The sequence below is a fragment of the Tachyglossus aculeatus genome, chromosome 19 (genome assembly GCF_015852505.1).
Source record: "Tachyglossus aculeatus isolate mTacAcu1 chromosome 19, mTacAcu1.pri, whole genome shotgun sequence".
Taxonomy (NCBI): Eukaryota; Metazoa; Chordata; class Mammalia; order Monotremata; family Tachyglossidae; genus Tachyglossus; species Tachyglossus aculeatus.
The window spans coordinates 6,231,551-6,290,000 of NC_052084.1; the positions used below are offsets into that span (position 1 = coordinate 6,231,551).

General features: G+C 48.9%; 3 protein-coding genes across 3 annotated transcripts in view; 2 read left to right on the forward strand and 1 right to left on the reverse strand.

Moving 5' to 3' along the window:
* The first annotated feature begins 995 nt into the window (after positions 1–995).
* Positions 996–22,613, forward strand: ACBD3 (acyl-CoA binding domain containing 3). Its single transcript, XM_038761188.1, has 8 exons — positions 996–1,290; positions 12,869–13,010; positions 13,788–13,928; positions 15,162–15,320; positions 16,327–16,501; positions 18,608–18,800; positions 19,628–19,912; positions 20,554–22,613. The coding sequence occupies exons 1-8, from the start codon at positions 1,008–1,010 to the stop codon at positions 20,763–20,765; spliced, it is 1,590 nt and encodes a 529-aa protein (XP_038617116.1). The 5' UTR covers positions 996–1,007; the 3' UTR covers positions 20,766–22,613.
* Positions 22,614–35,522: 12,909 nt separating this feature from the next.
* On the forward strand, positions 35,523–45,231 carry LOC119940627 (basic proline-rich protein-like). Its single transcript, XM_038760843.1, has 5 exons — positions 35,523–37,697; positions 37,750–37,939; positions 38,874–39,021; positions 40,132–40,256; positions 45,131–45,231. Exons 1-5 carry the CDS (start codon positions 35,523–35,525, stop codon positions 45,229–45,231), a joined length of 2,739 nt encoding a protein of 912 aa, XP_038616771.1.
* A 5,519-nt stretch (positions 45,232–50,750) lies between these two features.
* Positions 50,751–58,450, reverse strand: part of LOC119940690 (histone H3.3A) — an 8,661-nt gene continuing 961 nt past the window's right edge. Inside the window, exons 2-4 of the mRNA XM_038760927.1 lie at positions 57,615–57,771; positions 56,087–56,240; positions 50,751–51,400 (exon numbers count right to left, since the gene is read on the reverse strand). Of these exons, the coding sequence (XP_038616855.1) occupies positions 51,272–51,400; positions 56,087–56,240; positions 57,615–57,742 (411 nt within the window). The 5' untranslated portion in view covers positions 57,743–57,771 and the 3' untranslated portion in view covers positions 50,751–51,271. The remainder of the gene's footprint in view (positions 51,401–56,086; positions 56,241–57,614; positions 57,772–58,450) is intronic.

A 58,450-nucleotide genomic window follows, 5' to 3' on the forward strand; every position in this document is an offset into this window, starting at 1 on the left:
TAAATCTGTACAAATACATGCAAGTGCTGTGGAGAGGGGAAATATATGCAAGTGCTGTGGGGAGGGGAAGGAGGTAGGGCGGGGGGGAGACTGTGACACCCCCCCACCCCCCACGTAGGGCAGGGACCGTGTCCAAACCAATTTGCTCATACCCACCCCGGCGCTCAGTAGAGTGCCTGGCACATAGTAAGCGCTTAACAAAGACCGCAGTTATTTTTGGGATGAAAACGCAGCGTGGCTCAGTGGTAAGAGCCCGGGCTTTGGAGTCAGAGGTCATGGGTTCAAATCCCGGCTCCGCCAGTTGTCAGCTGTGTGACTTGGGTCAAGTCACTTCACTTCTCTGCGCCTCAGTGACCTCATCTGGAAAATGGGGACTAAGACTGTGAGCCCCACGTGGGACAACCTGATCACCTTGTAGCCTCCCCGGCGCTTAGAACAGTGCTTGGCACATAGTAAGCGCTTAATAAATGCCATCATTATGATTATTATTATTAAAACGGAACGGGAATGAGAAGCGGCGTGGCTCAGTGGAGAAGAGCCCGGGGCTTTGGAGTCAGAGGTCGTGGGTTCAAACCCCGGCTCCGCCAATTGTCAGCTGGGTGACTTTGGGCAAGTCACTTCACTTCTCTGGGCCTCAGCTACCTCATCCGTAAAATGGGGATGACGACTGTGAGCCCCCCGCGGGACAACCCGATCACCTTGTAACCTCCCCGGCGACTAGAACGGTGCTTTGCACATAGTAAGCGCTTAATAAATGCCAATTATTATTTTTTTTATTATTATTATTAAAAGGGAACGGGGCACGTGCGTGAGGCAGAGACGTGAAGCGCGAGGGCTGGGAGGGGGCGGGGCGCGCATGCGCGCGCGCCCCTGAAGCCCCGCCCCCCCGCGCGCGCCCGAAGCCCCGCCCCCACCCCGTCCGTGCCGGAAGTTGGTCCGAGGGCGGCCGGAAGTAGGTACGTGGCCGCCGCCGCCCGCCGTGCCCAGCCGAGGAGCCGCAGGCGGAGATGGCGGCCGTGCTGAGGGCCGAGCGGCTCGAGGTGTCCATCGACGGCCTCACGCTGAGCCCCGACTCGGAGGAGCGGGCCGGGGCCGGGGCCGGGGCCGGGGCCGGGGACCGACCCGAACCCCAGCGGCAGCCGTCCCCGTCGCCGCCCCCGCCGCCCCCGCGGGAGGAGGAGGCTGAGGAGACGGCTGAGGAGACTGAGGCGGCTGAGGCGCAGCGGCTGGAGCGGCGCTTCGGCTTCGGGCTGGAGGAGCTGTACGGGCTGGCGCTACGCTTCTTTAAGGGTAAGCGAGGCCCCGGCCTCCGCCCGCCTCACCCCGAGCCGCCCTTTGCCGCTTCGGGCACACCCTACTCCTCCTGTCCATCGCCAAGGAGGCCGGACCCCTCCTCCCCCTCTCCACCCCCCCCCCCGCCTTACCTCCTTCCCTTCCCCACAGCACCTGTATATATGTTTGTACATATTTATTGCTCTGTTTATTTTACTTGCACCTATCTATTCCAGTGGCTACCAATCAACCTGCGCATCAGGCAGAAACTCCTCACCCTGGGCTTCCAGGGTGTCCATCCCCTGGCCCCCTCCTACCTCCCCTCCCTTCTGTCCTTCTCCAGCCCAGCCCCGCCCCCCTCCGCTCCTCTGCCACCGCTAATCTCCTCACCGTTAGGCCTCGTTCTCGCCTGTCCCGCCATCGACCCCCGGCCCATGTCATCCCCCGGGCCTGGAATGCCCCCAATCCCTCTGCCCATCCGCCAAGCTCGCTCTCTTCCTCCCTTCAAGGCCCTACTGAGAGCTCACCTCCTCCAGGAGGCCTTCCCTGACCGAGCCCCTTCCTTCCTCTCCCCCCCGTCCCCCTCTCCATCCCCCCCGCCTTACCTCCTTCCCCTCCCCACAGCACCTGTATATACGTTTGTACATATTTATTACTCTATTTTACTTGTACCTATCTATTCTATTTATTTTACTTTGTTAGTATGTTTGGTTTCGTTCTCTGTCTCCCCCTTTTAGACTGTGAGCCCACTGTTGGGTAGGGACTGTCTCTAGATGTTGCCAACTTGTACTTCCTAAGCGCTTAGTACAGTGCTCTGCACACAGTAAGCGCTCAATAAATACGACTGATTGATTGATCTATTCTATTTATTTTATTTTGTTAGTATGTTTGGTTTTGTTCTCTGTCTCCCCCTTTTAGACTGTGAGCCCACTGTTGGGTAGGGACTGTCTCTAGATGTTGCCAACTTGGATTTCCCAAGCGCTTAGTACAGTGCTCTGCACACAGTAAGCGCTCAGTAAATACGATTGATTGATTGACTCGGGGAAGCCCCCGGCTCCGGAATAATAATATTAATAATGGCATTTGTTAAGCGCTTACTATGTGCCAAGCACTGTTCAAGCACTTACTACAGTGTTCTGCACACAGCGCTCAATAAATACGATTGAATGCTCCAAGCGCTTTGCGGGGGCGGGGGGGGGGGGGGGATACAAGGTAATCAGGTTGTCCCACATGGGACTCACAGTCTTAATCCCCATTTTACGGCAGAGGAAACTGAGGCGCTTTGGAGGGGGATACAAGATAATCAGGTTGTCCCACATGGGACTTACAGTCTTAATCCCCGTTTTACAGCTGAGGGAACTGAGGCCTAGAGAAGTGAAGTGACCTGCCCAAATTCCCAAAGCTGACAAGTGGCAGAGACGGGATTAGAACCCATGACCCCAAGCCCGGGCTCTTTCCACTGAACCACGCTGCTTCTCTCCGGAAGACCCGCAGCTCTCCCGGCGCTTCCAGCCCCGGACCGCAGTGCTCTACCTCATCTCGTTCATTTAGTCGTATTTATTGAGTGCTTACTGTGTGCACAACACTGCACCAGGCGCTTGGACAGTACAATTAGGCAGTAAAGAGAGGTAATCCCAGCCCAGACCGGGTTTACAGTTTAAAAGGGACACACACACACCACCTCTTGCAAGCACAGCGTTTAGCTTACCCGCCCCCTGGGGAAGGTCGAACTGTTGAATTGGTCAAACTTTCCCCATCAAATGATTATCTGACAGGGGAGAGAAGCTGGGGAGTGGCGGGAGGCGGCCATAGAGGCAGCGTGGTGGAAATTTATTAATAATAGTATTTGTTAAGTGCTTACTATGTGCCAAGCACAGTTCTAAGCGCTGGGGTGGATACAAGGTAATCAGGTTGCCCCACATGGGGCTCACAGTCTTAATCCCCATTTTAAAGATGAGGTAGCCGAGGCACAGAGAATTTAAGCGACTTGCCCAAAGTCACACAGCTGAAAAGTGGCAGAGGTGATATTAGAACCCATGACCTCTGATTCCCTAGCCTGTACTCTTTTCATGATCCTTCTCCAATTTTTAAAAATCTTTAAAACAAATTTAAAATAAACCGGCCTGTAGCTGCCGGGTTTACATCCTTTTACGGGCGCTTAAAGCCGAGGTCCAAGAGGGTGTGCCCAGTGAGTACACCTTATGGAACTGTAACACAAGTTAAATGGCCCGATTTAACAATCCCAGTTTGGCTAATTTATTTAGCAGTTTTATGACTCTAGAAACTGATAGTACCTGGTATAGAGAGATTTTAGTTTCGAAGTGTTTGTTCTAATGCAGCACATTCCAGTTCAGCCCTCTGGGCACTGGAAAGCTGCAGCTGGTGGGGGTGGGGGGGGGATTGGTAGTGGCTAATGGGCTTTGAATCACTTGACCTTTAGGTCACTAGTTTTGAATCTGGAATAGGCCGGTAATGATGACATGCCATTACTATTTGTGTAAAGGCCTGGGAGTCTTGGAATACCATTCATGTCTCATCCAAACTCTGGAACTCACAACTGTGAATTCCCAGCCTTCTCAGACATGTCAAGGTTAGGGTAAATAGATTGGCAAGTCTAAATTATTCCCTTCAGGAATCAGTGTCATTTAATAAGATAAGCGTTTAAGGATAAAGTCTTATATGGTCACTGTCTAGGTTTGTCTCTTGAATAAAAGAAAACTCCTGTTTTTTTGGCATATCTTTGTGTAAGGGAAAGAAATCATCTTGTCGATACTTGGTATTCAGGGGTCATTTAAGCTTCTTGGACAAGCCAGCTAGGGCTCAAGCCACAGTATTTCTGAGAAACAGCAGAGGAGCAGTTACAAAGCTACTCCGGTGCCTGGATCATCACATCAGTTAGCGGTGAAGAGGCCATTTGGGTGGGAGATGCCTAATTAAGAACTAAAAGGAAGGGACCAAATTGGTGAGAAGAAACATCAATTTTAATAGAGAGGAAAATAGGATAAACCAACTGCCTTGTTCTCACCTGCCCCGCCGTCAACCCCTGACCCACATCCTCCCTCTGGCCTGGAATGCCCTCCCTCCGCACATCTGCCAAACTTGCTCTCTTCCTCCCTTCAAAGCCCTACTGAGAGCTCACCTCCTCCAGGAGGCCTTCCCAGACTGAGCCCCCCTTTTCCCTCTCCTCCTCCTCCCCTCCCTATTCCCCCTCCCTCTGCCCTACCCCCTTCACTCCAGCACTTATATATTTGTACATATTTATTACTCAATTTGTATGTATTTATTACTCTTTTATTCATGATGGGTATATAGTTATAATTGTATTTATTCTGATGGTTTTGATGCCTGTCTACTTGTTTTGTTCTGATGTCTGTCTTCCCCTTCTAGACTGTGAGCCAGTTGTTGCGTAGGGACCGTCTCTATATGTTGACAGTTTGTACTTCCCAAGTGCTTAGTACAGTGCTCTGCACACAGTAAGCGCTCAATAGATACGATTGATTGAATGAATGGATGAACTCTTGCTTCTTCCTCTTCAGCTTTGTTCATTCATTCATTCAGTTGTATTTATTAGTGCTTAATGTGTCCAGATGTGCATTGATTCATCTTTCCAAAACAAAAATGCAAGGTAAACTTCCCCTAGCATTTTGCCAAGATTGATCGCCATTGTACAGATCTACACAGAAAAGGTACCTGGTGCCTTAAAACAGTGAGAGAGGAAAATAAGGCCTAAAGCATTCTACGGTCTCTGCCGGCACCTGAGGGACTGACTACTCCTCACCTTACTTACCTGCTGTCTTCATCCACTGTCTTCACTCCTCCCAAACCAACCTTCTAGTGGTAGCTCACTCTCAACCCTGCCACATCCACTGCCTCCCCCATGCTCTTCCCCAGTCTTGGAACTTCAATCATCAGTCAGTGGTATTTGAGCACTTACTGTGTGCCAAACACCATACTGGACACTTGGGAGAGAACATTAAAGTAGTCAAGTTGGTAGACGTGTTCCCTGCCCATAAGGAGATCACAGTCCTCACCATATAGGACCACAGCCCACTCACTATAAGCTCACTGTGGGCAGAGTATGTGTTTACCGACTCTATTATACTGAACTTTCCCAAATGCCTAGTTCAGTGCTCTGCACACAGTGAATATTCAATAAATGCAACTGATTGATTACTGGGGAAAGTTAAGGATGTTAGAAAAAACATGATCATAGGTTTGAATCACGGCTCCGCCACCTGTCAGCTGTATGACTTTGGGCAAACCACTTAACTTCTCTGTGCCCCAGTTACCTCATCTGTAAAATGGGGATAAAGACTGTGAGCCCCAAGTGGGACAACCTGATCAGCTTGTATCCCCCCCAGAGCTTAGAACAGTGCTTTGCACATAGTAAGCGCTTAACAAATACTACCATTATTATTAAGAAAGTATATAATGTTCTTCTCCACTGTTACTTCTAGAATCCTAGGTGGAGTTGGAAAATTTTTCCTGGCTTTCCTCAATGTTAGTTGACAATGGACATTCTGTTTTATATATGATGCCAAAATAGCATTGCACTTACAAAAATGTATCATTCTGAGCGGGTCTGGAACCTCAGATTATATTACTGTAGCCTACTGCTCAGTTCCCCTGTTGTTCAGTCTTCTTTCTTTTTGTTCTGAATGGTGCCATAGTTCAAAGAAATGTTTAAGAAAACCATTACCAGGTGATTGGTCTGACAGCTTTTTAGAAAATAATTTCAGCAAGTTTGCTTCAACAGAATGTTCATGCTGAGACTTAGAGTATTGACTGAGGGCCCCGGAAGAACTCTCACTGCCCTCTGCCTCTCTCCTGCCATCCCTCTAAACCAGTGGTCTCAGTCAATCAGTTGTATTTATTGAGTGCTTACTGTGTACAGACCACTGTACTAAGCGTTTGGGAATCCCTTCTGCAGGACTTTTCCAAGGGCTGGTCCAAGGAGTTCAACCAGCTGTCAGGGTTACAAATATACTCGAGGGTGATTCGCACGTAAAAGGAGTCTGTCTGTTGGATTCTCATTCCCAGGCAGTATTCAAGCAGAATGTCCATGCCTCCTTAAAGAATATCACCTTAAAACTTTTCTCCCTCCGGAACTATTGTTGATGCCAATCTTCACGCAGATGAATGCAGAGCCAGGGTCGAGTGAGAGGGGAGCTCCCAAGGCCACAGGAAGCTTTTCTGGACCACTCACTGGTCAAGAATCCCTGTTCTGAGCTATCCATCACCCAACTGTTAATCAGTATTTATTGAGTGCTTACTGTGTGGAGAACACTGTACTAAGTGTGTGAGAGAGTACAATATAACCATCTTCAGCAACCTCCCTCAGGAGCTGCAGGGCCAGGGAGCTAGTGGTGGTCTTTGGCAGAGCTCCCCACAGGCACATTTTTCTTTCAAGAAATCTTAAGGAAATGTGATTGAGCTTTCTGGAGTAGGACTTTATTTTTAGGGTTTGCGATCAAGTTTTAGTTTGCAAGGTTTTTTTCAGTCATAATCATAAAATTGGAAGTGCTTTGAAAATGCAGGCAGGACCCTGTAAACGGTTGTATTTCTATTGATTGATTACACTCTCCAGAAAAGACCTAACAACCTGCTGTATTTTTGTGTGTGTGTGTGTGTGTGTGTGGCTCAGAGTTGTGCGCCGGGCAAGTGTTTCTTACTCCATCATTCCCAGAGGGGATGGACTGCTTCATTTCAAGTATGCCCAGTTGTGAGTCAGGTGGCTGCAATTAATCTAACTATGATTTCAGAAACCTTATTGGTGGATTTGAAGGTAATACACTACTGAATCAAACAGGAGGGTAACCTAGAAGGAAAGTCATCTGTGAAAGGAGAAATCAATGGGTTTCAGCCTTCCTTGGGTATTTATTGGAATTTCTCCTTCAGCTTTCTACCCCCTTTCCTCCCGCCCCCCAGTTACATGCCCTATGGTGAAATAGATTTCACCGTTTGAACTTCATTGGTGGCTGATTTGGTTAAGGGTTGGTTTACTTTGAAGCATATCTGTAAAAACACTGCCAAGCTGGATCCCCTTTTCCTTTGGTGAAAGACTGGCCATTTCTGAGAAGACTAATTTACTTCCAGGCCCTAGTCTGTGGAAGTGGCAGAAGTCTGTGGAAATGCCACCCCCCAAAAAAGAAATGTAGACAGCGTCATAAAGGTTGAACAATTAGTGCCATAGCTTTTTTTCATGAGAGAAATTGACTCTTTGGTAGGAAGGATGACATTAACTAGGAACTGCAAGAACTTAGGATAGACTGGAGGAACATGAAGAAGACCCCAGAAAGCTAAGTGCTTGAGCCAGCAACACTGGAGATGAGCAGCAATGTGAGCAAGTTCCAGGTTATCCAAACTAACTGCATGATGGAGGGCTCGGGGGAGAGAGAGAGAACGCGCGCAAGCTATCGCCTCCAACAAGCCTTCCCTAATGAGGAATTCTCAGCATCCCACGTTTTATGTCATCACCTGTGCCTAGGACTTAAATGTTTATACCCAACCTCTAACACTTGTGTATATGTTTACTCAATTGTACATTCAATTTTTTTGACCACTCTGTAAATATTTTGTCTGTCTTCCCTGATAGAGGGTAATATCATTGTGGGTAGAGAATCTTGTAGTTCCCAAGTGCTTAGCTGAGGTCATTCCACCCTATGGGTGCTTAAAACTACTATTACTGTTATTATTAGGTCTGATTCAATCAGTGTTATTTATTGAGGTATTACTGTGCGCAGAGCACTGTACTAAGCGCTTAGGAGAGTACAATACAACCAAGATGGCAGATACGTTCCTTGCCCACAATGAGCTTCAGTCTAGCATGCAACAGCTGCAACCAAGATAACTAACCAAAATGACATTTATTCAGTTCTTGCAAGGGGCCCAGCAGTGCGCTAAGCTTTAGGGGCAGATACAAGGTAATCGGCCAGGCTTTGGGAGCAGGTACAAGGTAATCGGCCAGCTTTTGGAGATGTTAGTGTAGGGCTCTAGAGTTGCCAGGAAACAAACCCTGGCTTCTGGATAGGCAAATTTTCCAACTTTGTCCTTGTTAGCACATTTATTTAGGTCAAAGAAGCCTTCTTCCAAAATGGCCTAAATGTTTTTGTCTAAGATTAAATACCCAGATTAAAAGTTAACCTCTCTGCACTTTATTCCCCATCTATTCCCACTGCTTATAACCAGCCTTCTTTCTTGAATCATCCAGCAGCATAAACTTAATGATATGCTTAAGGTGGCTCTTGTGGGTTTTTTGTTTGTTTTTTTTAAAAAAACTTCTAAAAAGTAAACTTTCATCTGTAAATGAAGATCTGAAAAGTTGTGGCGGTTTAGAATGTCATTCTGAATGGGCAGCACATACATTTTTTTTAGTATGAAGCAGACCATCCTGCAGCTGCCTTGCTTTTGTGAAAACGGGCGCTTACGGCAAAAAGATTAGTAGGGGGAAAATGCTAAGCTCTTGAATTATGGTAAACAGCAGTTAAGAGTCAGTGCGGGGCTACACAGTTTGAGGGGGTGACTTGTGAGTAATCTTTGTGCAGCGAATGGGGAATTAAATTAGAGGTCATCCATCCTCCTCTGAACTGATTCTTGTCTTTCAGACCTAGAGGAAAGGGTCCCTTCAGTAGCCACCTACTACCTGCCACACCCTTAAACAAAAAATGTATTGGCATACAAAGTTCCAGCTGACAAATCGGGTGATAAGTAAAATCCAGGCAGTTTACACTGCCTTCTGACTAATAGATCCTGTCTGTCACAGCCCCAGGGAAAAACATGTGCTTCTTAGAGAATCCTGGGGGAAATGCTGAGGAGGGAATCCATATAGACCATTTTACTGAAGCCCACTGTTTCTATCCAAAAAACAACAGTGGTGTTTAGTGCTGTCCCTTCTGAAATTGCAAATAGAAATTTAAAGCCTGTGAGTGAAGATTCTGGATGATTCTGGAGACTGGATCTCCTTAGAGGATACTAGGTAGCATTTTAATTGTGCAGTTAGAGTAACTATGAAGTTTAAGCATTAGGCCATTACAGTCGGGGCTGATTTTAATTCAGCCTTTTCCTTGCCCCGAAGTCCAGGCCCAGTAATGTTAAAGGCCAGGACAAAGATAAATGGGGCACAATATATTGGCATGTCATAGCTCTTCATAGGAGTCTGCTTTAATTGTTTTGTAGGCACATTGGCCAGGAATGTCCTAGAAGTTGTCTAAAATATTTTTATTTTATTTATAAGTAGTTTAGAGTGGAATCAAGTTCACAAATTATTTGGAGTAGCATTTTAAGTAACTGTTTAATCCAGTAGGTACTAATGATTACTTAAAGTCAGATTTTAAAAAGGAGTTTCCAACCCCTGGAGCTGGTTTCCTTCTTCCTGCCTGCAAATCTCCGGAGGATGGTCCAGAACCCTGTGTGTTTCCTTTGCTTGATACTTCTGCGCAGACTCCCTAGGCCTGAAGACTCAGGACTGAGCGCTTCATCTGTCCATCCTGACTGGAGACTCCACTGTTCTGGTCACATCTCTAATCTTATTTGTTCATGACAATGATATCTAGGACAGAAAGGAAATGGGGTAGTCTTCCAACTTTTCAGAAGCTCAGATCTGCAGAAAAGCTCACTTATTAACTTTGAAATTCCTTGAACCAACTTCTGTCTACTTGTGAATGTGAGTCTCTAAAGTGTTGGGGCACCGCAAACTAACTTAAAGAGAAATCAAGGGTTTGAGCCAACTAAACCTTCACTGTAACATAATCTAGATCGTCATCCACACAGGGTAGCCTTGTACCTGAGTTCTGAAACACAAAATCTGTAGGGAGCCATTAAATCTTCACATTGTTTCTGTGAAGTTGGTGGCAGGTATTCCCCTGGCTTTATGATTCAGCCAAGAAAGATGGTCATTTACCTGATAGTAGTGACTCTGTGTGTGTGTGTGTGTGTGTGTGTGTGTGTCTGTCTGTCTGTCTGTCTGTCTGTCTGTCTGTCTGTCTGTCTCTAGGGGACGGGGTGTATACTTTGCCCCTTCCTTTCTGTCCACATTTGGAGATAAGACTGTGGGATCACAGCAGCCTCTTTGCGGCCTTGGTTTTGTAGCTCTTGTTTGTGCAGTGTTGAATGCACATGTGTATTTTTTTATAGGAATGAGGAAAGGAAAGTTCTGTGAATCAAGTTGACACCTCCCCTCCACCCCCAGTGGGGGACCTCATTTCACCCTCAAAAGCCCCACAGAGTTACGGGATTTTTAGAAAGATCCTCTTAAGTTTGGTAATAGTTGTCATCTTTATCATGGTTTACTAAGCACTTACCTTGTGCGGAATGCTGTACTAAGTTCTGGGAAAGAATATGCGTGGAGCTCAAAATCTAAGCGTAAGCGGGGAAAGGAAACATTAGTAACACAAGAACAACATAAGAGATGAGGATAGGGATAAATCCAAAAATTTAATCAAAAGGCAGCAGGGGACTGTGACTGGAAGAGCAGAACTTCTTGCGGTTCAAAGTCCTACAGCCACAGCCCTTCCTGATTGGTGTTTGACAGTGCTCCGATTATCTCCCCCTTCTCAAGGCTGATAATAATAATAATGGTATTTGTTAAGCGCTTACTATGTGCAAAGCACTGTTCTAAGCGCTGAGCACTGTTCTGTTACCCTTCCAGCCCAGCTCCAGGGCACATAGAGAAGCAGCGTGGCTCAGTGGAAAAGAGCATGGGCTTTGGAGTCAGAGGTCGTGGGCTCAAATCCCGGCTCCGCCACTTGTCAGCTGTGTGACTTTGGGCAAGTTACTTCACTTCTCTGGGCCTCAGTTCCCTCATCTGTAAAATGGGGATGAAGACTGTGAGCCCCATGTGGGACAACCTGATTACCTTGTATCTACCCCAGCGCTTAGAACAGTGCTTTGCACATAGTAAGCGCTTAACAAATACCAACATTATTATTGTTATTATTATTATTATTATTATTATTATTTCTAGTTTGGTGGAAGGGAGAGAGGGAGGTGAATGTCACCAGGTCATCTGCTTCTTGACATTTGCATCTCAGTGGGGTTTCTGCCACATCTCCAGGGTATGGGGACCCTTTCAGCCATGTGTTCAGTCATGCCCCGAGAGGTGCTGTCAGCAATTGCTGGCTGTTGTGACTTGAGGTGGGCATATTGGTGATTTCAGGATGGACTTGTTTGGAGGTTGGATTTCCATAAACCTTTCATTACAACCTCAAATTTATGTAATTGGGAAGCTGTTAAGTTTCCGGCCGTTTTTGAAGTGTCATATTTTTGCCCCCTCTGCTATCTCCTGTTGTCTATAGCCAGTGGCCAGGCTTCAGGTGGACTCTAAACTCCTCTAGAGAAGTGGGTTTCACTGATCCAGAATCTGGAGCTTGGAGCAGTCCTTGAGTCTGGGAGGGGACCTAATAATGCCATTTTCAAGGGTCTGAAAGATGCCTCAGTCACCAACGTGCTATAATGGGCTCTCTGCCTTTTACAAGCCAGCAGATAATTCAGACCCTCCCAATCCTAGTTCCTCATTACCCATTTATTTATCTAGTGGCCCAGGAAATTACCCTGGGATCAAGCACAGAAAGGAGATCTGGGTTTCCATTAGGTTTGGCTGTTTTATATCCTATTGTTTCCCTGGATTTATTCCCCCAGACATGAGTATTTTGCTTGTTTTCTGAGGGTGGACCTTGATTTGGGCCTGAATCTTCTAAACAGCAACCTCTGGTTTAAGGAATTCTTTTTTTATTTTTAATGGCCTGATCTTCCAAAGCGCAATTGGTATTCCTCAGAATGCTGTACCACCTACGTTACATTTGAATTTCTCCATATGATTTTGGGCTCCTACTGAGCTGCTTTGAGATGTGTATGTGCACGCACTGACCCTAACCTTCATTGTAGGTTCTGTTCGGGTGGGACATGAAAACGTGACAGATTCAGAAAGCCTCCTTTATAGTGTGAACTAAGAGAACGATGTTTGAAAATGAACCTGATCATTCATCTTTCACTGAACTGCTTCCTAGTTGGCTTCCACCCCAAATATTTGGTTACTCAGTGCTAAAGAGTGTCAGAGCAGGAAGCTTAGCAGCCCAGTCAAACATGCAACAGTTACAGTGTCAGCTCATAACCTGTCTTTTTCCACATATTCACTGTGAGCCAAGCACCATACCAGGCACTGGGGAGATAACAATTCAGTAGAACTGATAGGTGCATTTCCTGCCCACAAGGAGCTCGCAGTTTAGAGGGGGAAGACATATCAAAGTAAATTACCAATAGAATATGTTCATTCATAAGCACTGTGGGGTTCAGATCCAAGTGCATAAGTAACACAGAAGGGAGGGCGAATAAGAAAAGTGAGGGCCTAGTAAAGGAAGGCCTGTTGGAGGAGTTGTGACTTTAACAGGGCTTTGAAGGTGGGAGGGAGTTCCAGGCCATTTCAGAACCACTTGTAGTACTGTACCTTTGAGCTAGAAATCGTATTGACATTTTTTACAGAATCAAGTGTTTCCTGCCAGGACTTGTTCACGTTCAGGCTGTATGCACTGGGGTGCAGAAAGTGGTGCTTATCATCAGGGTGGGCTGTATTCTAAATTGTTCGCTGGGTGTTTTCTTGCAGAAAAAGATGGCAAGGCATTCCATCCAACCTATGAGGAAAAACTCAAACTCGTGGCACTGCACAAGCAAGTTCTTTTGGGCCCCTATAATCCAGACACATGTCCTGAAGTTGGATTCTTTGATGTCCTGGGGAATGACAGGAGGTAATGAAACTTTGCTCTTTGGAAAATGGGAAAATGTAAAGGCAACGAGAGGAGTACAAGATACAATTGCTAGGAGTATAAATTAGATTTGTAGTTCAATAGCATAGAATTAGGACTGCAGAAACATTTCCAAAGTGGTTTAGGGAGCCTTCAGGGTATGTCCATCATGGGCTTTGGAGATGTTTCTGGACAAAAATTTCAAAGAGCACATTTGAGCTGCTGGTTATTAAAATGAGTCAAATTCTGCATCATTTGGCTCCTCCTAAATGAATGTGCCATTATTTTAAATGATTTTCACTTCATCAACTATGGCTGATATTCCTAACCAATATCAACGATTAGGGTGATGATGCATCAAGTCCCAGCCTCTCAATTGAAAGTAATTGATTCTAAGCCAGTAAAAGCACAAAAATAAGATAGGAGGTATTAAAACTGGCCGCCGCTTGTCAGCCTTGAGTTTCATTAGCATTTTTTCTAATGAAAAACAGTGCTGGGTTAGGGAATTAAGTCCCTATGGTTGCTTGCTGGAGGTGGAATATTTTTTGATTTGATAATCATTCACCAATGACCAAAGGAATGTGGTACCCATTTCAGTAAATAGATGTTGGAAGTTTCAAAATCGAAGCCTATTTGTGGCACAAGACTGTTACCTATTATATAATACCACTCCCTCTCTCTTGTCCTGACTGGACTTGAAGTCAAGCTCTAAAGTCCGCTTAACATTAGTAGACATGCCACTAAGGTGGATCTCCATCTGCTTTTGTCTATCCATTCTAGGAAAGAATGGGCAGCACTTGGAAACCTGGCTAAAGAGGATGCCATGACCGAGTTTGTCAAGCTGCTGAACAGATGCTGCCATCTCTTCTCCACTTATGTTACATCTCATAAAATAGAGAAGGAAGAGCAAGAAAAAAAGAGGTAAAATGCCTTTATGGAGGGCACAGTGTTCCTTCACCTCCACAGACTTGTTCCTGCTTTAAGCAGACAGTTCCTGCTTTAAGCTGAGCGTCTTGTTTTCCTAAATCCTGTTAGAGAGTTAGCTCCCTGAGGGCAGGGAACGCATCTCTGTGGTGGTTACCCATGTTCCCATTTTTGGTTGCAACTATTTACGCTCCCGTATTTATGCAAACACTTTGGAGTTTGGAGGGGGCGATAATTGCTGCTTTAACTGTGAGGGGTGACAACTATTGACCATGTCTCTCTCTTTTTGGGTGTGTGTGCAGGGGTAGATACAAGATGAGCTGAGGGTATCAGGTTGGACACAGTTCCTGTCCCATATTGGGCTCACAGTCTTGACCCCATTTTTTATAAGTGAGGGAACCGAAGCACAGAGAAGTTGAGTGACTTAGCCAAGGTCACTCAGACAAGTGGCAGAGCCAGGATTAGAACCCAGGTCTTTCTAACTCCCAAGCCCATGCTCTATCCACTAGGCCACGCTGCTTCAAATATCTTTGGAGGTGGCAACCTTTTTCATTTTTTGACACTTTGAGCAATTTCACTACTAGATTTAGTTGGGAGAAGCATTCCTGCAGGTTTAGCTTGGGTCCTCTAGCCAACCAAAACCTCTAAAAGGCTCGGGTTAATTTCATTATTATTTCTATTATTATTTCAGTTGTATTTAAGTACTTATTCTTCATCAAGCACTGTTAAATTCTGTATCAAGCACTGTTCCAGATACAAGGTAATCAGGTCAGACACAGGCTCTGTCCCATATGGGGCACACAGTCTAAATCCTGTTTGGTCATTCTTGCTGTCTGCCGGTGACTGGGGTTTGGGAGACTTTGGGGTTTTCCTGTGTGGGGCCTAAATTGTTTTTTTACTTCTCAAGTTTGTTGAAATGTCAACTGCACATGCTCTCACATGGTTTTAATGGGTTTGACAGCAGTCGTACTATGGTACTAAGAATTTACTTCAGGAAAAAAAAGTATTCAGTAAAGCTTGGACTTCTCTTCATAAAATCTGTATTGGCTTTTGGTCCATTGCATACCGAGCACTTAATGTGGTGACAAAATTCATTTTCTAGTCGGAAGCTTTTAATTTCAGAGTTGGTCTATTAAACTCCCAGGTGATGTCCAGGTTGGGAGGCTTCGTCTCGGAAATGCTTTTTTTAAGCAGTTTTCCTTTTAACTCTGGCACCCTCTCTATCTGCAGGAAGGAGGAGGAGGAACGAAGGCGTCAGGAAGAGGAAGAGCGAGAACGTCTGCAAAAGGAAGAAGAGAAACGGAGGCGGGAGGAGGAGGAGAGGCAGCGGCGGGAAGAGGAGGAGAGGCGGCGGATAGAAGAGGAAAGGTTCCGGTTAGAGCAGCAGAAGTAAGGTCACCGAGGAGCCTGCGTTTTAAAACCAGGAATGCCGGGGGGACTTTGGTTTCTCATTGTGGAATAATTCTGTTAGCCTTGAGCTCAGAGGTAAAGGAAATGCAGGCCGAGTGCAGCGTCTCTGCTGCCCACCTATGACCCTCAGAGTGGAGGGGCGTGGGGACATGGCACTGTGCGCCCCTCTCCACCCCCCCCACCCACCCCCACCAAGGGGTTTCTGTGCCGTTCTTTCACTCCTGGCCTGCAGCCCTGTTGAGGAGGTTCTGCGCCCTGGGCTGCCCACATCTTTATTCCCAGCAGAGTTCAGCCATGGAGACTCAAAGCCAGCTGCCTCCCTGAGTTACAGCAGCTTAAAGGCCCCGAGAGAAACCAGCCATCCCGCTCTCTGTTGGGAAGCAACCCGGTGCCCGGCCAGCTGGCCTGGCTCCTTTCCTAGGAGGTGGAGGTGCTTTCATATTCCTGCCAAAAGAAATATTTGGAAACCAAGTCCCCCACAGGGAACATTTTCAGGGGACTCCTCTAAGAACGGTCCTAGAGGTCAAAAATCTCTGACGGGGGCAGGGGGCGGCGAGGGAGCAAAACCTTTACTTTTGAATGGCTCCCTGTGTTATTTCCTGGACACGGCCATTCCCTCAACGCTTTCCCTGTGACTCTGCTGGGAGCAAGCATCGGCCAGGCATTAACTTTTATCCCCCAAACAGCCAGATTCCCCTGAAAACGGAGCCAAAAAGAGAAGGAGGGGACTGGGTAATTCTAATCTGGGTGGGTTTTTTTTTTCCCAGGGCTTGATACAGTGCTTGACACACAGCCAGCACTCTGCAAAATCTAGTCCAGTACCTCTACTGCTGCTACTGCCACTACCCCTGTAGTCTGACTTCTTCTAGGCCCTGGGCAGGGACCAATTTGCGTGACTCGCTTTGAACCTTTAAAGGGTTTTAGGAATGAAAAGAGAGAGCACCGTGCTTTGTACTCAGCCTGGTGTATTTCCGGCTTGCTCTAGGCAACAGATCATGGCAGCCCTAAACTCCCAGACTGCAGTGCAGTTCCAGCAGTATGCAGCCCAGCAGTATCCAGGGAATTATGAGCAGCAGCAGATTCTCATCCGTCAGCTGCAGGAGCAGCACTATCAGCAGTACATGCAGCAGCTCTACCAAGTCCAGCTTGCCCAGCAGCAGGTACAGTGGACAGTCCCAGAAGGCGGATATAGGGGGAGGTTTTTGTTTTCCCCAAACCTCCCGGCCATGGTGGTGGGGGTTAGTTTTTTTGGCATCTTTTCACGCAGGCCACTATTGCGCTGGCCTGAGTTGGGGTAGCGGTGCAGACACCCCCTGTGATGCCGAGCTTCGGTGGGAAGGGCGTTGGAAACGATGCTGGAAGCGCAGCTTTCTCTGTGCGTAAACTTCTGGGGCGCTACCCCCCACCCCCACCCCCCATGCCCTGCACAGCTATAGAAGAAACAAAAACTGACAAGTCACATCATCGGGGAGGAGCAGAAAGAGTCAGGACTCGGTTTCAGAACCAAAAGCTGAGGCGGGCCTACCTCGAGGGCCTTCAAATCTCGCAGAGGGCCAACAGGGCGAACCATAAGTTGTTCCTCACACTTGGTAAGGTCCAAAAGTAGCAGGTTGAGGGGTGAGGGTCTGGACTTTTCTGCCCAGAGAAGTCCTGCCCGTAAGTGGGTTGAAGGTGAGTCTAGATGATTCCAGGAGATTTCTTGGTCTTTGGTACTGTTTTGGCAAAGGCAGATTTAGCCAACCCTCTCTCCCTAGGGTGTATTTGAGTCAGGATTTCTACTAAGCAATAGAGTTCAATACAAAGTAAATTGTATTGCATTCCTCAAAGCACTCTGCCCCCAAAACGCTTTTTATTGTCTGAATACACACACACACACACACACACACACACACGCGCGTGCGCGCGCTAACACCTGTATTGTAGTTTCTTTGACATCTAAAAAGCTAAAAGAGTGGCAGATGTATGCTGCCCATGAAAGAGAAAGACCCAAAGAACTCAGAGAAAATACCAAAGTTCATAATTCTGAAAGGGTTCTTTTTGTGTGGTGCCTTTTTTTAAAAAACATGTATAAAAAGCAGTTCTGAGAAGCATGAAAATAATGTCGATCGGTTTTCTTTTGGCACCTGCTGCATCCCTCTCTTCCCGCTTTATAGTTTTTCTTGAATGAGAAGAGCGACTGGACTTCTCTTTCTTCGGCCTTGTCCAGTGACTCAGCTTGCAGGCCCTGGTTTCCGTGAAAGCTACCATCATCTAGTCCTGCCAAAATACAGCTCTTGGAATTGAATTCAAAAGTCCGAACTCCATTGTCTATCTGCTTGCTGCTTGCTCTCCAGGGCCAAAAAAACCCAAAAAAGCCCAAACATCCGCCGACTTCCTTTGTGATTTAGACAGACGTCTTCTGCTGTTTCCAAGCTTTTGCCTCTGAAGAGTAACGACAAATGTTTTCTAAAGTCAGGGAGCACTTTATTTGCTGGCCTTAGTGATTTCCTGTGGAAGGTCACAAAAAAGCTTTGATTTAGCTGCATTATGGGAAAACAAAAGCTCTGCTCTTTCTCCTTTCGTGCTTCCAGCTTTTTCTCCACGATGCAGCCCTCACCGGTAAATTTAACCAGGGGATTATTAAAATTGGCAGGTGTTTGGAAAAATGGCCCCTACGTGATGTGAGTGCTTAAAAAACCATTAGGAATTTTTATTCCCCAATAGTGCTCAGTATACCTGTTCCAACAAGATTGAGAACTTCCTGATTGCTGCTGCTGGCTTAATAGTAACGATGGGCATTTCTTTTAAAAGGTTACTTGATGCCATGCACTGTGCTTAGTTGTGGGGTAGATACTCTAAGACTGGAGGCTTGCTATGGGTAGGGCATGTCTGCTAATTCTGTTGTCCTGTACTCTCCCAAGCGCTTAGTACATTGCTCTGCACATAATAAGCGCTCAATAAGCACCACTGATTGATTGATTCAAGACACAGACCCCATTGCATGGGGGCTCCGAGTCTAAGAGAAAAGACAAGGAGCTGTCTTATCCCTTTTTGAAGATGAAGAAACTTGGTTCAGGTCCCAGATCAGGCCCGTGGCTGAGCTGGGGTTAGGCGCTCGGCCTCCTGCCTCCCAATCCCGTAGTCTTGTAATGTAAAACCCACCAGTAGGTACTTCAAGCGTCAAGTAGCACAACTACTTGGCCCCAGCTGGTGAAGGGGGAATGGGCTAACACCCTTTGTGGTATTCAGTGTGTTTTTACTTCACGTAGGTTTCTCTTGAATTGTAGGCGGCACTCCAGAAGCAGCAGCAGGAGGTAGCAGCAGCCTCTGGAGCCACCCTGGCTCCTGTCCCAAAGGGGGCTGCCCCTGGGCCAGGTGATCTGCCCTCCATCAACGGACAGGCCACCGCACACAATGACAGCTTGGAAAAGGAACCGGAACCAGAAGTTGCCGAAGAAGTGCTCGAGAATGGACCGAAAGGTAGAGTGAGAAAGAGAGAGAGTGTGTATGTGTGTGTGGTGATGGCGGGGAGAAGGCCTGGGGGTGGATTTTAGAGGCCCAAAAGTGAGCACACTGACCTAGCTGGGGATGTGGAACAAGTCTGAATTTGGATGTTTGGCAGCTTGTGTCCTCCTGCGGGGCCTTGGCATAAAGGAAGATGAATGGAAGAGAGAGACCATGGGACAGGGTGTAAAAGCAGAGAAGTTGGTGTGATGCATCTCCGAGGTGTTTAGACTGCAGTCAGTGATGCATTTGTTTTAGGGAATATCTTAATTGCTTTCTGTATCAGAATTCAGAGAAAACAGGACTGGAAAAGATATGGCATCCTCTGATTTACTCCCCTTCTGCAGCCTAACCAAGATTTTCAAATGAAAGGAAGCTTTACTATCCTCCTCCATGACTAAATGCAAAGTCCTCTTGATTATTACCATACCCACAAGTTGCTTAGTAACTAGGGTTTTCCTGCAGGCTCTCAGACCTTCTCAGTTTAGGGTAATATCTTCTCCACCTCCCACCCCCTGCTTACCGGCTACTGGTTTCCCAAATCGCTGTGATTTCCAGCAGTGTGTGTGCTGAAGACAGGCCCTCTGTCCGTAGATACTGCCTTGACCCTAACGTATCCCTCCGGTAACCCCAGACTTTCTAGAAGTGAGTCAGAGCTGGTAGGAAAAAAGCTCCCGCACTAAGGTGAATGCAAATCGAGTGTGGCTGCACGTGGTTACCTAGTGATTGCCAGCAGAGAAGGTCCTCAGGTTGTGTTGCATGACCTCCAGCCCCTCCCCTGACCCAGGCCCCGTCTCTTCTAGAGCCCGTGCCGGTAATCGCTGCTCCGTCCATGTGGACGCGACCCCAGATCAAAGACTTTAAAGAGAAGATCCGGCAGGACGCAGACTCGGTGATAACGGTGGGTCGAGGAGAAGTGGTCACCGTCCGCGTGCCGACGCACGAAGAGGGATCTTACCTCTTCTGGGAGTTTGCTACAGACAATTATGACATTGGTTTTGGGGTATATTTTGAATGGACAGACTCCCCCAACACTGCAGTCAGTGTGCACGTCAGCGAATCCAGCGACGACGAGGACGAAGAGGAAGGTAAAGCTGTTTTTGTTCTCGGATGTGAACTTGTCGCCCTCCCCTCACCCCCCAATAGTGTGGCCGCGGCTTGCCTGGGCGTGACGTGGGGGTGTAGTGAAGTGATCCTAGGGTTAGTTCACGTGGGCGGGGGAAGTGCTGCCCTCCTCCAGAGAGGAATTTTAGATTAGATTGGTAACTAGCTAGGTTGACTCCCTGGAAAGGTGGGGGGGCGGGGCGGGAGGGTTTCTTCCTCCCTGCCCCCTCACTTCCCCTGTGGAACAATATGGGATCCTGGATCGGCGGCAGCAGGGTGAGGTCCCGGCGCTCCTCTCCTCTTCCTGGAGCTGGCCAGCTCTGGGAGTCCTGCTCCCCGAGACTCCTCCCAAGGCCCACTGCTGGTGTGAGCTCCGGATGGCTATGTGTCCACAGCTGGCAGCCTAGACTGATCCCACCTCCTCCCAAATGGAACAGAAACTGAATTTTTGAATAATCAACAGATCTGGAATTACAAGTTGACTTGGGTCACGGCCTTACAAGCACAGATCCATCTCCCCTCTTCCGCCCAGGTGGCCGAAATCTCTCACTGTAGTAAGTGAAACGAGTTACTTGAGCATCTTAATTGCTGCTCACTCACTGGTCTCTTTTGTTCCTCTCCTCAGAAAATACCAGCAGCGAAGAAAAAGCCAAAAAGAACGCCAACAAGCCTCAGCTAGACGAAATTGTGCCTGTGTACCGACGAGACTGTCACGAAGAGGTGTATGCGGGCAGCCACCAATACCCAGGGAGAGGAGTCTATCTCCTTAAATTTGACAACTCGTACTCTTTGTGGAGGTCAAAAACAGTGTACTACAGAGTCTATTACACTAGATAAAGGTGTGTAGTTACAGAGGCGGTGGGGGCTGGGGCTGTGCAGGAGCCATCGCTAGTTTGGGAAATCCCTACTACCCTTACAGAGCATTGGAGTCCGTTTTTTCCCTTATTCTGTGTTTGGTGCATCAGGCTCTCCCCAGGGCCCCGGGGGGTCACCCAGCCTCACCTGGCACTTAGAGAGTTAACAGTCATTGGTGTCCAGGCTTAAGTGGCCTGAGCGCTGAGTAAAGCCCTCCCTCCAAGCCCCCCCTTCCTCCCCCGCCTTCCACGGTGCTCTGAGAGGGTCAGCAGTGAAATTGTCTTTGAAAATCTGCGGATGGGTGGAAGGTCAAATTTTCTCACAATTAAAAATAGCCCCTCACAATGCAGTTTAAGTAGCAAATTGTCTCTGTGCTGTCTTGTAAGAGAGCCGGAATCAGGAAGACAGCTGGTTTTTGCTTGTCTTGGATCGAGGCAGGCATCTAGGGTAGGGGCCAGAGGGTCTTGCTGCCTTTAAGTTTGTGTGTAAGCTGGCTGCAAAGCAGAGGCACCAAGCACTCTGGTTCTGTATGTTACACGGTCCCCTTCTTCTCCCCCCTCCACCCCTTCAAGCAGCTGTTAATTCTGCCCCTCTGTTGTCGGGATCCAGACTGACCATAGGAAAGTGGGGGTGGGAGTAGGGGCTACTGCTCACAACTGAGTTTTCTGCACAACTTTTCAGTCTTGCTCTCTATTTTGTGGACTCCAGTGGGCACCTAGGGCATCGAAATAGCTAAAACAGTTTTGGTATCGTTACAACTCGTAGAGTCTAGTGTTGCACTAATATTAAGGAAATGACGGCTCTTTCCTCGGGTCAAACTTTGGAATTCTGTATATATGGCCGGAGAGGGGTCAGGTAGAGGGAGGATTCCTGCCCGGCTCCCTGTGGGGACCTGTCTCAGCTGAGGGTGGAGCAGGATGGGGTTCAGGAATCACAGCTGCCAACCTGAGATCCTGGTGGGGGTCCCAGGGTGGGGTGAGGCAGGCGGGGGCAACCCTAGCCATAATCCATCTACTGAGCCGTGCCCTGCTTCTCTCCGCCTGGGACCTCTTCCGTTAGCCAGCGCCCACCGTTTGGTTTTCCGTGCCTGCTGGTTTTTCTCCCTTTCTTCTCACTGATCAGCTTCAGGTCTGTGCTAAGCAGACCTTCCGCGGGGGGTCTTGAATCGGCATCAGAAACCCAGCCCCGACTCGCCTCAGTGCTGTTACACTTGAAAGGCCCTCTGCTCTCGTGTATATAGCATATAGAAAGATAACCACGGAGTTGGGCAGTACCTTGCTTTTTTTAAACGAGAGAGACTATTTAAACTGTAAAATAAAACTAAAAAAGCAGGCACTAATATATATTTCTCCCAGGCCTCGGTTACTGATTTTTGTCATTACACGTGTTCAGCTGACTTCTTTCTCTCCAAGTAGCATTGTTCTCGGGAGCGGTGTGTGACGCTTAGAATGGCAGCAATTCCTGGCAAGGGTTCACGTCAGCCTTCTTGGTTTCCAACTTTTTCTATTGCCTTCGGCTGTGGATTAATTAGTACAGTACAAGTGCGATTTCAAAAGTATCTTGGAATAATATATTTAATCAATTAAAATACATTTACCTGTATCTTGTTGACTGCTCATTAATGTGGTTGTTTTCCAAGACCCAATCCTGTGTGTCGCTGTTCAGATAGGGAAAGAAGACATGTACTCCGTGACCTTTTCTGTTTTTAAAGAGGTCTAGTGTAGAAACTCTGTTTTTGGGTTTGATTCTTCTGTTTCTGCTGTGAATATCTTGGTGCGGTCGATTAGATTTTTACATTTCCAAACTTCCCAATTAAAAGCGTTGACTTTACTAGTTGAGTGTCTTGTTGTCAAACCATTTCTCCTGTCTTCTTCCTGCTTGGCACGGGCAAAATCTTTTCCCCTGGAGCCCCTTTACACGGTAAGCTCTTAGGGGCAGAGATCGCGTCTACCAGCTCTGTACTCTCCCAACCACTTGGTACAGTGCTCTGCACACAGTAAGCACTCCATAAATATCATTAATTGATTGGAGCACAGTGCACAATCAATCAATGGTATTTATGGAGTGCTTACTCAAGTGCGTGAAAGCTCACGGCAAATGCTCCAGTAGCAGCAGGGCTGGGGAAAGGGGACTCTTCAGCTCAGCCTAAGTAGGGAGAATGTGGGGCCTTTATGGCTTCTGTTTCCCCACTGGAATGAGGGGAAAGACATCTAGGAAAAGTCCGTCCCTCTGGGGTTGGTGTAATTTATAAATTGTCCGTCTTAGACGTTTAAGGCTAAATGAAGAGCAATTAGGTTTCTAACAACTTTGCCTTTTACTAAAGCCCATGATGTAAACACCCTGAATGGGGGATCTTCCTGCTGGTTGTTGCTGTCCCCACAGGTCAGCCAAAGATACCTAGCAATGGCCGAAGTTAAAAGGGAGCATCTCAGAATCTTGACCACCATTATCTCTAAGCTGCCCAGTGAGGTCTGGCTTCCCTCGGGACGGCCAGCTTCACTAGTCTCACCTTACTTTGGGCACTCCGACGTGCTGTGCTGTGAGCGGTCTGCAGCCTTTGGACATGAAGCTGCCCCTGCCCGAAGGAGACGGCGATCCCCGCTGTCTGTCCTACAAGCTGCTTCGGTTAAATATGGGAGATGCTCCGCCTGCCCCACAGTTCTATTTAATGTTAAATACTCAGGGCCACAGCCCCAGAAGACCCCACCTCCTGTGGCCTCTGGCAGTGTCTACAGCACACATGACTCCTTTGAGGCCTGACGAGGGGGGTGCAGCACTCACTGCATTTCTAACCCGTGACTTGTGCCGGGGGAGTAGAGGCAGAAAGCGGTCTCTTGGGCTGCTCAGCCGCTAAAGTAGGGGGAGGAGTTAGACCCCCCCAGAATGAAGGAGCCGTCAGGCCCAGTGTCCAGTCAGGTCTCGCCCACAGAAAGAGAGGGTACCTGGTCTCCAGGACTCCTGGGGCCCATTCCTCTTGCAATTGTGGCCAGGGCCTGCAACAGTTTCCTGTGGGAACCTGACCCCCAGCCCCAAGTCCTAACCCCGCCCTTAGACCTTGCAGGTGCCCGGGAAGCACCCCTTCCCCTCAGGCCAAACTGCCACTATGCTGATCCAAACACCCTATCCCACCTTGACTACTGCATCGGCCTCCTTGCTGACCTCCTTGCCGCCTGTCTCTTCCCCACTCCAGTCCATACTCCACTCCGCTGCCTGGATTGCTTTCCTGAAAAAACATTCAGTCCATGTTTCCCCACTCCTCAAGAACCTCCAGGATTTGCCCATCCACCTCTGCAAACAGAAACTCCTTACCATTGGCTTTAAGGTACTCAATCACTTTGCCCTCTCCTATCCCACCTCACTGATTTCCTACTACAGCCCAGCACGCCCACTTCATTCCTCTAACACCAGCCTATTGACTGTACCTCAATCCCTAACCTCAATCCCCTCTTCCTCACTGCCAAGCCTTTGCCCTTGTCTTTTGCCCTTTGCCCACTGTTGGGTAGGGACTGTCTCTATGTGATGCCAATTTGTACTTCCCAAGCGCTTAGTACAGTGCTCTGCACATAGTAAGCGCTCAATAAATACGATTGATTGATTGATTGATTGTCTTGCCTCTGGGCCTGGAACTCCCCGCATTAATATCCAACAGACCTGTTCTCTACCGTACTTAGACTGTGAACGCCATGTTGAACAGGGATTGTGTCCTACCTGATTAACCTGTAACTATAATAATAATGATGGCATTTATTAAGCACTATGTGCGAAGCACTGTTCTAAGCACTGAGGGGGATACAAGGTGATCAGGTTGTCCCACATGGGGCTCACCGTCTTAATCCCCATTTTACAGATGAGGTAACTGAGGCACAGAGAAGTTAAGTGACTTGCCCAAGGTCACACGGCAGACGTGGCGGAGCTGGAATTAGAACCCATGACCTCTGACTCCCAAGCCTGTGTTCTTTCCACTGAGCCATGCTGTACCTACCCCAGCACTTAAAACGGTGTTTGATAAATAAGTGCTTGACAAATACCATAAAAAAAATCACTCATCCCACCTTCAAATCCTTATTAAAATCACATCTCCAAGAGGCCTTTCCTGACTTATGCTCTCGTTTCCCCTACTCCTCCTCCCTTCTGTGTCCCCAGTGCACTTAGATTTGTACCCTTTTAGCACTTGATATTCACTTGGGCCCCACTGCACTTACATATACATTTGAAATTTATTTTAATGTCTATCTCTACCCCTCCAGACTGTAAGCTCCTTATGGGCAGAGAACATGTCTACCAACTCTGTTATATTGTTCTCTCCCAAGTGCTTAGTACAGAACTCTTCCCAGAGGAAAATGTGGGCAAAGCTTCTCTCTCCCTTGGGCCCCACTGAGGTGCCCAAAGCCTTAGGAGGAACAGGCCTCACCGAGTGGCTCTCGGGGGGCGTCCTGGGGGTGGGCAGCTGCTTTAAACCCCCCTCAGGGCCATCATGGTTGCCACATTTCTATTGCCCAAGTAACACCTTCCCTCTGGATCAGAGGCCCAAGCCAACCAATCAATCTTATTTATTGAACACTTATTGGGTGCAAAGTCTTGCAGCTGCCACTGCCCCACACCCCCAACGGCTTGAGAGACTGGAATTCCTCCCCATCCCAGCCAACCCCCTCGATCAAGGGTCTTCCCAGAGACCCTTGCCTCGGCTCCCAACAGACACTCCCCACAACCCTGTACGCGCAGCCATCCCTGTTCCACTTTCAGGCAGTGGTATTTACTGAACACCTACTGGGTGCAGGGCACTGTCCCAAGTGCTTGGGAAAATACAGCCGAGTTGGTAGATGCAATCCCTACCCACAAGGAGCTTAAAGTCTACAGGGGCACCCCAGTTTCAAGGAATTCCCCAGGGACAGGAAAGAGGTTTGACCACTCACTCTACTGAATGACCAACGAGGACAAAATCAAAAATAATAACTAAGAGCTCCCTGGCATTAGGCTGCCTGAGGATGAGTGAACTCGGGGAAACACGTCCGAGATATCAGAAGCTTCTGGATGGCGGGGGCAGGTCTTTGAGGTGTGATCCAGGGGAAGCCAGCGGCTCTCTTGTATATATGTATATATGTTTGTACATATTTATTACTCTATTTATTTATTTATTTATTTATTTTACTTGTACATATCTATTCTATTTATTTTATTTTGTTAGTATGTTTGGTTTTGTTGTCTGTCTCCCCCCTTTTGGACTGTGAGCCCGCTGTTGGGTAGGGACTGTCTCTATGTGTTGCCAACTTGTACTTCCCAAGCGCTTAGTACAGTGCTCTGCACACAGTAAGCGCTCAATAAATACGATTGATTGATTGATTGATTGATTGTCGCGACAACCGACCACCCACATAGAGGTTGAGCAGAAAGGGAGTCGGGCTGGGAGATGCAGTTCCCAGCTATGGCCACCAGAGGGCGGCCGGGGCCGACACCGCCGCTTCGGGCGGCCGAACGTTTCATCCTTAATCAATCAATCAATCAATCGTATTTATTGAACGCTTACTGTGTGCAGAGCACTGGACTAAGCGCTTGGGAAGTACAAGTTGGCAACATATAGAGACAGTCCCTACCCAACAGTGGGCTCACAGTCTAGAAGGGGGAGACAGAGAACAAAACCAAACATATTAACAAAATAAAATAAATAGAATAGCTGTGTACAAATAAAATAAATAAATAAGTAGAGTAATAAATATGTACAAACATATATACATATATACAGGTGCTGTGGGGAAGGGAAGGAGGTAAGACGGGGGGACGAGGGGGAGAGGAAGGAGGGGGCTCCGTCTGGGAAGGCCTCCTGGAGGAGGTGAGCTCTCAGTAGGGCCTTGAAGGGAGGAAGAGAGCGAGCTTGGCGGATGGGCAGAGGGATTGGGGGCATTCCAGGCCCGGGGGATGACGTGGGCCGGGGGTCAACGGCGGGACAGGCGAGAACGAGGCACGGTGAGGTGATTAGCAGCAGAGGAGCGGAGGGTGTGGGCTGAGCTGGGCTGGAGAAGGAGAGAAGGGAGGTGAGGTAGGAGGGGGCGAGGGGATGGACAGCCTGGAAGCCCAGGGTGAGGAGTTTCTGCCTGATGCACAGATTGATTGGTAGCGGGGCAGGGCGTTGGGGCGGGAGGGAGGAACCCCGGCAGCCTACAGGGGGGTCACTTGGCAGGCCTGTGGCTTTCCACTGAAACCAAGATGAGGATGAGTCAATGGTGATAACAACGACAACAATAATAATAGTGGTAGCTTTCAAGTGCTTATTATGTGCCATACAGTGTGCAAGGCACTAGATAGAGTAGGAGCAGATAAGACACAGCCTCTGTGCTAAATTGGACTCAGAGTCTAGGAAAGCAGATATTGAACACACATTTTCCCAAAGAGGTAACCGAGGCACGAAATTAAGTGACTTGCCCGAGGTTGCACAGCACGCAAGTGGCAGAACCCAGATTAGATGCCAGTTCTCCTGACGCCTGGGCCCCTGGCTCCTTCTTCCAGGCCATGCTGTTTCCTGGGAGCTGGGAGTGAGGGAGGGGGAGCTCCTGGCTCTGAGATGGGGAAAAATGGGCCAGTACAGTTGCTGTCCTCTCAGGCCTGTCCTCTGCCCCTTGCTCTACCCCTACTCCAGGCCACCAGCTCTCCATTATTCAGACTCGAAGAAGCCAGGAGAATCTGATAACTGAATTCCACCAGTAATTCAAGAATGCATTAACCATGTTTTTCAGAGCGCAATATGGGATAAGGGGCCAGGCGTCGTGGCAATGAAGCCTGAAAGGAGTCTGAAAGCTCATTGTGGGCAGGGAATGTCTCTGTTATATTATTATATCGTACTCTCCCAAGCAAGGGCTTAGTGCAGTGCTCTGCGTGCAGCAAGCCCTCAATAAATACTGACTGAGAAAAGAGACAAAGGGGCTGGGGAGGAGACAGAAATACACCCAGGAGCCCAGGGAACTAGACTCCATGACGATGTCTCAGGGGCTTGAGAGGTAGTGACCGCAGCAGGAGCCTTGCCTGACAGCGGCAGAGAGCAGCCGGGCCAAGTGAGGATAAACTGTTGCCAATCTGGTGTAAGATTTCCTGCTGCTCCAATTTCTCCTTCCCTCCCTCCCCCACCCTGGCTGCTCACCTTCGACCTCCGGCCTCGTTTCCCCCATAACCCCAGGTTGCTCCCTGGAGGTTGTGGTAGAAGTGAAAAAGGTCAACAGAGGAGGACTTGGGTGTGGCTATACTAGCTGCTAGCAGTAGAAGTTAAAAAACCATGATCGTAATAATAGCCAAAATTTGGAGAACATCCTTACTTTTCCAAAATGATATGAAAACATCATCTCTCACTTTAGTCTGATCATGTCCCTGGGAGCAAGGGAGAGGCTAATACTACCATCTCCATTTTACAGATAAGAAAACTGAGATCCAGAGAGGTAAAGTGACTTTTCTGAGGTCCCCCAGTGGGCCTGGGGCAAAGCCAGGACTAGAACCCAGGTCTCTTCTCTCCCAGCCTGGATAATGCCTGACCAGATGTCCTGTACCCTGTAAGTGCAGCAACTGGACTCCTCAATCCACATCACTCCCTCTGAAGCCCCTTGGAGCAGCCCACCAGAGAAGGAGTGTGGCTGACTGGAAAGAACAAGGGCTTGGAAGTCAGAGGACATAGGTTCTAATCCCGGCTCCGCCACTTATCTGCTGTGTGACGCTAGGTAAGCCACTTATCTTCTTTGTGCCTCAGTTACCTCATCTGTAAAATGGGAATGAAGACCGTGAGCCTGTCTGTCTCCCCCTTCTAGACTGTGAGCCTGTTGTTGGGTAGGGACCGTCTCTATATGTTGCCAACCTGTAATAATAATAATAATAATAGTGGCATTTATTAAGCGCTTACTATGTGCAAAGCACTGTTCTAAGCGCTGGGGAGGTTACAAGGTGACCAGGTTGCCCCACAGGGGGCTCACAATCCCCATTTTCCAGATGAGGGAACTGAGGCCCAGAGAAGTGAAGTGACTTGCCCAAAGTCACACAGCTGACAATTGGCAGAGCTGGCATTCGAACCCATGACCTCCGACTCCAAAGCCTGGGCTCTTTCCACTGAGCCACGCTGCTTCTCTGAATGTACTTCCCTGTACTTCCTGTACTTCCCAAGTGCTTAGTACAGTGCTTTGCACAGAGTAAGCACTCAATAAATACAACAATGAATGAATGAGCCCCACGTGGGAAAACCTGATCACCTTGTATCTACCCCAGCACTTAGAACAGTGCTTGGCACATAGTAAGTGCTTAACAAATATCCACCCTTGTTAGCCAGCCTCTTTTCAATGGTCACTTGGCTGCCCTGCTTATTTCAGCCCCGCTGTTGGGTAGGGACCGTCTCTATGTGTTGCCGACTTGTACTTCCCAAGCGCTTAGTACAGTGCTCTGCACACAGTAAGCGCTCAATAAATACGATTGATTGATTGATTGATTCAGCCCCAAAAGAGATTTCTTCACCCACCCGGCAGGGGCTACAAACAAGGGCCTGGGGGTGAGCTCTGACGGCCTTTCCCGTGTCCGTACCTCTGTCCTGGCACCCAGAGCGCTTGGCAAGAAGGAATCCCCTTTGTCCCCAGGGCTGCCAATGAATCTTGAACCATTGAAACCTATTTCATTCTTTTATTAAATCCCGTGAGCTCCGACAACCAGCCCTGGCTCCAGAGTAAGGGGTGGTGAGTTGCCCACCTAAGGGGGTGGCCGAGCTGGCTAGCTCTGCCCTCTGAGGACAGTGGTGGGGGGTGAGGGGGGGAGATGGCCAAGGAGAGAAGCTGCAGATTTCACAAGCCAACAGGTGTTCCTGGAGGGAGAGCAGGAGAAAGGGCCAGAGGTCCTGAAGCACCAGTCTCCGTGTCCCATCCCTCCTGCACCAGCCAGTGGCCTGGAGGGCTCAGAGTCGGGTCAGTTCCTCGAGTGCACTGCTCAGCTGTCTTCACAGCTGTTCTCCCAGCTGGCCCCAGCCCAGAGCCGGAGGGAGGAGAAGAGAGTCCCTCCAGGCCATAAGAAGTGGAGTATATCTGTGTGTTGTGAGGGGGGTTTGCGTGGGTGGGGATAGTTATGCTTTATTTTCTATGTGTGTTTCACTTTTGTTATTCAAATGTTGGATCGAGAAGGATTTCTTAAACCTAATACATCATCAATGGTATTTGAGCGCTCTGTGCAGAGCACTGTACTAAGCATTTGAGAAAGTACAATACAGTAGAGTTGGTAGACGTGTCCCCCGCTCACAACAACACATACGAGAAAAATCAGCCCGGCACAAGATTTAAAAGAAATCAGACAGCAGGCCTACAAGCAGTTTAATCTCTTCTGCCTCCCTCTTCCTTCCCCTCTTGTTTTTTGCCGTGGGACCTCTTTTAGACTGTGAGCCCACTGTTGGGTAGGGACTGTCTCTATATGTTGCCAATTTGTCCTTCCCAAGCGCTTAGTACAGTGCTCTGCACATAGTAAGCGCTCAATAAATACGATTGATGATGACCTGTGAGGGTTGTAGGGGGGCAGGGTCCTCTGTGCAACAGGAGAGGGGCAATGATTGCCTCGGTGGTCTGTTGCGGAGTGGAAAATCCTGTGTAGCTTGCTCAGGGATGTGAAAGATGGCCAGCCAAACCCTCAGAACCCCTTCCCACTGGAGGGGCAGCAGGAGTGAGCCCAACAGCAGGGGGTGAAGCAAGGGGACCCTAAAGAACATCACTTAATCAGTGGTATTTACCGAGCACTTACTGTGTGCTGAGCCCTAAACTAGGCACTTGGGACAGAAAAATAATAATAATAATGATGGCATTTGTTAAGCGCTTACTATATGCAGAGCACTGTTCTAAGCGCTGGCAGGGGCGGGGACACACAAGGTGATCAAGTTGGCCCACATGGGGCTCACAGTCTTAATCCCCATTTTACAGATGAGGGAACAGAGGCTCAGAGAAGTGAAGTGACTTGCCTGAGGTCACACAGCAGACATGTGGCGGAGTCGGGATTCGAACCCATAGCCTCTGACTCCAAAGCCCAGGCTCCTTCCATCATCATCATCATCAGTCGTATTTATTGAGCGCTTACTATGTGCAGAGCACTGTACTAAGCGCTTGGGAAGTACAAATTGGCAACATATAGAGACAGTCCCTACCCAACAGTGGGCTCACAGTCTAAAAGGGGGAGACAGAGAACAAAACCAAACATACTAACAAAATAAAATAAATAGAATAGATATGCACAAATAAAATAAATAAATAAATAAATAAATAGAGTAATAAATATGTACAAACATATATACATATATACAGGTTTCCACTGAGCCACGCTGCTTCTCTAATACAATAATACAATACAATACAATACAGAATAATACAATAGAGTTGGTAGATGAATTCCCGGGCCACAAGGAGCTTATCTGGTCCTCCCCATATCTCTGCTCATGTGACTCATACCAGCAGCCCTTAGGGCTGCTTAAGACCTTCCATTTGCCGACCCTCCGCTTTCTCCCAGGTCTCTGCCTCCCTCCCTGACCCTACAACTTTCTTCCAGGCCCCCGACTCCCTCCCTCGGCTCTCCCACTCGATACCCTTTTCACCTTTTCAGAAAAGCACAACCAAGATTATTTCTTCTCCAAGAAACCTTGTTTTATGCTGTCGAGTTGTTCCTGACCCATGGCGACTCCATGGACGCATCTCTTCCAGAATGCCCCACCTCCATCTGCAGTGGTTCTGGTAGCCCTAACCAAACTCAGTCCCTATTTCCACCATCAACCAGAATCACTGTTAGATTGGGAGCCCCCAGAAGGGACAAGGGTGTCTAATTAACAACTGTGTATTCTCTCCCGGCACTTAGTATAGTGCTCTGCACCCAGTAACCACTTAATAATTGTACTGTACTCTCTCAAGTACTTAGTACAGTGCTCTGCACACAGTAAGAGCTCAATAATAATAATAATAATGGCATTTATTAAGCGCTTACTATGTGCCAAGCACTGTTCTAAGCGCTGGGGGGGTTACAAGGTGATCAGGATGTCCCACGGGGGGCTCACAGTCTTCATCCCCATTTTACAGATGAGGGAACTGAGGCACACAGAAGTGAAGTGACTTGCCCAAAGTCACACAGCTGACAATTGGCAGAGCCGGGATTTGAACCCATGACCTCTGACTCCAAAGCCTGTGCTTTTTCCACTGAGCCACGCTGCTTCTCTGCCATTGCATATACTTATGGTATACTTTTGTACATATATAGATATATAAGTTCCTTGTCGGGGGAGGATTGTGCCTACCTACTCTACTGTATTGTACCCTCCCAAATTGTACCCTTACTGCACAGAGTAAGGGGTCAAAAACGGCTCAGGGGAAAGAGCATGGGCTATGGTGTCAGAGGTCAAGGGTTCAAACCCCGACTCCACCGCCTGTCAGCTGTGTGACTTTGGGCAAGTCAATTAACTTCTCTGTGCCTCAGTTTCCTCATCTGTAAAATGGGGATTAGGACTGTGAACCCCCGTGGGACAACCTGATCACCTTTTAACTTCCCCAGCACTTAGAACAGTGCTTTGCACATAGTAAGCGCTTAATAAATCCCATCATCATCATCCCAAATATCCCGTCTTGTCCGTGCACTTAACGCTCATTTATACTTAAACATAAATATACTTTATTTATATTATAATAAATATACTTGTTAAATATAAGTAAAAATATAAGAGTCCACGCACAACTGCAAATATAAACCACGTAACTTCTTTTGGAAGCCTGTTCAGACACAATGAATAACGGAGGAACCGGGAGAAAATCTCGTGGTTGCCCCAGCCACTCGCAAACCACTTGACAATCAAACAATCAATCAATCGTATTTATTGAGCGCTTACTGTGTGCAAAACACTGTACTAAGCGCTTGGGAAGTACAAGTTGGCAACATATACAGTCCCTACCCAACAGTGGGCTCACAGTCTAAAAGACAAGTCTTAAACACAAGCGTTTGACTTTAAAGCAGAGGGAGAGGGGCGGGGGAAGAACAACCTAAGTCCTTGCGGTTCCTGAACGTAAGGATAAGTGCACATATCGCAAAAAAAAAAAACCCAAAACCTCCCGGAGTCCTTAAGGCTGGACTTACAGTTGAGCGCATCGCGGTAGGGGAGGAGACGTGGAGTTTTGAAGCTTTCCGTGCCTCACTGAGGGAACGACTTCCTCGCGGCCCGGCCCGTCTCCTCCCAGAAAGTTCTGGTAAACTGAGTCCTTCAGGGTGTTGAGCCTCAGCAGGGTAGGGTTAGAGGAAGGAATCCGTCCGAGTTTTGTTCCAGAGGGGCGGCTAAGAGGCGGCCCCCGGCCCGGGCTGTGGCCCGTCCACGGGGCCTGTGCGGGCCCCCGGAGCCCGACCTCGAGTCGCCATGCGCACTTCGGCTCTCGCCCGGCACGGAGCCAAATGCCGTCTTTGCCCTCAGCTGCCCCCAGTGAGACGCCCCGTCCGCCCCTCGCCTGCCCGTCCTCCAGGCAGCAACAATAATAATAGCAATAAATGTTTGTAATAATAATAACGATGGCATTTATTAAGCGCTTACTATGTGCAAACCACTGTTCCCCCTCCTCCCCCTCTCCATCCCCCCGCCTTACCTCCTTCCCTTCCCCACAGCGCCTGTATATCAATCAATCAATCAATCAATCGTATTTATTGAGCGCTTACTGCGTGCAGAGCACTGTACTAAGCGCTTGGGAAGTACAAGTTGGCAACATATAGAGGCGGTCCCTACCCAACAGTGGGCTCACAGTCTAGAAGGGGGAGACAGAGAACAAAACAATCAATCAATCAATCAATCAATCGTATTTATTGAGTGCTTACTGTGTGCAGAGCACTGGACTAAGCGCTTGGGAAGTACAAGTCGGCAACATATAGAGACGGTCCCTACCCAACAGTGGGCTCACAGTCTAGAAGGGGGAGACAGAGAACAAAACAATCAATCAATTAATCGTATTTATTGAGTGCTTACTGTGTGCAGAGCACTGCACTAAGCGCTTGGGAAGTACAAGTTGGCAACATATAGAGACGGTCCCTACCCAACAGTGGGCTCACGGTCTAGAAGGGGGAGACAAAGCATATTAACAGAATAAAATAAATAGAATAGATATGTACAAGTAAAATAAATAGAGTATACATATGTATATATCTATATATGTTTGTACGTATTTATTACTCAATTTATTTATTTATTTTACTTGTACACATTTATTCTATTTATTTTATTCTGTTAATACGTTTTGTTTTGTTTTCTGTCTCCCCCTTCTAGACTGTGAGCCCGCTGTCGGGTAGGGACCGTCTCTAGATGTTGCCGACTTGTACTTCCCTAGCGCTTAGTACAGTGCTCTGCACACAGTAAGCGCTCAAGAAATACGATTGAATGAATGAATGAATGAAAAGGCGCTGGGGAGGTTACAAGGTGATCAGGTTGTCCCACAGGGCGGGGGCTCACAGTCTTCATCCCCATTTTACAGATGAGGTAACTGAGGCACAGAGAAGTTAAGTGACTTGCCCAAAGTCACACCGTTGACAATTGGCGGAGGCGGGATTTGAACTCGCGACCTCTGACTCCAAAGCCCCTGCTCTTTCCACTGAGGCACGCTAAGACTGTTGCCTATCAACTTTCGCAAGAAGCAAAAGCTCCTGCTTCTAGACTGTGAGCCCGTCGTTGGGTAGGGACCGTCTCTATATGTTGCCAACTTGGACTTCCCAAGCGCTTAGTAATATAATAATAATAATAATAATGGCATTTGTTAAGCGCTTAGTAATATAATAATAATAATAATAATGGCATTTGTTAAGCGCTTAGTAATATAATAATAATAATAATAATAATGGCATTTGTTAAGCGCTTAGTAATATAATAATAATAATAATAATGGCATTTGTTAAGCGCTTACTATGTGCGAAGCACTGTTCTAAGCGCTGGAGGGATACAAGGTGATCAGGTTGTCCCACGGGGGGCTCACAGTCTTCATCCCCATTTTACAGATGAGGTAACTGAGGCACAGAGAAGTGACGTGAATTGTCCAAAGTCACACAGCTGACAAGCGGCGGAGCCGGGATTTGAACCCCTGACCTCTGGCTCCCAAGCCGGGGCTCTTTCCACCGAGCCACGCTGCTTCTCAGTCCAGTGCTCTGCACACGGTAAGCGCTCAATAAATGTGATTGATTGATTGATTGATTGAATGAATGAATAGCACACGGGCTTGGGAGTCGGAGGTCATGGGTTCGAATCCCGGCTCGGCCGCTTGTCAGCTGTGTGACCTTGGGCAAGCCACTTAACTTCTCTGTGCTTCAGTTACCTCATCTGTAAACTGGGGATTAAGGTTGTGATTGATTGATTGATTGTACAATTGTCAGGTGGCGGTGGGAGGAGGGCGCGGCGCCCGCTCGGCCTCGTTTAGGTTGGTTTCAAGGGGCGGGAGGGCGGGCGGAGAGCGGCCTCTCCCTCTCCGCCAGGGGGCGCTGCGGAGGGGCTGGGGCGGGGATGGCCGCCGCCTCCTCCTCCTCCTCCTCCTCCTCCTCCCCGTCCTCCTCCTCCTCCTCCTCCCCGCCCTCCTCCCCCTCCTCCAGCCCGGGGTCTAGCGTCCCCGAGCCCAAGAAGGCCAAAGTGGTCCGTCCAAAGCGCTCCAGAGCCGCGGCCAGGACGCCCCCGCCGGGGGACACGCCCCCGCAGCCGCCCCCCCCCCCTCGGCAGGCCCGACTCCCCCCGCACCTGCCCCGAACCCCCCCGGGGCCATGGCGGCTGACCCCGCGGTGGCCCCGGGCGCCCCCTCGGTGCCCCCTCAGTGGCCCCTGGCGCCCCCTCGGTGGCCCCGGACGCCCCCTCGGTGCCCCCTGTCGCCCCCTCAGTGCCCCCTGGCGCCCCCTCGGTGCCCCCTGGCGCCCCCGCAGTGGCCCCGGACGCCCCCTCGGTGCCCCCTGTCGCCCCCTCAGTGGCCCCGGACGCCCCCTCAGTGGCCCCGGACGCCCCCTCGGTGCCCCCTGGCGCCCCCTCAGTGGCCCCTGGCGCCCCCTGGCGCCCCCGCAGTGGCCCCGGGCGCCCCCTCAGTGGCCCCTGGAGCCCCCTCGGTGCCCCCTGGCGCCCCCGCAGTGGCCCCGGACGCCCCCTCGGTGCCCCCTGTCGCCCCCTCAGTGCCCCCTGGCGCCCCCTCAGTGGCCCCGGACGCCCCCTCAGTGCCCCCTGTCGCCCCCTCAGTGGCCCCTGGAGCCCCCTCAGTGGCCCCTGTCGCCCCCTCAGTGGCCCCGGACTCCCCCTCAGTGCCCCCTGGCGCCCCCTCAGTGGACCCTGTCTCCCCCTCAGTGCCCCCTGTCGCCCCCTCGGTGCCCCCTGTCGCCCCCTCAGTGGCCCCGGACGCCCCCTCGGTGGGTCCTGTCGCCCCGTCGGTGCCCCCTGTCTCCCCCTCGGTGCCCCCCGTCGCCCCGTCAGTGGCCCCCGTCGCCCCGGCAGCGGCCCCGTCCGCCCCGTCAGCGTCCGCCGGCGTCCCCGCACTGCCCCCCGGCGGCCTCGCCGCGTCCCCGTCGGCCCCCGCGGGCCCCGTCCGGCTTCGACCTGGCGCCCGCGCTCGTGTCGTGTCGCGCCGCGGGTCGGGCCGCGGGTTGGGCCGCCGCGCCGCGCCGCGCCGCCCGGTGCCGCCACTTGGCCGAGACCGGGGTCGCCCGTGGCCACCTGCGCTGCTTCGGAGACCAGCGGGCCCGGCCGCCCCGCCCCGGGAGAGCCGGCTCCAGGCCCCGGACCGAGCCGCGCCGCTCCCCGGACCCCGGACCTCCGACCTCCAGCCCCCCGTTCTGTGGCTGCTCAGTCCCCGGGCCCCCGACGTGCTGCTCCCCGCCACCCGGCTCCCCGACGTCCGGACCCCCGGGGCTCGAACCTCCGACGCCTGGCCCTCCGATGTCCGGACCCCCGGGGCTCGAACCTCCGACGCCTGGCCCTCCGATGTCCGGCCCTCCAGAACCCAGGCCCCCGGCGTCCAGCCCTCCGATGTGCGGCCCCCCAGTGTCCGATGTTCAGACGTCCGGCCCCTCAGCCCCTGGCCCTCTGACACCGGGCCCCCCGACGTCCAGCCCTCCAAGGCCGGGCCCTCCGACGTCCAGCCCTCCAAGGCCGGGCCCTCCGACGTCCAGCCCCCCAAGGCCGGGCCCTCCGACGTCCTGCCCCCCAAGGCTGGGCCCTCCGGCGTCCAGCCCCCCAAGGCCGGGCCCTCCGACGTCCAGCCCCCCAAGGCCGGGCCCTCCGACGTCCAGACGCCCAAGGCCGGGCCCTCCGACGTCCAGCCCCCCAAGGTTGGGCCCTCCGACGTCCAGCCCCCCAAGGCCGGGCCCTCCGACGTCCAGACGCCCAAGGCCGGGCCCTCCGACGTCCAGACGCCCAAGGCCGGGCCCTCCGACGTCCTGCCCCCCAAGGCCGGGCCCTCCGACGTCAAGCCCCCCAAGGCCGGGCCCTCCGACGTCCAGCCCCCCAAGGCCGGGCCCTCCGACGTCCAGCCCCCCAAGGCCGGGCCCTCCGACGTCCAGCCCCCCAAGGCCGGGCCCTCCGACGTCCAGACGCCCAAGGCCGGGCCCTCCGACGTCCAGCCCCCCAAGGTTGGGCCCTCCGACGTCCAGCCCCCCAAGGCCGGGCCCTCCGACGTCCAGACGCCCAAGGCCGGGCCCTCCGACATCCAGACGCCCAAGGCCGGGCCCTCCGACGTCCTGCCCCCCAAGGCCGGGCCCTCCGACGTCCAGCCCCCCAAGGCCGGGCCCTCCGACGTCCAGCCCCCCAAGGCCGGGCCCTCCGACGTCCAGCCCCCCAAGGCCGGGCCCTCCGACGTCCAGCCCCCCAAGGCCGGGCCCTCCGACGTCCAGCCCCCCAAGGTTGGGCCCTCCGACGTCCAGCCCCCCAAGGCCGGGCCCTCCGACATCCAGACGCCCAAGGCCGGGCCCTCTGACGTCCAGCCCCCCCAGCGCCCAGCCCTCTGCCGCCCAGCCTCCCAGTGCTCGGCCCTTCGACGTCCATCCTCCTAGTGCCCGGCCTTCTGACGTCCAGTCCCACAGCCCCCAGGTCCCCAATGGCCAGAGCTCTAACGTCTGTTCCCCCGACACCCAGCCCTTCGACATCGGGTCTCCTGACATTCAGTCCCTCTGCTATGCTGGCATTGAGGAACGGGAACCTCAAGGTAAGGTGCAGGGGTCAGGGGCACCAGCACCAGCCCACCGGGGGCCAAATTACCTCATAATAATACTAATCGTGGCCTTGGCCAAGCTTCCTGCTAAGCACCGGTGTAGATGCCATACAATCAGACTGGGCCCAGGCCCCACCCCACTCAGCGATCACTGCCTAAAGGGGAAAGAGGGCAGTATTTAGTTCCCATTGTAACAATAATAATAATGATGGCATTTATTAAGTGCTTACTATGTGCAAAGCACAGTTCTAAGCGCTGGGGAGGTTACAAGGTGATCAAGTTGTCGGGCTCACAGTCTTAATCCCCATTTTACAGATGAGGTAACTGAGGCCTAGAGGAGTTAAGTGACTTGCCCAAAGTCTCACAGCTGACAAGTGGCAGAGCCGGGATTTGAACCCATGACCTCTGACTCCAAAGCCCGTGCTCTTTTCACTGAGCTATGCTGCTTCTCTATTGTACAGGCGAGGAAACTGAGGCTCAGAGAAGTGGCTTGCCCAAGGTCACAGCCTTCAAGCAGCAGCCTTATCCAGGCTTGGCCCTGGTAGGGTGGGGGTGAAAGAGGGTCAACTGCATACCAGGGTCACTGAGAACCATAAGAAGATGCAGTAAGCCATTGAGAGTATTTTAGTCTTCGCAGTCCACAGATTTGACCCTGTCACCGGAGGGGAAGGAGTGCTGCCTCCAGCAGCCAGCCGGGTGGCACACATTGCTGAGTGTTGGCAACCAGTCCCGCTATTCTGTGGGCTCTGTACCCTGCAAGACAGAAGGCAGTGAGAACCTCTCCCCACCTCAATTAATCAATCAATCAAACAATCCCCCAAGCCAAAAGCCTACCCAATTGAACAGGCTGTGGGGGTTGTTCCGTCCCTGGACTCCCCTGTTCTTCTGGCTGCTGCTAATGTCTCATTTCTCCGTGCTATTTCCCCAGTTGGCTCCTTGGCCTCGCCTTCTCCAGCTGCCAGTGTTCATCAGGAACCCCAGACCCAGGTTGTGGAGTTGCTGAGTCAAGTGAGAGGACTTTCCTGGGCCATCTTGGAACTGTTACGAAAGAACGAACGGCTCCTGGAAGCCGTTCGGCAAACCTTGCGGTCACGGGACAGGGAGCCCCACTCCTCTGGGATCCCCTGAGGTCACCCTCCACACTTTTAATTTCTTGCTTGCTGGATTCCCCGCTGGTCTTGGTGCACCTGGCTCGGAACCCGATGCTTTTAATATGTTCCGTTTTTATAATAAAATTGGGTTAGTTTTCATAATGGTGCTTTTGCCCCTCCGATTTTAGTAGGGGGAATGGGAGAGAGAAGAGCGAGGAGCGATGTAGAGGAGCCCCAGAGAATTCAAGTAGTTGTTGGGAGGGGCGTGCTGGGAGTCTGTGGTGGGAGGGAGGAGTGGCCTGGGTTCTGGAGAGTTTGGAGGGATGGGGATGGGAAGGAGAAATTTCTCCCTGGGAGAAATTGAGCTAGTTGCCTAGGTAGCTGAACAGTCAGGGGTTGAGGAGACCGATTTTTAGGGGAAAAGAGTCAAGGGTCTGGCATTGGGGCAGAGCCCACCTTTCTTCACTGCATATCACGTTTCACTGATGGTGCAATTCACCTGTGGCTGAAAAGGCCAGTGCAGGACAAGCCACTGTGATCTGTGCCATCAGCCTGCCGTAGGCGGCCACAGGCAGCACTCAGGAATTCTGGACACCCCTGGGCCTCTCCCTGCAACAGGATTAGATGGGAACAGCCCAGCTGAAAACCGGATGAATGTCCACTCTAACCTGGTACACCTAAGGCAGCGGTTGCAGTGTCTTATAGTCAATTGTATTTATTGAGCGCTTACTATATGCAGAGCATTGTACTAAGATGGGGGAAAGTGAAGTGCCCGTTTATGAAACAGGCTATACAAGGTCACAACCTGAATCCAGTCTTGGCAATGACCAGAACCGAGCCTTCTGCTTTCTAGTCCAGGCTTGGGTTCTCCCAAAGGGATGCTCCATGAGCTCTGGGTGTCACAAGAACATTTCTGCAGTCACCTTGGGCCAGGACAGCAGAAATGGACTCCCGTTCTCTCCCTCCCCTAAGGGTGTTCAGACACTCTTCAGATGCTCAGTGCTTAAGCCCACCCTCTCTTGAAGGGAGGAAGAGTAGACTAGGCTGAAAGACTGGGCTCCTTAGAGCTTGACGTCCGCTCACCCTTCCCTTCAGCGGCGTCACTGAGGATATCAGGTCGCTGGAAGATTTCCCCTCCCCGCCACCCCCACCGGGAAGTGTGGGAGATCCAGGAGTCCTTTACTCCTTATTTCCTGCAGCTGTCCTCTGCCTTCGGCATGGTAGGTCGTAACTAGTGTTCTTGGCGACTCCATCGCTCTGTGCCTCTGTTTCCTCTGAATCGTGAGAAAGTCCAGCATTGCGGAGAACCCTCTCTCCCAAGGTCTAGCATTTTCAGAGCTTGGAGCTGGCCTTCCTCTGAGCCCCGGGACAAAGAGGGGCTCCCTGGAGGTCAGACTGTCCCAGGGGTGCACTGGAGTGTTGATTCACTCTGTTGGCACATCAGCCATGTAATTTCAATGATTAAATTATGCAGCTGCCAAAGTTAATACCATCCCTGGCTCCTATATATCACAAGGCCCTGGCTATTACTCACAGGAAGGAACCCCCTACAGCAGCTGCTGAGACTGTTTCCCTTTTCTCCCTAGGTGACTTTGGTGCCATACATTTAAGCTTCCTTGCTAAGAGAAGCGAAAGGCCTCTATTATTATTATTATTGTGGTATCTGTTAAGTGCTTACTATGTGTCAAACACTATACTAAGCTCTAGGGTAGATATAAGGTAATTGAGTTGGACACAGTGCTTCACATAGGGCTCACAGATGAGGTAACTGAGGCACAGGGAAGTGAAGTGACTTGCCCAAGGTCCCCCAGCAGGCAAGTAGTGGAGCTGGGGTTAGAACCTAGGTCCCCCTAACTTTCAGGCCCATGTTGTATTTACTAGACCACATTGCTTCTTAAAGAGGTTGGTTCCTGGCCTCTAGATGTGGCCACCTGAGGGAGAGGGACTTGGCTAGGAGGCTCACAAACTTCTTTGTCTGTAGCCTGATGGAACAGGGAGCGTATTGGGGGGAAGAGGCAGAGATTTGGGTGGGCTGAAACAAAGGAAGAGAGGGGGAGAGAAGCGAGACAGGGGCTCAAGCTCCGCTGCGGAGCAGAATTTTACTGCCCTGCTGAGGCAGCTTGGGCACATAGTCTGTGCAGAATAAATACCGTAACTTACGTGACTTAGCAGGAGGTAGGTAAAGGATGCTGAAATTTCACCAGGATAAATTTAGGTTAGACTTTGGGACCCTAGGGGGTGATAAGACCTTGGGCTGTGTTCCCAGAGGAGCTGATCAAAGCTCTTTCTCTGGAAACCTTTAAGAAAAGAATAAACTTGTATCTTGGATAGCTTAGGTACCTTGCCCAGAGCCCGGGGAATGTATTAAGTGATGTCAGGATCCCATCCAGACTCATGATTCTATTAATAAAGAGTTTGGAACTGATCTGCGAAGCTCATTACAATGATCTTTTTAAAGGGGGTTGGGGGTGATTGGTAATTTGAGCGTAGCGGATCTGGCTCCAGAATTCCTACCGGGAAATCTGAAAAATCCCTTTTGTGCTGTGAGTCCCATGTGGAACAGGAACTGTGCCTGATCTGATTATTTTGTATCACACCCAGCTCTCACTACTGGGCTTTGAATATAATAAGCACGTAATACAGTCTACAGTTATTATCTTGCCCTTGCCTGAAGTGGAACTTTTTTTATCTCCAGAGCAGAGACGATCCCAGCATCTGTGATTCTGTTGTATTTCTGTGAGCATTGAGCCTTGTGTGAACATTACTTCCTTCTTCCTTCCCACACAAAGGTTGTCATTCCCATTTTGCAGCTGGAAAAACTGAGGCCTTAAACCAAGGGAAGTGACTTCTCTAAGGTCCCCACATCTCCTGGTTCTTAGAATTCACCATCTGGGGACATCACTGTCCCTCTCAGCACAGATTGGGTCACCCCAAAATAGAATCCCCTTGTTTTCAAAATGAATCTGTGAAAGCTGGAATATTCATTCAGGCCTTGCTGAAAACCTAATTTCAACAAAGCAAAAGGAAGACAAAAAGACCAGGAATGAGGAAAATAAAGGAGATCAAAAAATAGACATCTTTGGGGTTTCTTTTGAATGTATTTTTAGCAGGCATTGTGAGCTTAATTTTGCATTAAAATAGCTGATGTAAAATGTTATTGTTTCAGTTGCAAATCGCAGGCTGGGTTCTCTGTGGGCAGCAGGTGAAGGCAGTGCAGCCAAGTCCGTCCCCTTCAGGTCACATTATTATTATTATTATTTTATCATTATGGTATTTGGTAAATGCTTGTCGTGTGTCAAGCAGTCTTCTAAGCGCTGGGGTAGATACAAGATCATTAAGATAATTGTAGAAACAGCATAGCCTAGTGGAAAAAGCATGGGCTCGGGAGTCAAAAGGACCTGGGTTCCAATTCTGGCTTTGCCGCTGGGTGTGACCCTTGGGCAAGTCACAGTTTCTATGCCTCAGTTCCCTCATCTGTAAAGTGAGGATTAACTATCTGTTCTCCTTCCTCCCAAGACTGTGAGCCTTATGTGGAACCAAGACCTGATTCATCGTCATCATCAACATCATCATCATCATCAGTGGTATTTATTGAGCATGCAGAGCCAATTCCAGTGGTTAGAAGAGTGCCTGGAACAAAGTAAGCAATTCTATTATTATTATTATTATTAGTAGTAGTAGTAGTAGTAGTAGTATTACCACCCCCTCCCCTGTCCCACTTCTCTACCTAGGTGGTCAGGCAGAGATGTGGCTCCGTCCAAGTTAAACCAGGCCTTTCCCACATCCAGCATTCAAGTTTGCTGCTGTTGCCAGAAACTGAAGTATTAATAGGTTCGAACTTCCTGGAAAGATTTTAGCCTTTAATAGAGTTAACCTCCACACTACCAAAAAAAGTTCAGCCATGAACTAATGAAGATGAGAAAACTGTGGCCCACTCGAAAGGCTTCACCCAGAAAAGACGGACACCTCCGGCCCATTAGCTAGGGCTGCAGCCCCATGAGGCTGAGGGGCCCTCTGGAAGGAGACTCGTCCATCCGGACTGGCTTTGAACTAGGAGTAGGAAGTGAGGCTTATTGAGCTGAGTGTGTGTGTCTTTGTGAGTGGTTGTGCGCAGGCAGTTTAGGTACGTGCTTTTCTGTGTGCTTCGGGCGTGCTACTTCAGCAACTACCAGAAACGATGGCTGCAAACAGCTTTTCTGTCCCATTTAAGCCGCTCTGCCCTGCTCGTCCCGGTCCCTAGAAGCCAGGGACCATGGTGGTCTGGAGAACCAGGCTCACAGCTACGGCCCTCCTGAGTCGGGCTGTACTGCCTGGTGGTGACCAGCATCTTGGGTTGAAAGAGACAGTCCATCCCTTGAGGTCTTGGACAGGCTCAAAGAGTCTATTCCTAGAAAGCCATCCCATAGTGTCTGACCGTCTCTGAGAGGAGAGGCCAGAAGAGAACTAATTTTTTCCAAGAATAATTGCCATCGTCCTTCACCCTACAAAATGCAGTTGTCCCTACCCCCAACTCCCCAGGGTGGACGCTGCTGGTCTCTGCCGCCTGCCAATAGAGGAGGGGGGAAGGGCCTTCAAACCAGGGAAAACTCTGGGTCAGTGTTTGAGTGGAAGGGAATCTCCCTGTGGGAATGTGGCAGGGTCATTGGGCCCCATTGGCAGAAAGGGTCTTGTGTCTCACCCGAGGGCTGGGGGCTCCAGCTACCCTGTGTCTCACCTGAGGGCTGGGGGCTCTGGCTACACCAGACCCCACACCCCAATTCGGAGCTGATGCATAGAATAGCAGGGAGGGGGCAAATCACCCGAAACCAGAGGCCTAAAATCCCATTATCCACCCCTCATCTCCTCAGCCAACCACTGGTATTTACTTAGCACTTACTGAATGTAGGGCACTGTTCTCAGTGCCTGGGAGAGTATGGTGCAGTTGGTAGGTACAATCCCTGCCCTCAAGGTCCCTTTTCCTTCCTGGAACCTTTTCCCCTCCTTATTTTCAACCCTGCCCTGTGCTTTCTCCAATTCGCTTGGCAGAGCAGAGTTCTCTCCCCACTCCATCCCCTCCCCTTCACTCTTCATCAACCCTGGCATGAAAGCCTTCTCTGCCAGGCCCCATCCCTGGGAAAAGTCTTCTTAAATTGACTCTGACTCACCACTCTGAATATACTCCCTTGGTCTAGTCCTTTTAGAAAAAAATCTCCAAGTTTCTTCAAGCCACATTTCCCCTGGAACAGCACTACAAAGTAAGAGTTCATTCATTTATTCATTCCATCAAATTTACTGTGTGCAAAGCACTGTACTAAACGCTTGGGAGAGTACACTATTTGGTGAGTGTCTGAACTAGTAGTAGTAATAATGGTTATTACTGAAAGCCTACTAAAAGCAAGGCACAAACTCCACCCTTAGCTCTTGCCTCCTGACATCCCTCCCTGTCAACACTCCCTGTAACCCCAGCTAAAAGACACTGAGTTAATATTGCCCCCCCCCCCGAATATGTGAGCTTCCTCATTCCCACAATGCTCCTTCCTGCCTTTCATCCCAATACCACACCCCCAGCCCTTTTGCGACCACTCATTCACTCATTCAATCGTATTTATTGGGCGCTTACTTTGTGCAGAGCACTGTACTAAGCGCTTGGGAAGTGCAAGTTGGCAACATATAGAGACGGTCCCTACCCAACAACGGGTTCACAGTCTAGAAGGGGGAGAAAGACAACACAACAAAACATGTGGACCGGCTTCAGGTCATCAGAATAAAAATAAAGCTAGATGCACATTATTAACAAAATAAATAGAATAGTAGTCACCACCACCAGTCAACCCCCACACCCCCACCCAACCGCAGCTTCCCACCCCTAATAAAGCAGACTTTGGGTCAATTCGCCAGATAATTGGGAAGGGCTGGTGTTTTGCTTTTTCCCCCTACATTAGGGGGGGAAGTGCTCAGAACAAGAAGCTCCATTTGGCCTCGTTGTGCCAAGTCTTAGTCTGAGACTCAGGCCTTAAGGCCGAGCGAGATCCCCAAGGTACTTGGGATCTCTTCAGAGGAGAAGGATACTCTCCAAACCCCAGACCTCCAGCTTCCCCCTGGCCCATCACAAAAGGCTATAAGGCAGCGCAGTTGTCAAGGACAAAGGCAGAGAATGAGTCCCAGATCCCAGGGGCTCCAGTACCAGATCCCAGGATTTGCCAGAGGGAGGCCTAAGGTGCCAAGAGCCCATGGAGCTTTGGGAAAGACATTTGAGCCTCAAGGATTCCAGCCACCTATGGCCGGCGGAGGGATCAGGCCACCCGTGGGTGGAGCTGGGCTGGCTCCGGCGTCTCCTTTTGAAACTTCCAGTCTCTGCGTCCCCCAGGGGAGGTCTGGGAGACAGGGAGACTACGGGTCATTGTTTCCAGATGTCAGACAAGGCTGGAGACTTGAGTAAGGGGGCTGACAGCGATGGCTTCCAGCTGTGAGCTGGTGCGAACGGGTCCCCTGCCCAAACCTCGTAGAGCCACAGCCGGGGAGGGCAGGAGCATGGTCGACTGGGCCCAGAGCTCCAAGGGAACGAGGGCACCGCTGCCCTAGACCTGTCTCTGCAACTGGCAGCTGCCTTAAAAGGGCAGGCACGCAGCTCTCCTCGGGTCTGTCCAAAGTGCCTCTGTTTCCCCGCCACTGATCATTATAGCAGGAGTAGACATATGGTGGGGGAAGACTGCTCTCCCTAGACCCGTTTTCATTGCTGTGAAGATGATTTCTCCCGCGAAAGGAGATGGGCCATTGAGCTTCAGAACCCATAAGGCAGAAATGAGCTTGGGCTCCTAGCCAGATGTGTCCATCTCAGGGGGTGGGGAGGTGGGGTGGATAACCCCAACTCCACAGTCTTCTTGGCACCAGCCTCTTCTGGGATCCACTCACTCAGCTAGGTGTTTGAGGGCAGGAGAAGCCATTTATTTCACTGCGAAGGAGAGATTCTTTCTAAGGGAGGGTGGAGAGGAAACCCCTGTCACTGAGGATACTTCAGGCCCCAGAAATGACTGCTTGGATCAGTGTGGTAATGGTTTGGATGAAGAGGAAAGGGTGGATTCTAGAGATGTTGAAAAGGTAGAACAGACAGGATTTCACAGATGGGCAATCCCCCCCTCCATGTTTGATAAGGAATAAGTCCTTATGTTAGAGATTATCCACAAGGGCAGGGATCGTGTTGACTTTGCTGTATTTTCCCAAAGGCTATATTCAGTGCTGTGTACACAGTAGCCACTGAACAGCAGCACAAAGCAGTGTGGCCTAGTGGATAGACCATGGGCCTAAGAGAAGGAGCTGGATTCTAATCCCAGCACAGTCATTTGTCTCCTCTATGACCTGGGGCAAGTCACTTAACTTCTCAGCACCTCAGTTACTTCATCTGTAAAATGGGAATTAAGTCTGTGAGCCCCATGTGGGACATGGACTGTGTCCAACCTGATTAGCTTGACTATACCCCAGCCCTTAGTACAGTGCCTGGCACACAGTAAGTACTTAATACAAAAATTTTAAAAGAAGAAAAAAAAAAAGAAGAGCCTCTTGTCTTCTCCCTCCTTTCCTCTCCCCATACCCAGCACCCCTCTAGAAGAGCATGGAGGGCAATGTACTGTTAGAACAGTCTATCTACACTGGAAATGTTTGCAGTTCTCCTAGAATGGAGCAATTGCATTCCTGCCAAACTCCAGATTAAGGAAAACTCGCAGGTCTCCTATGTACAACCGTTTCTTCCGGCATCGCATTGTTTGCTGCTGGAAGAATGTTCCCTAATTCTGCCATTGTTTTCTACCTGAAGCACGAGGGGAAAGTTATCTTTCTGCCGAAACTGAGGATGAGGTCCCGTCGAAGATAGAGTTCTAGGAGCTGAGGTCGTGAGGTCATGCCTTCGGAGAATAGCCAGAAAGAGGCTAGAGAGAAGGTGACTCCTTCCCTGTCTGGGCCTGTGGCTTCTCCTGGCTTCCCGGACCCCAATCCTGTCCTGTCTTGTCTTATGTTGCCAAGTGATTTCCAACCCATAGCGACACCGCAGACACATCTCTCCCAGAACTCCCCGCTCTCCTTCAGCAATCGTTCTGGTAGTGTATCCATAGAGTGTTTTCGGTCAAAATACAGAAGTAGTTTACCATTGCCGCTTTCAGCGCAGGAAACTCAAGTCTCTGCCCTCGACTCTCTCTCATGCCGCTGCTGCCCAGCATGGGTGAGTTTTGACTTGTAACAGATTGCCTTCTACTTGCTAGCCACTGCCCAAGCTAGGAATATTATGGGTAGGCCTCTGCTTGACTCTCCATCCTATAGCCGAGACTGGTGGTGTACTGGAAACTCTCTAGGTGCGACCCTGAGAGGGGAGACCCCAATCACTGAAGAAATAAGGACCTTTCCTCTCCACATGTTCCAGCCTAGGAAGGTGAGCTCACCCAGGCCTTCCATTCAGAGGTGGTTTAGAAGTCAGCAAAATATGGGAGGTTGACCCAGCTTCCGACTGGCTCCAGCCTCTCCTGAACCCAACAGGGTCTCGAGTTGGTTATCCAGACCTGGCTCAGTCATCCATTGGGGTTGTTTTTTGATTGACTTGGCTCTGCTCCAAAGGTGGGGAACAGGAAGTGTTTGCTGTTGCTTTGTTTGCTGGGGCCTGAGGTCTCTTCCTGTCCTGATCTTCTGTGCCTCCCCTCCCCATTCAAAGTGCTGAAGGGGCCCAACATGGAGGGCAGGAGAGAGGGGAAGAGGCAGATGTATGGATTATTTCAGACTAATTGGCATTGTTGCCCAACTCAAGCCCATGGACGAGGCCCTGTCCCACATGGGGCTCATACTTTTAATCCCATTTTACAGATGAGGGAACTGAGGCACGGAGAAGTGAATTCACTTGCCCAAAGCCACACAGTAGATATGTGGTGGAGGCGGGATTAGAACCCAGGTCCTTCTAACTCCCAGGCCCGTGCTTTCTCTACTAAGCCAAACTGCTAAAAAGTTAACATATCAGATAAAAACAAAAGTGTTGTAACAGTCAGTCAGTCAATTGTATTTACTGAGTGTGTACTGTGTGCAGAGCACTGTAGTAAGTGCTTGGGAGCGTACAATATAACAATCTCAGATCTGCCATTGACCTGCTGTGAGACCTTGGAAAGTCACTTATCCTAATAATCATTACCATAATAATGATAATTGTGATATTTAAGTACTTACTACGTGCCAAGCACTGGAGTAGATACAATATAATCAGATTGGGTACAGTAATGGTTCCGAACAGGACTCATGGCCTAAAGGGAAGGCAGAACATATTTAATCCCCCTGAGGAAACTAAGGCACAGAGATGCTAAGTGACTTGCCCAAGATCACGCAACTGGCAGTGGCAACTGGGCAGCCCTTCCCCGAAACCCCTCTCCTCATTCTTAGACTGAGGGGAGTCATGGACCACGTCTATACCTCATCTATGTACCGCTTTCCTTTTTATTAGTGCATAGTATGCACTAAAAAGAAGTTATTCCCGGTCCTGTGCTCTTTCTACTAGGCCATGTTGCTTGAAGACCAAACAATCACCCTCCCTCGCTTAAGTGTTTTTCAGGAAGCAAAGCCCAGCCCAAGTCTCAGGGCTGTAAATAGTATTGCCCACGACTCCGTTAAGGGGCCTGACACCCTGAAGCACCGTGAAGATTATCCATCGCGACTCACTTCATGGCCCGCATCTGTTTTTCTCATCGGCCTAAACATCTGCAAACCAAACTAGCGGAACTGTTCCGGGCACTGGACAATTTGATTAACTTGCGTTGCATCGGTCCACAGCCCCGGGCCTGAGTGTATCACAGTGGGGAATTTTCAATCCACTCCACACTCAAGATTGATGGCGCGCAGACTGATGTGACTGGCTCCACGGGAATAGTGACGGATGAAGGAAAGCTGGTGGGGGCAGAACGGGAGAGGAGTTGAGGAAGGAGGGCAGGTGAGGAAAATGATGCCATCCAAGCTTTCTTTGGCCCTGCTAGCCAATTTCACTGGGAAGATGAGGGGGGATCCTAGGCCTCTGAAGACCAGGCGACACTGGAAGAGAATTTAGGACCCGGTGACCGAGATTCATCTCAAAATGAACTCATCCCTGGCAGCCTGCAGATCACCACACTCCCTTCCTCCCCACCGAGAGGCTCCCTTCAGTAAGGTTCCTGTTTGAGAGGGTCCATGGCTAAGATTGCCTTCAGCCCACAGCAACTGGGTACGATAGGCAGGAGAGGACTTAGTACCTTTAATTTGTTTTACCTTCAAAAAGTAGTTTAGGTGGGTTCACCTTTTCCTTCCTTCCCTTTTTCCCTCACTCCTCCCTGCCCCTGCCCCCCACCCCACTTACCTACTCTTATCAACTTATCAAATTGTGTCAGAGAGAAACTAGTAGCCAATTCTCCTAATAATAATAATGATGGCATTTATTAAGCGCTTACTACGTGCAGAGCACTGTTCTAACAGCCCCATTAAGAAACAGCCTCTGCAAACTCTAAGTTAACCTGATTCAGAGTTTTCCCATGCCCAGGAAACCACTGCCTCCAGGCAATGCACTAAAACCATTTTTCTGTGTACCAACAGAATGTGTGATTGCCAGATACACAGGCTCTGACAGACAAGAAGACATTTCCCTACACAGCTGGGACCCTGAAACCACGGTTTTCAGGTAAGTTTGCCATTTTAATAATAGCACCTGAACAAAGTAAGTCAATTTTCTTCCCCCCTTAGCAATGCAATAAAACCTCTATTTCTCTGGGTTATGTAAACTCATTGTGGGCAGGGAATGTCAGCCAACTGTTGTACCATACTCTCCCAAGTGCTTAGTACAGTGCTTTACACACAGTAAATACTCTAATTACAATTGATTCATTTGAAGATTAAAAAGTGTAAGCAGTGAAAGTAACTTCTAGTGCATCTTCAAGAATGTTTTAGTTTCAGCCCTCTAGTGGTAGTACAGATGAATTGCCTTCAATTAATACAATTTTAGTTCTGAAAAAAAATTGAGGCAAAAATTGCTTTTAGCGGTTTTGTTGATAATAATAATTATGGTATTTGATAAGTGCTTATTACATGCCAGCCATTGTACTAAGCAATAGGGTGGATACAAGCAAATTGGACAGTCCCTGTCCCATGTGGGACTGTCTCAATCCCCACTTTACAGATGAGGGAACTGAGGCACAGAGAGGTAAAATGACTTGCCCGAGGTCACACAGCAGACAAGTGGCAGAGCTGGGATTATAACCCATGACCTTCTGACGCCCAAGCCCTCACTCTGTCCACTATGCCATGCACCTCGTGACTTCTCCGTTGTCATTTGAGTGCCTTGCTCCACCCTTTTTCCACCCCAACACTGATGAAAAACAAGAGAGCGACTTTCTAGACATGGGAATTTTTTGCTAAAAATTGATTTAACCCAATAATGAAGCAAGCTATTTGCTTAGTGGAATAATTTGGCAGCTGTCTGACAGCATCTGGATACAAAGTGACTTGGTGTCCGAAAAAATGGCTGTATGCTTTTGTGTCACAAGGGATGCCTGGGAGACTCCGAGTTTTCCTTCATTGGGGTTCTGAAAACACAACCCCAAGCTCTGCGTTATAGAACCAACTAAGAGCAACTAGTGATCCACCATCCCTCTCCAAACTCCCAAGGCATTATTCCATTTAAAATAGGAAAATTGAGCACTGAAGTGAACAAACTGTATGTATGATCTGAAAGAAAGACCAAAAGCAAGTGTAGTTTAATGTATTTTAATAGCAAACTTACAGGAACAGCACAGAAGACAGACAACATTAAAAACATGTACTTGCATGTAGGACAACTCAGTTAGAAAAGTATAGTGAATGGATGGAATCTACTGTATGATAAAAATGCTACAAACACCATTTAGTTGCCGTCAATAAGAAATTTACTTGTTTAAAAAAATCCAAATGCTGGCATTGTCCAGAAAAATTTAACAGGTTTATTTATAATTGTTATAAAGTTGAATTGTTGAAACTTGTTCACTGAAACATTTTGACTGCATTAATGCTTTATGTCCCCGCATTTATATTAAAAATCCACACACAAATGAAAATGGAAAAAACTTGCCAATACCTGATTCTGTCCCCTATTTTTCCATTCGCAATCATATACTTAGGTACCTTTTGACCCCATGGGAAAAAAATATCTAACGTTCAGAACTACCAATAACAGGAAGAAGAGATTTTTTTTTTTCTGTTTGAGAATGACAAATGTTTCCCATCATAGTGGAGTTTAAGCACGCTCTCCACGTATGCGACGTGCTAGCTGGATATCTTTTGGCATGATTGTGACACGTTTGGCGTGGATAGCACACAGGTTGGTGTCCTCAAACAGGCCAACCAGGTAGGCTTCACTTGCCTCCTGTAGTAGGGAGAAACACACACAAAAAAACAAATGTTAGAGTTTACTCCTCCAAGTGCAAAAACTTTGTTGGTTACCTAGAGAATTGTCAGGGGGTGGGGGAGAAGGAGCTGTTGTATTTACTTGCTTGGCTAGATGAAATTCACTTAATAATAATAATAATGGCATTTATTAAGCGCTTACTATGTGCAAAGCACTGTTCTAAGCGCTGGAATATAGGCCATCAATTACAATACCGTTGTTGGGTAGGGACCGTCTCTATATGTTGCCGACTTCTACTTCCCAAGTGCTTAGTACAGTGCTCTGCATTCAGTAAGGGCTCAATCAATACGACTGAATGAATGAATACCAAAAATTGAATTTTCAGTTCAGGAGCAGAAAGCATGTGACTACTCTTTGCTAATGAGGCAACACACCTATCCTCAATACTGGAAAAGGGTAAAGATAAATAAGACAAAGAATGAGGGTAAAAGCGCTCAACGTAGCTTAAATTTTCTGACATTACAACTAGAAAAATATGCACTGTTATAATTTGAGTTTAGGAAATTTGGGAAGATTTACAAATGAAAAACTATCAGTTTTCACAACTCCTTGACCCCCCAAACCAATCTCTAAAAATCAGTGCTACTTATTGAGCACTTACTGTGTGCAGATCACTGTACTAAGTGCTTGGGGGAATATAATACAACAGAGTGGGTAGACCCGTCCCGTGCCTAGTACGAGCTTACAGTCTAAGATGCAGAATATTCTAGTAGGACAACTGTGGTTCTATAACATCACTGACAACTGGAGATTAGCAAGAAGATACTTCTCAAGTCTAGGAGGTAATAGGGGATTCTACGGTATCCACCATTTAAACCCCAAAATGATAAAGCACACCTTGCATTTTTGGGGGGATTACTTGCGGTAAATGGTAGAAAGAAATAGTTTAAGTTGGCCTGCAGGCTTAAGGAGCTCTAGCTAAGGGGGAGGAGGATCTATCCCCAAAAGCATGCAGGGTCTCCCGTGCTGATTTGGGGGCTGAGTGGACAAATATCTCCCTGCAGCAGGAGTCCTTGAAACAAGACATTAGCTCGAGTTAGAGGATCCATTCTCCACGTTCACCTAGGTGGAAAGACCGCTCCTTCTCTCCAAGTTCCCAGCAGGTCCTGAGGGAAGGAGAACACTCAGCCAGCAGGGTGACCCTTCCAAAAGGCACTAGATGAGTCTGTTTGTCCAGGAGAATGAAGGGAATACTGCATGGCTGATTCATCCTGGGAATGCATAACTCCCCAAAGCACCAACACAGCTCTTTAGAAGTTACCAACTCTGTTCTATCATGCTCTCCCAAGGACTTAGTACAGTGCTGAAACAGTAAGCATTCAATAAACCCCGTTGATTGATTACTGGATGCTTTAAGTTTTAGACTAGACTAATCTGTTTGCTCACCCCCCACAAGACATTAAATGGAGTGGCAAATGGGAAACACAGTGCCTTCAGATTTAGAAACTGGCAGGACCAAAACCTAAAGGCCTGGAATTTTATTGAAGTTTTTTGGCCACTGTAGTCTGTGAATGGAGAGTTTCTTATTTCAAGGCAACACTGACAAAAGCCGGTGTGGCTACATACAATGCTAACACACCTCCTCTATCTTCAAGGAAGGAATCTTCCAACCCAGCTTTAAATACATTAAACTGTAAAAGTATGCATTTTTAAAAATACCCCCTCCCCACCCAATCCAAAAACCTAGAAAAGTAATCTTTAAACAGGTGCCTTTTTGTTAAGATGCTGGACCCTGAAGTTAGCCAATGGCACAGACGGAGGATTTGCACACCTTCAATCCTCAGTCACCTATTATTTCAGGAAACACATAAAGGAAGTCCTGTTCATGATTAAGGTGGCTAAGGGAAAAGATGAACAGCAGCTTCATGTAAATGAAGAGGAATCAAAACACCATTTCATGGCACATGAATGATTTGCAATTATAAAAAAATCACACCTAAGTTTGCTACTATGAGATCCCAATAGATTGGCTTAGTTTTTTTTCTAATTTAAAGTACTCTACTATACAAAGAATTTCAGGTGAGTGATTCCAGGGATTCCAACTCATTAAAGAGTTAATGCAAAACTACTTCTGAAATACACCAATCAAATTTAGTTTAGACTAACCATAGAAACAGCCCAACCAATTACACCAGGGTACAGAATCCACCTATTACATCCTCTTGCACATCTTTAAGGGTGACAATTTTAGGGGTGAATATTTTGAACACAAATCCAAGGGATGCAATCACTCATTTATTGAATGCTTACTGTGCACAGAGCACTGTTCGAAGTGCTTGGGAGAGTACACTGTAACAAGGAGTTTACAATCTAGAGGGGGAGACAGACATTAAAATAAATTATGGATATACACATAAGTGCTGTGGAGCTGAGGGTGAGGTGAATAAAGGGTAAAGAGGCACTGTACTGGGCACTTGGGAAGTACAGAATAACAAAGTGACATGTTCCCTGCTCACAGGGAACTTCCACTCTACTGGGGGAGACTGACATCAAACGTATTTACCTTAAAAAGCTAATTAGAATGGGAGAGGGACTGCCCTTTAATTCCAGCTGGGTTGTCTGGAAATAACTGCACTGATTTTTTACCACTTGAATTTCATTCATGATTACTGAACCCTTATATCCCACAAATCCCTCCAGTTATCGCCCCATATTCCTCCTATCACTCCTTGAGCCCGTGCCACCTGTCTTCCAAGCCTTTCACTACATGGGAACTATCCTAAGGTTACCAATGATTTCCCTGCAGCCTCAACTCCATCCTGGTTCTCCTAGACCCCTCAGCTGCCTTCAGCAATGTGAACCACCCCTTCTCCTGGAAACATTATCTAACCAGGGCTCTCCTGTCCTGGTTCTCCTCTTATCTCTCTAGCCGCTCCTTCTCAGTCTTTTTCACAGGATCCTCTTCTGCCTCCCACCCCTTAATGTGGAAGTCCCTCAAGACTCAGTTCAGCATCCCCTTCTCTATATATACCCACCCCCTTGGAGAACTCACCTGCCCCACAGCTTCAACTACCATCCCTATGCAGATGGCTCCCCAAATCTTCCTCTCTAGCCCTGGTCCTTTATTTCCTCCTGCCTTCAGGACATCTTTTCTTGGATGTCCTGTCGACACCTCAAACTTAACATGTTCAAAACAGAACTCTCCTCTTCCTACACAAACCCTGTCCTTCCCTATTCCATCACTGTAGACAATGCCACTACTGTCCATCTCACAAACCTGAACCTCGGCATTCTCAGGCTCGCTCTTATTCAATCTACCAAATCCTGACAGTTCTACATTCACATCATTAAAAAACACTCTTTCCATCCAAACTGCTACTATACTGATCCAAGCACTTATCCTAGCCCATCTTGAATTATTGCATCAGCCACGTCGCTGCCCTCCCTGCCTCCTGTCTCTTCCCACTCCCTCCCATACTTCACTCTCCTGCCCAGATCACTTTTTTAAAACAAAACAAAACCATTCAGTTCATGCCTCCTCACTCAAGAACCTCCACTGCTTGTCCATCAACTTACTAACAGTAATAATGATGGCATTTATTAAGCGCTTACTATGTGCAAAGCACTGTTCTAAGCACTGGGGAGGTCTTAATCCCGTGGGATTAATCCAGCCGGCACGCTTCTTCGCTCCTCTAATGGCCAACCTACTTTCTGTACCTCGGCCTTGTCCACCTCGTTGCCAGGCCCTCCCCACATCCCTCCTCTGGCCTAGAACTCTCTTCCCCGCCTGACAGGCCAAAAGCCTTAGTAAAGTCCAAGAGCCCTTCTCCCACTAAGCCCTCATTTCCCCTACTCCCTCTCCTTTCTGCATCATGTGTGGTTTTAGATCTGTAGCCTTTAAGTACTTGATATTCACCCCACCCTCATTCATTCAATCGGTATTTACTGAGCGCTTACTGTGTGCAGAGCACTGTACTAAGTGCTTGGGAAGTACAAGTCGGGAACATATAGAGAGGGTCCCCACCCAACAACGGGCTCACAGGCCCGCAGGATTTATGTACACAACCACAATGTATTTTAATAAGTGTCTCCTCCTCTTGACTGGAAACTCCTGGTGGGCAGGAAGCATTTCTACCAATTTTGTTGTATTGTACTTGGCCAAGTGCTAAGCAGAGTGCTCTGCACGCAATTAAGTCCTCAATATATACCATTCATCCATCATACAAAAAACACTCTATAATCCATTTATAGCTGCAATACCCAACTGTTAAGACATCTCCTTGGTCAACTCAGGATGAAATTAAAAATAAACAAGTGCCCCATTTGTGTAGTTAAAACTCTTAGGCAGGGTTCCACCCATTTTACGGAGACCCTTTATATAGTTTGGGACTCAATTTGTGACTCACACTCACCCTTAAATTCCCCAAATTTTCCTCCCTTCACCACCCTAAAGCCTACCTTTTTAATCTTCCCCTGACCTCACTCCAATATAACAATTAGCTCCCATTCCGTTTACTGCAAAATAGACCTTCAATCTGGTCTCTTTCCAACCTACACAACTGTATCTCCCCGACTGCCCATTTTCAAGTTCAAGGATCTGGCTGAGTCACTAAAAGCCCAGAATCCCAAGATTTGCAAAGCTACCCTAGAACCATGAGATAAGGCATTTATGACTGTAAAAAAAGTATTTTTGTTTATTTTTACCTGCAAAGCACCAATAGCAGCGCTCTGGAAGCGCAGATCTGTTTTGAAGTCCTGAGCAATTTCACGCACCAGACGCTGGAAGGGAAGTTTACGAATCAGAAGTTCGGTGGACTTCTGATAACGTCTGATTTCACGGAGAGCCACAGTTCCTGGCCTTTAAAGAGTGAACATTAAAACTATTAGCACAAGATCAAAAACATGAAAAAAATGTAAAACTCTTGATAAGTTTTCAGACTAAGCCCCCAAATTTCATGTTCCTATTGAAACAAGCTGTAAACAATATCAGGAAGAAAGAAAATGTGCTATTTTTGGTCACCATTTAAAATCTGATTCTATTTTTTTTTACAACCAAAAACTCAACAGCTTGTTCCTCTCTTGAGAATCGTTACTGTTATTTTGCCGCTTCGTATCAGAAACGCTGGCCACAAGGTACTCCTGATCTAATGCGAACACCTGAAATGTTGTACAGGCTCTCCAAAACCAACTTGAATCATTAAATCACAAAATGAATTTTAAAGGATCTACCCATCTCCCACCTCCATTAATTACTTTCTCCAGATCTCCTTTTTCCAGGAGGTAAGGACATATCTGCAGGGCTTGTACAGGCCATTTATAAACAATCCAAATTGGGTTAAAGTCACTTTAATACATATTCTCCTCCCCAACAACTTTAAAAACTATTGGGGGTTCTTACATCACTCAAAAACCTTTTAGTTAACATTAAATTCGGGACTAAGGTTTTAACTCACTTTATACTGCTCGTGTCTGTTCTTCATAAATAATGATTAAATATGAACACTTTTGATTATATAAAGACTTTTTCTGGGTGGAAGGGTTTATTACCAGATAATTGTCAGCAAGAGATTTAACTCTAATTCTAACCTACTTCTTCCTCTATATAAGCCTTTATTTTGGGTTAACTGAGGGTAAAATTATTTGCAGACAGAAGCTACCTACAGAGAGAGAATTTCCGCCCCCTAATGGTAGATGGCCATAACTGCACCGTGCATTTCGCTACTGAAAGAAACCAGGAATTATGCCAATCCGAGTAAACGAGGAAAAAAAAAAATCTACTTTTCAGAATCAAAATATACTCATTTTAAATTAAAATGCCGAATGACGGAACCACTTCACCAAACCCCTCCCTCCAAATCCCGGAGGGAAGCTTAAGAAAAATTTTCCCCTTTTAGCCCGGTCGGTTTTCCGTCCTCCAAAACAAAACAAAAATGTAAAATGATGATAAATCGAACCTTATTCCGCCCATTAGATCGGGCCGCCTAACGAAAACGAACGTCCAGGGGGGTTTTCAAAATTTAACGCGTTCTGAACGAAACCGTTTTCAGAGAGTCTGATGGTACTAACAGAAGGGAATATTACCAGAGGAAAAAAAAAAATCCAAGTTTCTCTGGTGCAAAAAAGTTCGATTGTAATCCGTCTCTTCCGCTGGGTTACGGGGATACCGCATCACCGGTCCAGCCTTTTGTCCCGATAATATTTTTTTTAATTAATTATTTTTAAAAAAAAATACCTGTAGCGATGAGGTTTCTTGACCCCTCCGGTAGAGGGCGCACTCTTGCGAGCGGCTTTTGTAGCGAGCTGCTTCCTGGGCGCTTTACCACCGGTGGATTTGCGGGCAGTTTGCTTGGTACGAGCCATGTTCCTGAAAACTTCTCTTCCTCACACACCTACCGGCACGAAAAAAATCACCAGATGCAGTTACCCCCCACTCTCCCAACCTGGCAAATACCGCCCGGAAATACGCATCTGTAGCACCCAACCAAAATAACGCCTAAAACACTAAACAATTTCGGGGGGGACTCAGATTATCCCTCGGTATCACCCAAACGCCAGGCTTCTTCGGGCAGAAACCGTGGCTCTCGATAACCGCTGCCACATACGTGAAGGCTGCCTCCCCAATGCCCGAGGACCCCCCCCGCGCTGGCCCTCGATCCAATTTCCTTAATTAAAAAAGAAATTCGCCGTGTCTCCGGACCCAATATCGGGGCCGGTTCACCTAACAGGCACGCCAACGATGCCGCCGCGAACTACCGAAAGGTCGAATTACAGCAAAATGGTGTTTGCCCCCGTCTGGCTTCCACCCCTCCCCCTCGCCTGGCAGCTGAGTAATTGCTGTAAATATTGTCTGAAAACATTTCGGGTTTGCATCTTATTTACAGTCGCTTTGGCAAAAAAAAAAAGAGAGGGCCCAAAAGCAGAGGAGCAAATAACAGTCGCCAACGTGCTTCCTACAAAGCAGGGTCTTCCCGCCCGAGCGGGACTTGCTGCGCCGAGAAATGGAAAAAAAACCACCAAAAACAAGTGCCTGGCAAACTGGCATTAATTCCCCCAAAAGGGATAACCGGG

What these genes read in the sequence shown, in the direction of transcription:
- ACBD3 (XM_038761188.1), top strand. Translation starts at nt 1,008, where the DNA reads ATGGCGGCCGTGCTGAGGGCCGAGCGGCTCGAGGTGTCCATCGACGGC. An exon ending in GCTCGAGAATGGACCGAAAG is followed by an intron (nt 18,801 to 19,627) that starts GTAGAGTGAGAA and finishes CGTCTCTTCTAG; the next exon opens with AGCCCGTGCCGGTAATCGCT. An exon ending in CGACGAGGACGAAGAGGAAG is followed by an intron (nt 19,913 to 20,553) that starts GTAAAGCTGTTT and finishes TCCTCTCCTCAG; the next exon opens with AAAATACCAGCAGCGAAGAA.
- LOC119940627 (XM_038760843.1), top strand. Translation starts at nt 35,523, where the DNA reads ATGGCGGCTGACCCCGCGGTGGCCCCGGGCGCCCCCTCGGTGCCCCCT. An exon ending in TGAGGAACGGGAACCTCAAG is followed by an intron (nt 37,940 to 38,873) that starts GTAAGGTGCAGG and finishes CTATTTCCCCAG; the next exon opens with TTGGCTCCTTGGCCTCGCCT. An exon ending in TGTCCTCTGCCTTCGGCATG is followed by an intron (nt 40,257 to 45,130) that starts GTAGGTCGTAAC and finishes CCATCACAAAAG; the next exon opens with GCTATAAGGCAGCGCAGTTG.